Source organism: Aulostomus chinensis, chromosome 15, assembly GCF_037954235.1.
Source record: "Aulostomus chinensis isolate RoL2024-O1b breed Wild chromosome 15, RoL_Achi_v1.0, whole genome shotgun sequence".
Taxonomy (NCBI): Eukaryota; Metazoa; Chordata; class Actinopteri; order Syngnathiformes; family Aulostomidae; genus Aulostomus; species Aulostomus chinensis.
Genome location: NC_141334.1, coordinates 26,874,569 through 26,932,068, shown reverse-complemented (window position 1 = coordinate 26,932,068; position 57,500 = coordinate 26,874,569). Strand labels below are relative to the sequence as shown.

General features: G+C 46.4%; 4 protein-coding genes across 14 annotated transcripts in view; 2 read left to right on the top strand and 2 right to left on the bottom strand.

Annotated features, from left to right (window-relative positions):
- The first annotated feature begins 10,157 nt into the window (after positions 1-10,157).
- rnft1 (ring finger protein, transmembrane 1) lies at positions 10,158-13,992 on the top strand. Its single transcript, XM_086225735.1, has 9 exons — positions 10,158-10,341; positions 10,765-11,222; positions 11,298-11,374; positions 11,445-11,545; positions 11,616-11,769; positions 11,859-12,017; positions 12,101-12,166; positions 12,845-12,946; positions 13,027-13,992. The coding sequence occupies exons 1-9, from the start codon at positions 10,316-10,318 to the stop codon at positions 13,159-13,161; spliced, it is 1,278 nt and encodes a 425-aa protein (XP_086081861.1). The 5' UTR covers positions 10,158-10,315; the 3' UTR covers positions 13,162-13,992.
- Positions 13,727-26,073, bottom strand: rps6kb1a (ribosomal protein S6 kinase B1a). Of its 4 annotated transcripts, none has more exons than XM_086225734.1 (15): positions 25,736-26,073; positions 24,935-24,978; positions 23,916-24,001; positions 22,244-22,312; positions 21,026-21,173; positions 20,881-20,938; positions 20,119-20,219; positions 19,958-20,048; positions 19,779-19,869; positions 19,539-19,646; positions 19,399-19,461; positions 18,669-18,746; positions 18,482-18,589; positions 16,987-17,099; positions 13,727-16,787 (listed from the first exon to the last, which is right to left on the bottom strand). In XM_086225734.1, exons 4-15 carry the CDS (start codon positions 22,259-22,261, stop codon positions 16,523-16,525), a joined length of 1,242 nt encoding a protein of 413 aa, XP_086081860.1. In that variant the 5' UTR covers positions 22,262-22,312; positions 23,916-24,001; positions 24,935-24,978; positions 25,736-26,073; the 3' UTR covers positions 13,727-16,522. The 4 variants fall into 4 exon arrangements, with proteins under 4 accessions (XP_086081860.1, XP_086081859.1, XP_086081858.1 ...); XM_086225733.1 differs by having other exon boundaries at positions 13,729-16,787; positions 23,916-24,036; positions 25,107-26,073; XM_086225732.1 differs by having other exon boundaries at positions 13,729-16,787; positions 23,916-24,036.
- Positions 22,938-38,085, top strand: LOC147249309 (uncharacterized). Of its 8 annotated transcripts, none has more exons than XM_086225737.1 (5): positions 22,938-23,001; positions 24,904-26,051; positions 27,777-27,921; positions 28,534-28,630; positions 28,844-29,865. In XM_086225737.1, the coding sequence occupies exons 2-5, from the start codon at positions 25,788-25,790 to the stop codon at positions 29,040-29,042; spliced, it is 705 nt and encodes a 234-aa protein (XP_086081863.1). In that variant the 5' UTR covers positions 22,938-23,001; positions 24,904-25,787; the 3' UTR covers positions 29,043-29,865. The 8 variants fall into 8 exon arrangements, 2 of the variants coding, with proteins under 2 accessions (XP_086081863.1, XP_086081862.1); XM_086225736.1 differs by lacking the exon at positions 22,938-23,001 and adding an exon at positions 24,669-24,816; XR_015119421.1 differs by lacking the exons at positions 22,938-23,001; positions 27,777-27,921; positions 28,844-29,865 and adding exons at positions 24,669-24,816; positions 37,809-38,085.
- Positions 38,086-51,605: 13,520 nt separating this feature from the next.
- LOC147249308 (uncharacterized) overlaps positions 51,606-57,500 on the bottom strand; it is a 92,684-nt gene continuing 86,789 nt past the window's right edge. Inside the window, exons 10-11 of the transcript XR_015109287.1 lie at positions 56,491-56,617; positions 51,606-56,158 (exon numbers count right to left, since the gene is read on the bottom strand). The gene's annotated coding sequence lies outside the window, so the exon portion shown is untranslated. The remainder of the gene's footprint in view (positions 56,159-56,490; positions 56,618-57,500) is intronic.

The window sequence follows — 57,500 nt, the reverse complement described above, 5'->3', positions numbered from 1 at the left end:
CACACACACTCACACTCACACACTCATACTCACACACATTCACTCACACACACTCACACTCTCACACTCACACACTCACACACACCCACACACCCACACACACACTCACACACACACTCTAATAGTCACACACTCACTCACACTCACACGCACACACACACACACACACTCACTCACTCACATACTCACACTCTCACACACACACTAACTCACACACACACACTCACACACACACTCCCTCACTCACACTCTCACACTCATACACTCACACTCTCACACTCACACACACTCACTCACACTCACACTCTCACACTCACAGTCACACACTCTCACACTCACACACACACTCACAGTCACACACACACACTGACACTCTCACAGTCACTCACACACACTCACTAACACACACTCACTCACACTCTCACACTCACAGTCACACACTCACACACATACACTCACACTCTCACACTCACACACACTCACACTCTCACACTCACACACTCACACCCACACACACTCACACTCACACACTCACAGTCACACACTCACACTCTCACACTCTCACACACACTCACACACTCACACACTCTCGCACTCACACTCACACTCACAAACACACTCACACACACTCACACACACACTCTTGCACTCACAATCACACACTCACACTCACACACTCTCACACACACTCACACACTCTCGCACTCACAGTCACACACTTACACTCACACACACACACTCACACTCACACACACACACACTCACACTCACACACTCACACTCACACTCACACACTCACACTCACACTCACACACTCACACTCACAAACACACTCACACTCACACACACACTCTTGCACTCACAATCACACACTCACACTCACACACTCTCACACACACTCACACTCACACACTCACACACTCTCGCACTCACAGTCACACACTCACACACACACACACACACACACACACACACACACACTGAAAAGCCTGCCTGGATCCATCTCAGTTGGAAACAGGAGCAAGGGGAGGAATGTGGGCTTGGACCTGCTGCCATCTTTGTGTCTCATCCTGGAGGGAGTGACTCAGGGAGTGTGTGTCTGTGTGTGTGTGGGGGGGGGCAGAAGAGCATGACTTCCTACCAGCAGGCCTGCATATGGAAGCGATGGGGCAGGAGGGGAGGGGGTGACAGAGGAAAAAGGGAGGCATCACCCCCTCCTGCCCACTCCCCTTTCCTCCCACATGCCAGCACACCAGCAGCATTCCTTTGTCCAGCATTGAGGCTCTCGTACGAAGACAGACGCCTGCGCTGGCGCTCCCCGCAGGTACGTGATTATGAGGTCTACGCAGTTCTCGCCCCTACTTGAGCAGTTGAAGCAGCGTGTAGGAAAGTGGCACACAACCGTGAAGAGTGTGAGGGCTGCCAGCTCCCGGCTCCGCCTGTAAACCTCCCCGCCGTCACAGTCTCCCCCTCCAACACGAGGGAGTGTTTCAGCTGTGCCCTTGTGAGCGGCCCAACATGTATGATCTATGGTAATGTATGTAAATTGAGAGCAGTGATTGCATAAATTAGAGCTTAAGATGTGTGTGGAGGTGAATGTGTGTGTGTTTGATGTGGTGGGTCACAGCAGCTGGAGCCCCCCCCCCCCCCCCCCCCCGCAACAAAGCTCAGCTTATACAGACAGCTGGGCAAGAGGACTCCACCACACACACACACAAAATGCCACAGAAGTACACACACAGACGAACACATCTAATTTGCTGGTTTCTGCTGTGTGGGCTCATTTGCACGCTCACTGTTCAGCAGTGCAGAGCTGCAGCTGCATTCCTTCACTCAAGCATCACACCGCCATCCTCACACTTCCAGGGACGCGTCTACATCCATTCTAGTTGTGCGCGCGCGTGTGTGTTTCAACACAAACACACAGTCGTTCTTATCTGGTACAGAGCAAAGCCCCTCTCACAGGAATGTTTAGCATCATCCGGCCGGTGTTTTCCAGGCCAGGAGCATCCGTCTGTGTTTGTCCCTGGGGAGGGGACGTACAGTGAGCTGTTATCTACCACCACAGCTGAGGCCAAGGGCACTGACAAAAATGATGATAGACGAAAACGCATGTGCAGAGAGGGACTGACGCAGGGGGGTGGATGGATGACCTATGAAGACAAAACAGAAAAGAAAGGAACAGAGAGAAATGAGGGTGTCTCAGAAAGACCTCCCTCCGATGAAGATGAATGACTGCTGGTAGATGTCCTAAAATAACTGCAGACGCTCCGGGGGGATGGCGAGAACCGTGATGCAGAGCTGCTTCACGCCGAGAGACGACTGTGAGGGAGGGGACACGAGAGGGCTTCAACACCCGTATCCACGCTGGATGCTGCAGGTTATGAAAGCATGACAAAGCTGGACTTTGACGAAACAGTTTGAACCTGAGCGGAACCAACAGCAGGACGGTTCTTCTTTCATTCAGTCTTTTAACAAATTCTTCAAAAATCTGCAAATGAAACACAGGGCTGGGTGAGTCTGGTGTCAGACGTCAGAAACGTGCTCTGGGAAACCATCAAGTATGTTCACACTTGAAAAACGGACAATTGAACAGTCCATAATTATTTCTAATTGCACTGAAATAATAAATAGAGCTGTGTTAACTCCAAGAGTAGGTGCTGTAATTGTGTTTGCTGAATTCACATCACATTTCCCTCTCTGAGTAAACAAACGCCTCAGCGGCGTGTTAGCGCCGGTGGAGCTGCGTTTCCAAATGTGTGGGAAATTCACTTGGAAGTTTCAGCTCAAAGCCAATTAGGAGTTATGACAGACTGGCATTTCTGAGAACTTCCATGAAATGGTGCAAAACAAACAAACAAACAAACAAACAAACATGCTCCCTGAAGCAGCAGTTCGATTGGAGCCCGTGTTCACGCCTGCACGAGTGACAGGTGTGAACGGGTCGGTATCTGAGTGACAGCTCCCTCCAGCGTTGGGCTCAAGTAGGCAGGACTGAAAGGCTCCCAGGTGAGGACCGAGACCGTCTGTCTCACCACAACCAGGGGGCTCGGAGGCTCTGAGCCCCGCTGACTCGTCTACAGTTGTATTCTGTTACTGTGGATGCTACAGAGCACCAAACCTGTAGCAGCTGGTGTGACAGGGTACAGGCCACACAAGCGCTCAGGAGCAGGGAAACACAAAGCTCCGGACCAGAGCAGGCGTTCCAAACCCTTCAGCTCAGGACCCCCAAAATACAGGGGACTGGTATCATGGGGTGTTGGTTGCGAGTAGCTGGTTCTCCCCCTGGACACAAAGGTACCTTGTGTTCAGGTCAGGTCCACGGGGGTTGAAACATGTCTGGAGGCAGGAGAACATGGAGAAGCTAAATGCTAGCCACACCTATAGGGGGGTTCATCTTAGACCACATGGAGCGCTCCAGCTGCGCCTGTTGTAATGAGCTTTTGGCAATCAACATATGATTGTCTGCTTAATGACTGCGAAAAACAAATGGACTCCAACCTACTGGTGGAATGATCAAACAGGCAGCCTCATTAGGAGGCCTACTTTATTCTGTAAATTAGCTCAATGGCGCTCAGAGATAATGAAGCTGGAGGAGGCGGAACTTCATCTGGGTTCTACTGACATCAGCCTGCGGTTCCCTGCAGCTGGAGCTGTCCAGCTGGGTCATGTAGAGGATGCGAATCGCGGCGTTGACCAAAAGCATCATTTGCTTGTTAGCTGTTCTGGCCGATGAAAGGATGAGTAATGGACTGAGGAGGTGAATGCCAGTGTGCAGGTAACTAAGAAAAGTTACACACACGAACAGAAGACCACTGCCAGTCTCAAACCGTCAGTGGTCTTCTGTTCTAGCAGATCCTCCCCTCGGCGAGGTCATGACACACCTGAGTAAACTTTAGTTGTTACAAACAGGTGGTGATTGTCACGAATGATGTCACAAGAGCCTCAGATGGTCATTAAACCATCTTTCTCAGATGTTCCTGAAATAGTTTAATGCTCTCAAAACCGTTCAACTTCATTTAGTCAGAAATGACCAACATTTTTCAGAAATATGTCACACAGTCATTTTTGACATCATGTGACAGTGACACTTTTTACTACGTCACCAACTCGGGGGTGGAGCCTATCCCAGCAGCCTTCCCCCTGGACAGGTCACCAGTCCATGGCAGGGCCAACACATAGAGACAGACAACCATTGGCTCTCCCAGCCACGCCTACGGTCAATTTAGAGTCTGGATTAACCTGGTCCCTCTTGATGTCTTTGGACTGTGGAGGAAGCTGGAGTACCAGAGAGAACCCAGCAGGAACAGGGAGAACATGGAGACTCACCCAGAAAGACCCCGTGCTGCAGCCGGGGCTCCACCCACAACCTTCTTGCTGGGGGGCCACAGTGAGGACCACTGCTACAGCGGGCTGATAACTGCTTCTCTCACAGACTTTTCCTGCCTTTGATCAATGTCATGTGACATCCTACTTTTGCAGTTTCATAGCTACTACTGCCACTAGATGGCATCATTCCCTACTACATGAATGTCCCTCATTTCCCACATGTGTACCTGCTGGTTCCTCTGGAGGGGAGGGGGGGCGCTGGGCCCATCTCCCATCAAGCTTTTTTGCTTTCACACCCACAATTAAACTCCATGCAAACACAAACAGATGGTTAATATATAAAAAAGTTTCCTGTCAAAACCTGCTGGTCACTGGAGGTGGATCCCAGCGAAGGACCTCCTGACCCCCCCAGGAGGAGGCCTGCTGTAGCAGCTATGGTGTCACTGCAGGACTGGTGACAGTAAACTCATCAGTTGCGGGACATGAGGGTGAGGCCTCGCCGTGAGGTAACACACGCACACACAGGTGTGCAGGTCTTACACCAATAGCACAGACCAGGTGGAGCCACGTGAGCCTCAGACGGATGCGTCTGCTCTGTGACCGTCCAAACCTAAGGTTCTTATTTGAGGCGATTTTCCCACTTGTCTCAGAGACAGGTGTGTAGGAGGGAAAGGGAAGTCACCTTTGTTTGGCTGATGAGGGTCTCAGGAAACGTTGTGCAGCAGTAGTTCTTTTTGCTGAACTTTCTTTTCCCTCAGTCTCTGTTTCCTGAAATGAAAATGTGTGAGCAGCAGCTTCGAAGCAGGAGAGAGGAGGGCGTTGAAATGAGCTCAAACACTCTCAGATCGGTCCAGAGAGAGGCTGATATCTATTGGCAGTATGTATCACCTCAGCAGACGTCCTCCCTACTCCACCCTGCTGGCTGGGCTCCCACACCAGGCCTAATACATCAATAAATGGTGGTGGTGACATTATCCATGAGCCAGCACTTCCCCTAATCTGCCCTGAAGGTGGAGCCACAGTTGGTGGTGCTGGTGGAGGTGAGGCAGGAAGGACAGGGGATATGGTCTCCCTCAAGCAGGCTTATGTAGGGATGGGAGGAAAGATGTGGATGATGTGTTGACTTTCCACGGCATGCTGACCTAAACACAGAGAACTATCATGAATTCCTCTCCTCCCACCTCTCTTTTCAACTGATTAGAACACCTCCTGCCCACAGTAAGGTTACTCTGTTACTCTGTTTGTTACTCTGCCTGACTGTTACTCTGTCATTCTGATTGTCACTCTGCCTGACTGTTACTCTGACTGTTACTCTGCCTGACTGTTACTCTGTTACTCTGATTGTTATTCTGCCTGACTGTTACTCTGATTGTTACTCTGCCTGACTGTTACCCTGATTGTTATTCTGCCTGACTGTTACTCTGATTTTTACTCTGCCTGACTGTTACTCTGATTGTTACTCTGCCTGACTTTCACTCTGATTGTTACTCTGCCTGACTGTCACTCTGATTGTTACTCTGCCTGACTGTTACTCTGATAGTTACTCTGCTTGACTATTACTCTGATTGTTACTCTGCCTGACTGTTACTCTGACTTTTATCCTGCCTGACTGTTACTCTGATTGTTATTCTGCCTGACTGTTACTCTGATTGTTACTCTGCCTGACTGTTACTCTGATTGTTACTCTGCCTGACTGTCACTCTGAATTTACTCTGCCTGACTGTCACTCTGATTGTTACTCTGCCTGACATTTACTCCGATTGTTACTCTGCCTGACTGGTACTCTGATTGTTACTCTGCCTGACTGTTACTCTGTTATTCTGATTGTTATTCTGCATGACTGTTACTCTGTTACTCTGATTGTTACTCTGCCTGACTGTTACTCTGTTACTCTGATTTTTTATTCTGCCTCACTGTTACTCTGTTACTTTGATTGTTACTCTGCCTGACTGCTACTCTGTTACTCTGATTGTTATTCTTCCTGATTGTTACTCCCATATTCTGATTTTTACTCTGCCTGACTGTTACTCTGATTGTTACTCTGTTACTCTGATTGTTACTCTGCCTGACTGTTACTCTGTTGCTCTGATTTTTATTCTGCCTGACTGTTACTCTGTTACTCTGACTGTTACTCTGCCTGACTGTTACTCTTTTACTCTGAATGTTATTCTTCCTGATTGTTACTCTTTTACTCTGATTGTTACTCTGCCTGACTTTCACTCTGATTGTTACTCTGCCTGACTGTCACTCTGATTGTTACTCTGCCTGACTGTTACTCTGTTTGTTAGTCTTCCTGACTGTCACTCTGATTGTTACTCTGCCTGACTGTTACTCTGATTGTTACTCTGCCTGACTGTTGCTCTGTTATTCTAATTGTTATTCTGCATGACTGTTACTCTGTTACTCTGATTGTTACTCTGCCTGGCTGTTACTCTGTTACTCTGATTTTTATTCTGCCTGACTGTTACTCTGTTACTCTGACTGTTACTCTGCCTGACTGTTACTCTTTTACTCTGAATGTTATTCTTCCTGATTGTTACTCTTTTACTCTGATTGTTACTCTGTTACTCTGATTGTTACTCTGCCTGACTTTCACTCTGATTGTTACCCTGCCTGACTGGTCCTCCAGCTCAGACCAGTGTGGAGCTGCTGAACCAATATTGACCCTTGTCTTGCTCCTTTGTTGGTCCAACAGTATTTGAATCCTGATTGTCCGTTTTTGTGTTCATTTTGACAGATACACCGTGTTTTACCCACCAGATTGAGCTATAAATATTTTGTATCAGAGGGTTGGAGCTTATTTAGTTTCTTGGGTCTTCTTGGATGAAAACTCATATAAAGTAAAACAAGTACACATGCGCTGTTGTTGAAAGAAAATCAACAACCCTAAAGCACTAAATGGAACTGATGATTCTGTCTGCGGGCGACAGAGTGCAAGGAGAGGTCAGGGGCTGGGGGGCTGGTCTCAAACTGGGGAGGTCTTGACTCAAAACCGTTGTAACCACTGAGCTACTGCTGCTGCTGGATCTGGCCCAGACACGCTTCAGCCCTTGTTATACAGCCCCCCCTGCTGGCTGTAAATAACACTGTCCAACATGTCCTGCATCAGTGTGGTCCTTGAAGATCCCATGATGAATTCCTTTAACTGAGGCTCTGGCTTGTTTTGAAAGAATAAGTCATGCAAATACACCGTTTGAAACAAGAACAAGCAAAGTCTGCATCAATTCATAGGCAGTTTGAGCTCCGAATGACCCGAGCCAACCAGACGAGCACACACACACACACGCGCGCACGCGCCGGACTCTCAGAAGGAAATGGGATGTAAAGCCATTAAATAAAAAGACACCAATGAAAACTCAGTCTCATGATCCCACATCAGGTCACACTCGTTATCAGATGTGCTGAAATACCACTACTACTACGACTACTACTACTACAAGTTCAGCTGATTCTTACAGTTTTACTTCAATGCACCCAAAGACAATTTTTTTTGCCCGTGCAGTTCAAAGGAAATGATAAAGTATTTTCCATTCTATCAAAACAAGGACACTCTCTCTCTCTCTCTCTCTCTCTCTCTCTTTCTCTCTCTCTCTCTCTCTCTCTCTCTCTCTCTCACACACACACACACACACACACACACACACAAACACACTCGGGCCCTCTGGAGTGTGGGTCACCCATGGTCAGGGTCTTCCCTTCAGTAGCTCAGTGTTCTACTACAATCCACCAACTAATAACCCACCTACATAATCAGTATGTGTGTTTGTGTAGGGCTGCAGCCACGACTCCTTTAGTAACCCAGTAACTGATCAATCAATCAGATAAGTAGTAATTCTCATTCTTCAGTGTTTTTGATTACGTTACTCTTGCTTCATTTAAGAGCAGTGGTACTGTACGAAAGAGAAAATAAGACGTCTCTGAAATGGACAAGTATGACATGGTAATGTAAAAGTACTGAGTAAAGTATCTTTACTTTCACTGTTTCCACCACAATAGCACTGACCACTCCCACATAGGTTTATAAGCTGGAGTTTCCACACTCTTCACTAGAACTGAAGAAGCCTCTCGGATGAGAGGTGAAACGTCTTCAAGATAAACTTACGTCCAGTTGACCAGATTTTACTTCGCTTCGATCTACTTTCACTGTTTTTACTTTACGTTTTACTGAAGCCCCGACAGGGTCCTACAGGGGTCGGCTCTCCAACGCGCCACCTTCTCCTCGCCTCGTGAGGTTGTGTGTCTGTGTTTGGAATTCAGGAACACCAGTGAGAGAGCCACCAAAGTACAAGACAGAGAAGTCGGATGGAGATGAAAGGTGAATAACTGGACAGTGTGTGTGTGTGTGTGGGGGGGGGTCACTGGCTGCTCGTCGGGAGCTGGGGGGTTTCTGTGGAACTCTCCCATGAAGCGTGGAGGAACGAGCCGGTTGATTAAGCAGCAGGTGAGTGAGAGAGAGACTGCAGGTGTGGAGGATCATCACACTGGCGCCCTGCTGGGGACACAAGGGCGCCCCGGCGGGGGGCTGCTGGCACACGCCACACCTACACTGCAGCAGCACCAGGAGAAGAACTCCATCTGTGTGACTGACACAGAACCACACAGCCAGAACCATGTAGCCGTTTACACACCAGCCCGCCGTTCTGAGAGAGGCCATAGGAGGTTTACTGTTAAATTATTACTTTTATGCGTCACCTTACCATGGACCAAACCTGGTCCTCGGACATCCCTGAACCACCCTTTGAACCACATCCCTGGAGAAAGCAGACTGAGCCTGTCGCTGATGATGAGGAAGCACAGAACCCCTGAGAAGTGAGAACGTTCTCTGAGAACTTCCATTGGGCAGAAAGAGAAGAAATGCGAAGGATTTCACATTAAAACTGCTGTCAAGATGTAAAATGTCAGGGTTCATGTTCTTGATTGTAGTGGACGGATGGAACCAGAAGACATCAAACCTCCACGACCTGGAGCCTGCAGGTGACGTGGCGTTTCTCTCCTCTACTCAACCGCAAATTTCAAGTTACAACATGAAGAACCGATGAAAATCAAGAAACGGAAAGTCCTCCAGTCTATCACAAGGTTCCACCTCTGGGATCTCCTTCTTACATGTGCAGATTTAAAAGCTGAAACAAAGGCGTTCCTGTTTCAGTTGGTCCTGTGCTGGGAGAAATCGAAACGTGACCGAGTGGTCCCTGAAGAGACAAATACTCTGGTGGAGTACGAATACTTCAACACTGTACTTTAGTGCAGTAGCTGGTTTAGAAACACTCTCCACTGTAGGGAACCTTTTTAAATGTACATAATCTGGTTGTATGCATCAGTTCATTAGTAGAAGCTGGTGACACATCAGCAGAGAGATGACTTTGAGAAATAACAATTCAAATGTCCTACTGAAACATTTTCTTTTACAGATGATTTGATGGTGGCATCGCTGATGAAACACACAGATCATGAACATCTGGATGCTCAATATTAATGTACTATACTTGCTATATAGTAACTTAAACATATACATGTGTGCATGGGAAACAAATATATAGCATTTGCTCCCTCGATTTAATGATTTGCTCCATCAGGTAAAACTTTTCCCTCAATTTATTTATATTATATTCTTTAACTGTTACAAATGAAGGAACAATTATATCTTGTGATATCTAAATATTTAAATCCAGAGTTCTAGCTCGCGTCTGTCACACACGTTAAGTTTTCTTTCTTTCAAACAAATAAACTTGCTTTACCGTTGAACGACACGAATGTAGTTTACAAATGACACACTAGAGGGAGCTGGGACCGCATTTAACCTCAATCACTACATTCAAAATGGACGCAGAAGAAGTTCCGACGTCCTCTGTCGTAGTCAACGTCAATATGTCTGTAGGAGCAGCTAGTGGCTTAGCTTGAGAACCGACAGCTAACTTTAGTTTTGCTGTTCTTTTAGCTTTAGCTCGGCCACTCGGACATCGGGTTACATGGAGACTAAGACTTTACCATGAAACTCCGTGTGCAGAATGACAGGTGAGCCGACACCTTCACTGCTGCTGCATTAGCCCGCTGGAGCTAACATGCTAGCTGCTAATGCTAACGACCCCCAGCTCTGGAGGAGGAAACCGTCCGTCCCTGCTTAGAACTTCATTTCCTGTAAATATCCGATATAGTCCCTCTGAAACATCAGTGACGTTTCTCAGGATCAGGTTTCAGGACCGGTCCGTGTAGTTTAACTCCTTCCCTGCTGATGGTAAGTCGGTATAATCTTACCAAATTAGCCAGCTAATGCTGGGAATGTAACACCGCAGTAAATGCGTTACTTCCCAACTGCACAGCTTTCAAATAGGCTGTCTAATCGTGTCGTTAATGAGCAGTGTGAGTCCAACTATGAGTGCCAAGTCGCTTGTTGGCTCCTGGTGGCAGCAGGTGTGATGCAGGTCTGCTCTGTGGCAGGAGTGATTCCAGAGGACTTCTGAAGCTGAGGGAGTCTCCTGCTGTAATGCAGCCCAACCCGAGCCAGGAGGGCGCTCACGCAAGGAATGGTTTAGCACTGACACTGCAAGCAGAGCTGGTCGCCAGGACCCCTCCCACCGGCGCCGCTACTGCTGCCGCCCCCCTTGAGAGCAGCGAGGTTCAGGTACCCATGACTGGTGGAACCGGAGAGTCCAGTGGGGGCGCCTCATCCAGGAGGTCCAGAATCGGTTCCCACAGCCACTCCCATTCCCATGGACATACAAGGGCACAGCACCACTCCAGCTTGGAGCCGGATCTTGACCCACCTGACTCTGATGTGGACTCTGGAGAACCCAGTGCCTCCCTGTCGGAGCTCCGCCGTCTCCTCAGGTGGCTCCAGAAGAGTCTTCCTTTTCTCGTCATACTGTGTGCTAAACTAGTCATCCAACACGCGCTTGGTACGTAGACACAAACGGCTCCACAGCAGCCGCGTGACTCACCAGACGGTCTAACGTGTCCTCCTCTGTCTGCAGGACTAGCGGTCGGAGTTGGGCTCTTCACAACGTTTCTGTATGTGAATAAAGGCATTCAGACTCAAGTCTTTCTGCAGGTAAGCACGAACACCTCTGATTAATAGCAGGAATAACCCTGATGGCTAACACTCTCCTCTGCTCGCTCAGGACCGCCATGCCAAGCTGCAGTGTGTCTGGCTGCTCCTCCTGGTGGTCTCCTCCACCCTCCTGCTTTATTACACTTTCCTCACTGAGACACTTTACCACTGGTAACCCTGGATCACTTTCTTAGATGCCTGTGGATGATTGAGCCGTGTCATGACACTAATCTCTCTCCAGCCTCCTGTTCCTTAACCCAACCATCGAGCCTCTGGGATTCTGGGAGGTTTTGTGGGCAGTCGGCATCACCAACTTCATAATAAAGTTCCTCTTCATGGGGATGAAGTGCCTTATTCTGCTGCTGCCCGTGTCCCTGGTGACCTACAGGGCCCAGGTGAGAGGCGGGTTCCTTCCTGATGACTCAGCAAAAATCATGTTGCGCTTCTGTGATGTTCTGTGAGTGTAGCGTGTTTGTGTGTGCAGGGGCGGTGGCTTATGATTACTGAGGAGCTGGGTCAGGTCCACCAGTTCACGGCTCCGGTACCACTGTGGTTCCGCTACCTGGTCACCTACCAGGAGGCTGACAGCACCCCCGGACTCACACTGGGGGTTTTGCTGGCGTTGCTCTACCTCGTGCTGAAGGTGAGAGCTCACACATTGCACGGCAACGCGTGTTCCAGTTCCCAACTTGCTTCCAGTTTAACTCTTTGTTTTCTGTCTTGCAGCTTTTAGGGCTCTATGGACAGTGGACATCCTTGCTGAGGTCTGTCAGAATATTCTTGAAGGGCGAGGTCAGTGCTCAGCGGCGTGCTGCTGCTCTTCTCAGTGAATTGGGTACTGCGGCGGTGAGGCTGTTTACCTCGTGGCCCCTTTGTGTGATGTATGAATTCCAAACTGGTACACCTGGAATGCCATGTTTGCACGCTGACTGACGTGTGTCGTGCACCCGAAGGGCAGAGTTGTATAACTGGAGAACAGGCATCATGGCGCCCATCCTCCATGCTCTCCGTTGTTCAGCCAACAGCAGAGCGCTAACTAGTAACCTAAAACGTGGTGGTCCTCCGGTGTGATCTCTGGCTGCCGGAGAGAGACATGAGGCTGTTTCTCCACACGCTGACTCAAAGCTGCAGCCTTCATGAGCGCGCGTCAGTCTCTGCTGCAGCACCTGAATGACAGCAGCCTTAGAAGGCTGTGCTGCTGCTGCTTGAAGTTGCGCAGGCATGACATCACCACCTACGGGTGAAGGATGTCGCCACAGTGAAAGTAACATGGCTCCTCACTTCCGTCCTGATCTGTGGAGTTCGAGTGGCTCGCCGCACCGCTCAGGTCTGAACCAACTGGTGCCCTGTAGTTGCCTTCTATGGCAGCAGAGGCAGCTGGAGCCACTGCTAAAGCAGAAATGTGATTTAGTTCTGTAATAATGTAAATAGAGGGAGAGGAACAGGAACCAGATGCACTTTGTTCCTCAGCTTACAGGCACAGCAGCAACGAGGAGTCAGTGCAGCGAGGCTGGAGACGTCTGCCCCATCTGTCAGGGAGAGTACAGAGAGCCCCGGGCGCTGCTCTGCCAGGTACCGCCCCACCTGTGAGTGTTTCTCATTGGCGTCCTCTCAAGTACTGTAGATCAAGTCTGGCTGTGGCTTCTCCGCAGCACATATTCTGCGACGAATGCATCGCGCTGTGGTTCAACCGGGAGAAGAGCTGCCCGCTGTGCCGCACCGTGATCACCGAGAAGGTCTACAAATGGAGGGACGGCGCCACGTCTCCACACCTGCAGATTTACTGAGCGACAGCGACGTGGTTGGGAGACAAGTGTGTGATTTTATATGGTTATCAAATCCCAAATGACGTTGACACTGACTCGTGTTGGCTGGAGGGTGGAGCTGCCAGTCGCCCTCGACAACAACGTTTTTTTCCTCTCTTTTCACACCTTTATTTCATGTATTTTAAGTCTTTTCCTCGTCTTTTTCACCTTTTGGGTTTGTTAGCAGGACGAAGTTTCTTCCCGGGGTCTCAGGCAGGTTGCTTCTTCTACTGTAAATACGGAAGACAAAAGAAATATATAAAGTATTTTAAAGAGCATTTTGTAATCACACATTTGATGAAACGTGCAACAAACAAAATCAGGTCCACTTCTAATTTTTTTTTTATTACTTTTCTGATTGAAATCGTGCAGAATTATGCTTTAGCTGAAATAAAAGTGGGATTATAGAAGTGACAACTAGAACACTGTAAAGGTGTCTCGGAAGTTGGAGTAATCCCACTGGACCAGACAATGGACACACACACACACACACACACACACACACACACACACACACACACACACACACACACACACGACAAATCTACGGGCAGCATTTTGGGACTATTTTTCTTGTCTGATAAAAGGATGTAACTCAGATTGATTTACACGTAAATTATTTTTCTATGAAGGTGATGGAGCCTCTTTTTATAAAATAAAACAAAAACCAAAGACTGGGAGAAGCATCTATTTTATTATGTACAGAAATGTCACTCCCATTTTTATCCATTTAACCCATTAATGTCCAAATGAAGAGTTGCATTTGAATGAGATGGGATTTTTTTTCTGCTGAGCCTAAAAGTAAAGAATAAAAAAAAAAAATGGAGTACTGAAGTCTTATTCATATTCCTGCTCAGGTGTACGGGGGTGGATCAGAACCTGTTCCTGATGTGCAGTTGGGAGACATGAGCACGAGGTGGTGATCTGGGTTCCACTCCTGCCCCCTGGGGAGGGATTCAGTTCAAGTAGCTGGACATTAACATGTAATTGGGGAAAATCTCATGACATTGATTTCCATGTTTATGTCAAACCGTGTTTTTCTGTGGTCAAAGTTGGGAGGGCAATGGTGAAGACAGACACGGATCTATTAATGCATCGTGGTGAGCAGAGTTTGGAAAAGCTGTGGAAATTCATCAGTAAGATGCCAGAACATCAACAAGACAGCTTTTAATGGGCTTCGTTAGGTACAAGGTACATGTCCCCAGCCTCAGGGGCAGACGTAGGCTCACTGCTCAGTGACTCGTTGAGAACTCAGATGGCGTCCGTCCCACCTGGAGGAAGCTCGATTAGCTGTACCTCCCACACCTGGGCGAGCAGGTCCATCACCTGGACAGGTTCCCTCAGAGACGACAAACCTCACGCCTGCGTTCTATCACGGTGAAGTGGTGAAATGAACACATGAGCACTGAACTAGCATTCTACAATCCACTGTTGCTTTAAGCACCGCAAAAGATTCAAGTTCGGGTTTCAAGCAACATCTCAAACGTGCTGAAACAAATCGGACCGTTAGGCTGCTGTCCTGTTCCTGGATAAAAAGCTGCATCTGAGAAAAGCTCCAGGATGTGTTTTGTGTAAATAGAATAAAATTCTACCGTACAAGTTTATGAATCAAATATTCTCACATTCTGCTGCCTGATTTGAGTAACACATGATAATAAATAGCTAGTTTGCATAGTGTGAGGGATGCAGCAGAAACACAACAGCACCTCAAATAAATATTAGAAATAAACACAGGAATAAGGCGAAGTGACGGCTGCGACATGTCATGGTGGCGCTAAACCATTAAAACCATTCTGCTCAGCCTGACGCACGCCAGCCAGGGGAATCAAGAGAAAGGCAAAACTAAGTCCAGAGTGTTTTTAACTCCAAAACAACCTCATTTGGTTCATTGTTAACAGTGATTTGGTCAAACTGTAAAACACCAAGTTTGGTAGCAGATGCTGACGCTCCATTAGCATCACTAGAATGTGCATCCGACGGTTGGGATTGGCTTCACTCAGGAGGCTCATATAGCAGCGTCAAGTCTCACAAACACTCCCCAGCTGAACCAGGACCTCATTTCTGGTCCCTCATACAAGTTTGGGTCAACCCCCACCCCGTGGAGCGCGCGCCTGCAGCACAGATCAATAAAAGGCAGTGATATCAATTTGGCAGAGCAGAGATTTGGGCTCGCTGTGACTCCGTGTTTGTTGGTCTCCCTCCATGAAAACAGCAGCAAGGCCATGCGAGCGAGCAGCGACGCCACAGGGTTCCTCAGACTCAGCGCAGGACATTTAAGTGACAAACAAAAGGGCATTTGGAGTCTGTTTACATTCAAGACAAAGAAACGGAATGACGCCTCTGGACAGGATCGCTACACAACTCCAGTCGGACCAGGAAAGCAGCACCAGCATCTGGAATTGATTGTGGGTTGCACTGCTCTTTTTATAGCTGCTCTCCTGCACATCATGCTCCACCCACTCCTGACCACATGCTCCAGTGACAACAGCAGGCAACTCTTCCTCCAAAAAGACACTGAGTTCACTGTGAAGCCAACAGTTCTACCTAGTGACAATGTGAAACCCTCAGCCTTGTTCCACGCATCACTTCACCCGCAGCAGGCCGTTATCGGCCAATGCAGACGCACCCGTATTTCTCTGGATGCGTCCCCTGATATGAAGACTGATTTGCAGACTGCAGGAGGAGATTCTGCAGAATAGTGTGATTGGATGACGTTTACAGCAGCTGAGCAGGAGAAACTAAGTCCATCCATCCAATTTTTAGACCTCTTATCTTGTTAAGGGTTGCCAGGGGTGGGGGGTTGGAGCCTATCCCAGCTGACATTGGGTGAGAGGCGGGGTTCAGCCTGGACGGGTCACCAGTCCATCACAGGGCCATCAGGAGCAGTTAGGGGTTCAGTATCTTGGTCAAGGACACTTGGACATGGTCACCGGGGGAAGTGGAGAAGAAGCCTGTGTGTTCTGAGCAGTGGTAGAAGCGTGGCTATGCTCCTGGGCCCAGCCAACCCTGTCACATTGGCCAGTGAAGCCATGATCAGAACGTTGCTACTCGCCAGCACCGTCGAGCCCTAGTCGACAGCAGCTCGTCAATAAAACTAGAAGTAACAGACATGATAACAGAGCACCATTAAATCATGTTGAGGAAAGCAAAGCCAGTCAACAGGCAGACCAGGCCCAGCTTCTGGGTCACCAGGATTCACAAGGCCTAGAGAGGGGAAGGAAGGCGCTGCTGGAAGAGCTGGTGACGGCGGTTGACAGTGTCAGTCCAACTTAGAACTTTTCTTTGAAACAAAGAAAGAAAAGAAATTGGAAGAGTTCTTGAATGTTCTTTGAAGCGCCAAATGTCATAGGTTCATGCGGAGATGTTCCGGTCTCCTGGAGTTCAGAGGGTAGACCTGCTTTTTGTAGGGTCCTGCGCTCAGGCCTGACGGCTGCCTGATGGGGAGTGGCGCCGAGGCTTCAGAGGTGCCGCTGCTGCTCGTGTCCATGAACTCCACGCTCAACACCTCCATGGGCTGTTCTGCGGAGCTGCCTGCAGACAGCAGGGACGATGTGGTGGTCAGCGTGGGTCCCCGGGGCCAACAGTCCCCCCCTGCAAACTTCACCGGACTGTAAACCAGGCAAACGGGAGACACTTAATCAACTTCCTGTCGGATCATTAAGTCTAAGTAACCTGATTAACGCCAGGTTTCCTTCATTGACCCCTAGAAATCTGAGCCAGCAGGCAACACATGCAGGGACAACAGAGGTCGGTTCATTGGTTCAATGGAATTGAAGGGAACCAGAGAAAAAACACATCAGTCATCACCTCACAGGTGTTCTCGGGCTTCCTGGGAACTTGCGTGGTGAACGGAGCTTTTGCTCAAAGGAGAACTTCTCCCTGACGTTTTCCAGCACAGATGGGGCCACGTATGTGAAACCCTGGAGGGGTTCAAAACAGAGAGAAAGAGACATGAGGTCATGATGAGCAATGACCCGCTGAGTCCAGCCAGTCATGCAGGACGGGGGAACGGGGAGGGAAGCTTCCAGCAGAGGCAGTGGGACTCAGCAGGACGGGTTAGCTGGTGCTCCGTTTTAATATGAACACACCATTTCCTGAGCTTCTGTGTGGGTTTGTTTGTCCACAGAAAAGCAGAAGTACAGGCCACAGTGCCTCTCAGATCACATGGCACCATGACCCTCTCCAATTATTAACACTTGGCTCAACCAAAACACTGAAATCTGATTGGCTGACAAAATGTCTGAGTGTAAACTCCCAGTACCATAAAAGGAGCACTGCACAAGCCTGCTAGCAGAGGTGCTCAATGACGAAGAACACTGCATCTGAAGCCCCTTTCACACTTCACCAAAAACGCAGGTCAACAGGGGTTTTTCAGAACTCTGAAAGGGTCGACTCAGCATTTCGACCCGTGTGGACCGACTCGCCAAGCGACCCGGGTGTTTAGCGGCTCGGCTCGCCTGCAGTGTGAAAAAGGCAACCCGCGTCCTCCCAGGTTTCAGGCGACCTTCCTGTGGCATCCTGATTGTGTCTCTGTGCCGCCTGTCAGGCTTCACCTGTAGCTTCTGCTGCTCCCTTCCTGTCGAGCCAACAACTCCATCCTCCTTCGCTGCAGTGGCGCTCAGACATTTTCCAGTCTGGGCCGAGTTTGTCTGCTTTGTAGAGAGACAACATTGCAATGCACGCAACGACAACGCTAACGTTCGACTCTCCATGTTGTTGTTTGTTTACATCTCAGTGTTCCGGCGCACGTTTGTGTGTAATGATGACCTGTCAGCGCCATGACGTAGAGAGAGAAAAGCACAGGCACGCAGCCTCACAGCGGGAGTTCAGACCCGGATCTTCTGGAGGCTTGAATGCGCCTTAATGGCGAGCAAACGCGGGTTGACACGCGTTTTTCAGTGAGAAAAGGGTATAAAAGGAATGATCTTCTTGAGGCTAAAAGCAGATCTGACTTCCTGCCCCACCCCCCTACCAGCATTCCTGTGTAGGTGTGAATGACAGCAAGCCAGAAATGTTCTGGAATGGTTGCCTACCTTGTCCAGCACTCTGGGATTCACTGTTCTGTGAAACTGCCATTGTTGCTATCTAATACATTCCAAGTATTGTGAATTGTCCCTGTTAATTAAGCTATAAAAGCATTTCTATAATCCTGTTAGGTCGCCAGCCCCACAGTCCTCCTGTTTACTGTCCCTGTGAGGTTATTTTGTTGATACCAGCATGTGAGTGAAAGTGATCTGCTGAAGAACAGCACTGTGAGCTGGCTGTGCAGTAGAGAGAGGAGACTTCAGCTCTTGTCACCCACCAGGAAGACTTGATTGGCACTTTCACTGAGCGTGGAGTCGTCGGGGCTGTCCACTGGAGTCTGGCTGGTGAACTTGGAGTCAAACTGGCTGACGTCATCAGCCGATTGCTGCCAAAACAAGGAGGTGCATGAAAGGTCTCTGCGGGGCAGGTCACGGAGGACACTGCTGCAGCACGCCTGAACTCACCAGGAAGGGTTTAAAAGGAGGCTCGACTCTTCGAGCCAGGAGGTCCTCCCAGTTTATATGCCGAAAGAACGGGTGAGCCTAGTGGGGAGGATTACACCGGATGGGTTAGATTTCACTGGGCACTGCACCACCAGTAGTAACAGGAAGACAGTAAACACACAGGCTCAACATTCCATGACAAAGAAACTCATTTATATAGCAGAGAAATTGACTGCACAAAAAATAAATGCGCCGAAAATCTCTCAGGCTGCCGTTGCATCAATGACAAAGATGTGAGTTTTACCAACAGTACTGAGCGACTGAGGAGTGACCCAGGAGTGATCCAGTGAAAGAAAATGCTTCTTGGGAACAATACAAAGTCTCAGAACTGCATGTTTGGGGAACTAAAACAGGTGAGCGTGTGTTTAGCGGCGTGTTTAGCAGCTTGGGGACGAGGGGAGGATGACCACGAGACAGCTTCGTTGAAGAGGCAGCAGCAGGTCTGGGATCCTGCATGATCCAGACCTACTGATCCTGATGATTCGTGATCCTGTCAGCAACAGGTGGAACAACAGTCACATAACTGCCATCATAACAGCTGTCAGTAACATGACAGCGACTACAACTGATCTTCACTAACATGAAAATCGTCCAGGCTGACCAAGAGCAGCCGACACACTGGCAGGCTACTCTTGAAGCTGAAGATCGAGGGGTGTGTGACAGTGACTCCAGTCTGAGTGGAACGGTTTACCTGGACCTCAGCAGCATCTCCTGGTCCCGCTCCCAGTCGCAGTGAGGCGTTCCGTTTCAGCAGCTGAAAGGAAAAACCTCATGTTTGAGCAGACAGGACACACACAGGGAGGCATCAGTCGGGGGTGTCTCATGGCTCACCTTCTTCAGGAGGTCCCGGGCTTCTTGGGTGAGGTAAGGCGGGAGGCTGAGTTTGCATTTCAGAATTTTGTCGATGGTCTTCTTGCGGTTTTCACCGGTGAACGGAGGCTTTGAGAGAGTGAAGTCCAGAGCACAAGAGTTCAGCCAGTGTCTCCAACATAAATGAGCTCCTTTATGGCCACTGAGCTGTGACTGACAGTTCAGCTTACTTTAGCAAAAAGACCATGGGTGTGCACTTACTGCTCCTGTCAGCATGTCATACATGAGAGCCCCCAGACTCCACCAGTCCACAGCCCTGTTGTGTCCACTCCTCATGAGGATCTCCGGAGCCCTGAGGGAGACATGAAAGCAACCACATGACACAGCAGATGTGGTGAATGTCACCAACACAGCTGTTCTCCACAATCTGCATGACGTACATGTATTCAATAGTACCGCAGAAAGTATGAGTGACTGTCCCGTCGTGGATGGACTCTTTGCATAGACCGAAGTCTGTCAACTTCACGTGTCCTGGAAGGAACAGGAGAGATGAGATGCTATCCTTCCAGCCAGCGACAGACTGAGTGTCTGATGAAGGTACCGTTGTTGTTGAGCATGATGTTCTCGGGCTTCAGGTCTCGGTAGATGATGCCCTTCTGGTGCAAGTGACCCAGCGCCATTGAGATCTCAGCCAGGTAGAAGCTGTCAGGAGAGGAATCAACATGCAGCACGAGGTTACTGCTCCTTGTCTGTTGGCCATCACTTCATTTCCTCCTGTGCGTCCACATTCCAGTCACCCACCGCAGTGTCATTTAGGTGACTGTGCCACAGCTACGCAGCCACATAGGCGGGGAGAGACGCGTCACATTTCCTCACATACAACTACCTGAGTAGCTTTAGGGGACCAGTACTTTAGTGCAACATACATCTAACTTTTAATTGAGAATATTTGTGAAGAAACAACGCAACTTTTACTCGATTACATCTGCTGTTTTCTGCTGGCTGTTCTACAGTATTTTAATCACTTTATATCCGATGCATCAGTTTACTTCTAACCACCGCGGCAGCATCGCTGGTCGTGCGTCAGGTGATGACGAAAGGACTGGTCTTTATGTTGATGGGGTCGTGGGGATATTTCTCCACCTCAGCAGCTCGTCTGTCCTCAGACTAAATACTAAATATTATTTTAAAAGCAGCACTACTTTTACTCGAGTACGATCCTTGGCTACTCTTCCCAACCCTGCACACACGCCACCCTCCGGCGGGACCAGAGGATCAATACTATGGACAGAATGTGAGACCATACGTCACCATCGGTCATGAGAAGCGACATACAGCACCACAGGGACCAGGGCGAACTCACCATGCTGTGTCCTCCATGAAGATGCCCTCTCTTTCCAGCTGCATGAACAGCTCCCCACCTGCAGCCACATGTCAAACCCACATCCATGTCATGCGCTCCACACTGATCCGTGTTCTTCAATGTGGATCGATGTCTCTCTGCTCACCACTAAGATACTCCAGGATGAGGTACAACTTTCCTCCTGTCTGGAAAGCGTAGATGAGGTCCACAATAAAAGGATGCTTCACCTCCTCCAGAATGTTCCTCTCAGCTTTGGTGTGCGCTGTGTCCTTGGCATTACGCATGATCATGGCCTGGCAAGGGACAGGAAATCAGGTAGAGTCAAGGAGGGAGCACAACAGAGGTTGTAACTTTAACCCTGTTAGCTGAGTCAAAGCACCAACATCAACGGCAGAGGCAGAGCCAGCATGGCAGCTACACTCACCTCTCATTAAGCCAATGAACACAGTCATTACTCTAAACCGCAGGCTTCTGGGAACGAATATGAGCAAAGTCCCCAACTCAGGGTCAGCAGGCAGCAGCTCAGAGGTTTCATGGGCAAAAGACAGCTGCTGCTCTTTTGGGTGGTCTGCCTTTAGCTTCTGGTGTTCTGGCTGAACGCACCAGTATGTCACCAGGACAGAAAAGAGTTCATGTAGGGACACACGGTAAACGTGAAACTCTATACAAACTTTTGCTGCGTCACCTCCGTGTTTAAGAGCTCGGGCCCAACAGATGAGGACTGGATGGGGAAGCTTCAGTACTACCCTTTGTGTACACCAGGGGGTAGCTAAGCTCACTTTTACTGGAAGGACAGATGCAGCCCCTCCTGATTCTCTTGGTATCAATTCCTAAACTCACATGGCCTGCAATGATCCAACAAGAACTTATTCTAAATATAAAAATATTTCAGTAATTTGCAGGAGTTTATTGGAGAAAATTCCATTCATATTCCACCTGACATGGTGCGAAAGAAAAGTCTGACTAATGACTGAGTACACCTGACTTCATCAGGAGCCACACACTGCGCCGAACGTCAGACCTGTCCTGTACAACCGTGTTTCATTTAGAATCTTTTCTAGCCAACACCCAGATACTGCAGAGCCCAGGTTGACACACTTCCTGGAGGCTGGACCGGCGTCATCAAGTAGTCTGATTGACAAGCGTGTCACAAAGCTGCTGCAAGAACTCCAGTAGGACCATTTCAATAAGGCAGCTAAGGAAGATTCCCATGTGTGCTCAAGGCAGTTGTTGCTCACTCTGACTACGACCTCATTCAGGTCAGACTGCTAGGAAATGCTGTCAACACAGCAGCATCCAATTCAGAGTAACGTCTTAATATCAGACCATGTACACAACGTCAGAGGAACAGATTCAAACTCACCTTCTTCAAAACCTTCATCGCAAATATCTTCCCAGAAGTGGCACCTGACACCTTCCGAACTTGAAACACCTATGGAAAGAAAATTAGCCATAATATTAAACAGGAAAAAAAATCTCTGCAACAATATTTTTGGATTCCACCGAGCAAGCAGTTGAAAAAACAAAGTTCCGTGTCTGATGGTGCTGCCTGCTTGTGTGTGAAGCCTGTCTGAGTGTGGAGGGATGCCTGCAGCCCCCCCCCCCCCCACCAGCCAAACTCCGTGTTTGGAGTATCTGTTCACCCACATGATCCTTCGACGGGTCCTTGCTCTCTGTTTTAAAGCCAAGGAACTTCCAACTCGGGCCAAAATATACAACAAAGGGGAATACAAATGACAGTCTGTCTACAAAAATGTAATTACTTTGCAATGCTAAATGATTTCAAAGTAGCAGAAAATTACTTCTAGGTCATTATACATGAAGCCACTTCAAAAAATCCTGCATCTGGCAAAATAGTTCCTAAATTACAGAGGTGTGCACTATCAGTCGGACATTTCCTGCAGTTTTACAAGTCTGTGATAACAAAAAGCTCTGAGTGAAACCATAGAAATGATTTCTTGGCGCATATAAGTCCTTTAATGCATGTTTTATGTTTTTAGGGCCATTCAAGCAGTCGCAGTCTAATCAGTACTAGTAGTAGTACTGCTTAAAGTCCAATACAAGTGATGACAGTCCAGGTAGATTACAAGAGGAGACCGTTGGAGAGCCGAGATCTGACAGGTAAAAAACCGTGGGAACTGTTGTGTGAAACACGCTTTTGTTGCCGTCCTCTCCAGAGCTGGACAGCAAGGTTGTTTGACGCATCACTCTTTTACGCATGTGTATTATGGAGCCGAGACCCACGCCGACCTGCTAACCACTCATTAGCATAGCACAGTAACTAGATGAATGGTAGAGGCTGGTCTTGCCCCCCAGCTTCCAAAAGCAGCGGTTCCTCCTCAGCGCATTCTGATTCTAAAAGGTTCAGGATGTCGCTTGTCCTCTCTTACAGACTTGGCCATGATTGGTAGCAGCAGTCACTCTTCTAGGTGTCAACAAATGTTTGGTTTTATGGGCCAAAGTTTTCAGGAGCTGCATCAGATCAATGCACGCGTTCAGGAAAGTAGTTCCTGGTGTGTATCTGATTCTTAAATTACAATTTATAGATTTCCTCACTGCATTGATATCAATATTTGCATTATCTTCTTTTCATAGTTCTATACATGAAGGGAAAGACTGCTTGAGAAAAGTGTATTTTATGACTTTGGACAGAGCCATCCGCTAGTCTTCATTGTGTTCAGCTAAGTAGCACAGAGGAGACAAGGGTCCTGTGGATTTATTATTGACAATAATTAAATGTCTGAAAAATTGTTCAATGCATCTTGTGAGAATTAAAAGGGGCTGCTGATCAATGGCAGAAAGAGGGGAAAAACACAGAAGTTTGTGCTTTACAAGGGGAATTTCTAGTCACTTTATTTTAGAAAAATAAATCCCCAGCCACTCAAATATCCTCTCTCACAATGTAACAGTAAGAGCGAGTGTGGGACGAGATCTCTCTCTCTCTCTCTCTCACACACACACACACACACACACACCATCTTCAAGAGAAAAGGGAGGCGAGCACTCAGAAGCCCAAGAGTGTTTGCGTGTCTCACCTTTCCATAACCTCCTTTCCCCAAAACCTTCAGCAGCTCAAAGCACTCGGGCCTGATTTGCTCTGTTCCCTTGTTCACGCTGTTCTCTGAAATTTCAAACTTCTCACAGTCATCCATGTTACTGGCAAAACAAACAAATAAAGAAAAAAGTTGCATTTAAGAAACAGGAGCATTACCACTGAGGTACATAGACATGCTTGATAGTGAACGGCAGTGATGGGCAAGAACCCTGACGGCGGTACATGTACAAATCAAAGAAACAACAACCCATGCAGAGGGTTCCCTCTGCGTCAGGAACCATCCCAGTGATTTAGAGGATGTCAGCACAGCCGCAAACAGCCAGTGAAAGCTAAGCTGCCATTTATAAAGAATAAAATAAAAATAACAGAAGAAAAGTGCCGATATAGGCAAACAAATAACACGAAAACAATTCTAGCAGGGTCGAAGTGTGAGCTGACCCTTGAGGCCCTCATGAGCTGGCTACATGTGTTGGGCCGGCCTCTTCCACCAAAGTTCTCCTGTCCAGCAGATTTTGGAGAGGAGAACTTGTTGATGTGGAAGCAGCTGAAAGCTTCTGTACAAAATAGCCACGTTCAGGCTTTTGTCAAGATGCAGCGCCACCTTAGATTAGAACCCTGGCGTGGGCCACATGTCGTGTGGGGGTCACACACAGAAAACACTGGGGTTGGAACTGTGGATTGTGTGTGTGTGTGTGTGTGGGGGGGGGGGGGCAGCCTGAGAGCTCAGGCAGCAGGCAGGAGGATGCAGACTGGGACTGAATTATTACTTTATAACCTGTTTGTGGTAGAGAGGAAGCACTCTGTGAGGCCCTGTGGCCCTGAATCTGGCTTCCTCCTGCTTCTGCTGACAGAATGCATTTGCTTCAGTTGGATTCTGGCAGGTGAATTTCTAGAACTCTTCAGAACACATCCACAACGCCCGGTGAGAACTTCCCCAGTCCCCTAAAAACATGTTCTCCCTCTTCCAGCAACCCGGGAGGGAGCAGTTGAGGTACTCACAAGTCAAAGCCGCTGCACTGGTCCATGTATTCACCGAGCTGAGCCTGGGAACAAGAGAACAGATACACGCTGACAGCCAGGCACCGCTTGGCCCATCCAGGGCTACCGTCACGGCTACCGGTCGCCCTGATGGGGACCGGATACTCAACCCTGACCATGGTAACGTTAGTACCTGAGATGTGGTGGTGCTAGAGAAGCTTGCCCCGGTGTCCTGCTCTTACAGCCCGGGAAGTTCATTCTTGTAAAACCCGTTACTGTGGAGCTGGTTGGCAGGGAACCAAACTTGTGCTCATTTAACTTGATAGGGGAGGAACGTTTCGGTAACGTCCCTAACACCAGTGACTCTGGTTCCATTACCGGCCGAGCAGCTGCGTGAATAGTCGCTGTTTATTGATATAATTTCCCCCAAAAATCCATCAACTGGCATGTTGACGTATGTAGCATTTCGGCACATCCACCGGAGAGTAAAACACGACTGTTTTCCGGTGACCGGGTTATGGCGGCGGTCAGACGAGGACACCAAACACGTCCGACGACCGGCGCACAACTTTGTCTTATTTTAAATGGTGTCCTAGTCTGTTTTTGGAGATACAGCTGAATTTGGCTCTGTTGTTATCCAGACCCGTCCCTGAAAATGTCTTTTACAACGGAGAACCGGGAACCGAATGGGAAGTTTCCACATTCCGCGGGAACGAGATGTGCGAGGGGTTGTCCGATAATGGAAGCCTCGCTGTTGCTGGCAGCGCAGGCCTCCGAGCTAAGCTAGCTACCGCCGGCCGGCTCGCGTGCTAACTCTCTTACCGCGTCTTCCAGCTCGTCATCAGAGACGTTCACATCCGGTTGATCCAAATCGATGTCGAAAACCCCGGCCATGACCACAGCACTTCACTCGGTGTTTGTTCAGAAAACACACGCCCACTCTCCTCCCTCACGGGAGCGCCATCACCGTTACAGTCACCGGCTCCGGTCGCGGAGAGCCAGAGAAGAGCCAGTGGACCACGACAAGCCCAGGCGGCAGGAAGAACCTCTAGCGCCGACCACCGGCACTGCCCGGCCCGCCTCACGGTGGCCAACTGACTCAAAGACAGCGAAGAGCCCACATCCACTGGAGAGGCAGGTGTGTCCCACAGATGCGACCAGAAACACGAACTCTGTTAAACGGCAACACGCAGGTAAAAAATTGAATAAATCCCGTTATTAGAATCGAGGGCAGAATGTCAGTTCATGATGAACTGATGGTGATTACTTTGAACAAAGAGACAAATGCCGCTGACCTTTTAATTGTAATGGGAGGATCTACATCCAAGTCGAAACTCTGCAAGTCTGGCAAACTATTAGAAGTTTTCACAATTAAATTCAGTAAATTCTGATCTATCAAAGACAAACAACACAAATTCAGACAGTTGAATGCTACAAGAAAACTCTAGAGAAATGTGAATATATTGCCCACCTCTCTCAGTTGTAACTAATGTGCATGTGTAAAGGGACGTATACATAGAATGTATGTGTATTTGCATTTATACAGATCCTTGTGCATTTACAATACATAATTCTAGTGACCTCATTGTGAACGTTTTCCTAGGTAGAGTCAAACATGTTGTACTTGCTCTACCTTTCTGTGTTGAACTCTTTTTTTGTCAACATGTCAGCAGCTAAATGACAACATGGAGAAAAAAATAATATAGAAGGTAAGATTCAACTTTGAGGGAGGGGACACAACAGGACCAGATGCCTTTAACGCATGTAACACAAACTAAACACTGGTAGGTCTATTAGACTAAAGATTTAAATATGCATCATGCTGATTTGTTTAAATGATGTTGTAGTTTTATAATTTTTATTTGTTGCAGGTTTCCCAAGTACATGGGATCCCTCTAAACCAATCACTAACACAAGGCTCATTTTTAACTTAGACCCGCAGGAAAATGTATCAGGAGCTCTCGTGTCAACAGCCAATTATCAGCTCTAATGTGGGGTCACAGTCATACAATGTAGCCTCAGAAATAACTGAACACGCAGTTACATTTGAAACACAGCATCATTTAAATTGTTAATTTTGAAAATAGTTTGTAAGTGTAGGCATGTTGACGTGTGTAGCATTCATTGAGAGCTGCACTCACTCGGCTCGCTCGCAGAATCGCCCCCTCCCGAAATATGTCGAAGGGGCGTGTGTGAAAGGAGTGGGTTCAGTGTGTGTGAGTGTGTGGGGGGGCACTGACTGAACTGTGACGTAACACTTCAGCCAAAATCGCATTGGTCCATTTTCCCACAGCGATTCAAAAAAGGGGAGATACTTCAGAGGTTATGACACTGCCTCACACTTCGTGTGTATTCCCCACAACTGGGGGACGTTGAATAAACACCAAAAACACGAAAACGATGATTTTCATTCCAGGTGACCTTTAAAGCAAAGCAAATAGATAGTTTCGACTACCAATGATATAATCACATCACTCAAGGTAACCAAGGAGTTTTAGCCAATCAGAGGCAGAGTAGGGCAGGTCTTGAACAGGTTTTCACAGCTGTGCGACACTCGAGTAGATTGACATTGTCATTACCAGACACAACTTAGCGCGTGTGACCTACAACGGGTAGCGACTCACATACAGACGTTACCAGTTGAGTCGACGTTAGCAAATTAGCAAAGTTGACGACGATGCAGGGGAAGGATGGAGGCCAGTTTTATTAAACCTGGTAAAGATGCATCAACATTAGAGGGGGGAGTGAAGAATAAGTGGCACTGGGCTTGGACAGAGGAGAGTGGAGCAGACGGCAAGCCTTATGGTAGCTGCTGTCAAAAACTAAGGGAGCCACGTGCTTGTTTTTGTACGCCATGTTCCAGAAAACTAATTTATGGAAGCAGAGAAAGAAAGTCTTGGTTCGTCATGCTTCATACCCAGGTCACAACAGCAACAACAACAACGACGACGACGCTTCTGTCTGTGTCCTCTCCCACACAGCGACCTTACTGGAAGCGACAGTTACAGGTACCGCTGCTAATACATCTATGACCGACCATGTTTGCCAACCGAAAATACGAGTGTGTGCATTCGTAGGTGAACATGATCTCTTGTTCACAATGGCCCAGCCACTTGTGGATCTGTGCAAGACGCTCCATAGTCTAGATGGAAAAGGGGGTTTACGCACATCCCCCGGCGTTTTTTATGTCACCTGTTTTTTTTTGTTTGTTGTTTTTTATCCTTGAAGTGTCTTTTTCAGAATATGGCAGGTACCAAGCTGAATTAATGTCTGATAGGCTTCATTTTTAAACCTTTAGTGCACTAACCTGAACTCGAAAAATCAAAATGAGTGGGATAACTTTTGATATAAAAAAACTTATGGAGACAATACATTTTTCCATACAATTCTGACACAAGGAATTCAACAAAATGTTTATTTTGATATTTGACAAAATCTTGATTCTGTTTTTATGTATTTATGGCCAAAAGTTGGCTGAAAATGCTTACTTGGCAGCTATTGTTCCATTTCACTATTAATAAGGTGACCATCATTGAAGAGATCTTCTAAATCGATTTCCTCCATTCCCAGCTCTTCATCCTCATCATTTTCCTCATAGTCCCCTTCCTCTTCACCCACAGACAAAGTTTTGCTGGTGAAATCAGCTTCCCTGTCAAGAGCTGCCTGCTCTTTTGTCCACAAGAGAAGGAGGAAGGATGGGTCCAATCATCCAGACAGGTTCGAACATCTCCTTCTCTCCTATCTTCTCCCAGCCCATGTCTGGATCATATGGTTTGGGGCTCTCGATTATTGCCTTGTCTGCTCTCTATACTCTGTAATTGGCACGCTGTACGTGAGGGACGAGACAGACTTTTGGGGGAGGCAGGCGTTCCAGGACTTGGACAGCACCTACCATTTTTTGTAGCATTTTGACTCTTACTGCATCAACAGATGTCAACCTTGCTCGGCCATACGTGATGCATGTGAACCTCTCTGTGGCCTGCTGAAGCTCATCCAATACCAGCCACTCCTCACTAAGCTGCCTGAAAGCTTTGTGGAGTTTTGGAATCTGTTGGAGTTTTTTTTCAGGGGATTTACCTTGCCTTTTCCTTTAAAAGTGCTGGTACAGTCCTCCCCGGTGAAGACATAGAGCCCCAGCAGGGTGCAGCAGTACTTAGGCCCAAAGCTGGACTGGGACAAAAAATCGGCCCGGGCATTTTTGAGCCGAGACCGGCCCACCAGGTATTGGTGAAGACAATGAAGCCTATGAATGAAAACAAACTTTCTTGTGACAATGCTTGTACACTGTCTTGTTGGTGTATATGTACTTGTCCAATAAATTTCAACATCCTCCCAGTCCTGTTATTCTATACAGTACTTAGCAGAAACCAAAAGGCTGCTTGGTCTAGTTAACCACCACACAGTACTGGTATCTAGAAAAATGTGGGAAAATAGTTGTGTCATATACTCTATACTGACTGACTTAGGGGAACCTCCTGAACAAACAATGAACGTATGATGGGATCCTGAAAATAGGACAGAGAAGAACAAAGATTAGATGAATTCTAAAATGCATAAATGACAGATTGTGATTGGGTGATGTTTTCACAGACTGTGTACTCACAACATCATTAAACAAACAGTCTCCTTAGACCTCCATAGCAGCAACACTCAGCACAGCAACACAGAACATTTCCAAAAATGAGTGACAGCATCCTATAAGAGACAGTGAAGGAAGAAAGGCAGGAAGAAAACAGCTGTTTGTATATACAATACCTCATTCTTATATTTATTCCACCTAGTGTCTTATGCATAAAGGCCTATTAAGATGCACTAATTCTAATATAAGCATTTTCTGAGCACTTTACTTGTTTGCACTCAAATTAGATGCTAAACTTTGTCTTTGGACTGTACTTTGTGCAATGACAATAAAGTTTAATCTAATCTCATCTGATACATTATGAGTGTTTTGATCATTTTATTTTACCTCATCAGGCTACAAAAGCAGCTTTCTCAACGGCTCACTCTTCTCAGCTTCCCTGTCAATGACCATGTCGGAGTCCAATGACATGAGAATGTCCTTTTCAGTGGCCATCAGCATAAACATCTCCAGTCTGTTTGCGGACAGGCTGCTTCGGAGTCTGCTTTTAATGAACTTGAGTGTTGAGAATGTTCTTTCACAGGCCACCTGAGTCAGGGAGAGGGTCAGCAGGTACTTGTATGCAAGCCCAAGGAGACAATAGGCATCTGATAGCATGTTGAACCGCCTGAGTATTTGACAGCAGCACAGTGGGCAATTTCTGCAAGAATCACAGCTTTTGGTCACAGTTTCACTTTCTTCTTCCCATTCTGCAGATCCATCCTCTGCTGTTCTGGTCTTGTACTCATCCACATGTGATACCTTAAGCCTGTCCCACTGTCAAGCAAAACTTTTCAGTTCTGACTGAAGGTTATTCACTGTAGCCCTGCTGTCAAATTTGAGGAGACGTGCTGAGGTTTTGAAGTGCACTACTAGGAAGAGAAACAGTTCTGACCTGATCAAACTTCCTGGGGTCCAGCCATGCCAAATCAGCAAGGAGAGTGCCATGTGTGACAAATCGTCTGTGGATTGCCTCAACAGCTATATCCAGGATGGTGTTGTGCACTTTCACCTCATCTACTTTCTCAGCATTGATATGTACCTCATCTTGAGCCATCTCTCCAGCCCTGCTTTTTGTCTTCTTGGCTCTCTTCTCAGGTAGTGCAGCCCCCACTTCCATGTCTGTGTTGTCCTCCCTCTCCTCCAGTTTCTCATTTCTCCATTTCACAAATGTGTCTGCAGCTGCCTTCACAGTTGTGAAGTCCCTGGCGATGCTTTTGAGGCTCTCTTGTGTGGCAGTCACCATACGATGGGCAGAGAGGATGTCCATCCCATTTGACTGGAGGTACTTGGACAATGGAGTTGTTTGCTCAAACACTCTGAGGAAAATTTGTGCTGTTAACACAGTTTTGTGTTTCAAGAGACACTCTTTAAAGCCTCGTGCTTTGGCACAAACAGCTGGCTTTTCTTTTTCCCGCTTTTCGATGGCTTCCAGTGTGAGCACTGTATCAATGAAGAGGCCATTCTCTGGTTTTCCAAAATGTCCTAAGATTTTTGGAGAGCATCATGCTTGGCCCACCACCATGTCTCACCAATTGGACTGAAGCGTCCGTGTCTTGTCTCTTCTTGGGTTTGTTTCTCCCACAAATTAACCCTCTGATAGGACTCCTTGATGAACACAGCGATGTCATTAGGTAGACTGAAGAGTGATCCACTTTCAATGACAGTTTGTGTTGTGTTAGCAAGCACAAGATTAAGTACATGTGCATAGCACCACACATGCACATGAGTTGGACACTGAGAGGTCATCACTGCTGAAAAGCCTTTGTACTGGCCCTGCATATTTGATGCCCCATCTGTTGCAATCCCGATGCACATGGCCTTGTCCAGATTCAGATGCTCTAAAACTCCTGAGAGCAAGTCCACAAAGTACTGTCCTGTATACGTTTCGCACCTCACCATGGCAACAAGCCTCTCCTGCACAGTCTCAGTAACATACCTAAGGATTACACTGGTCATAACCTGTTATGTCCTGAGTTGTGTCTAACTGAACAGAAAACATTTCAGCTTTCTGGACGTCACTGGAGATGCTCTCTTGAGTGAGGTGCTCAAGTGCATCAATCACCAAGTTAATGGTTGTTTTGGAGAGCAGTGTGATGAGAGACCCTCTACCTCTTGATCCACTGGACTGATGCAACTTTCTGCTTTTCTCGACACAGTCATTCAAACATTCTCTAAGGCAGATATCATACTTGCCTAATAACACAATCAGTTCCAAAAAGTTACCATGATCGATGGTGTTATCATCCAAAGTGTATGCAGCCTCATTCTCCACCTGCCTATAGCTCAGCCCCCTCTTCCCAAGTAGTTTGACCACTGTAAGGGAAATTCTCCCTGTAGATCAATTGAGAGTTGCTAATTCTCTGAAGAATTACATACTCGGTGTGATGAATCACGTCTCTTTAATACATGCAGCAGGGAGACAAGACTCTTGCTGAATGTTCTCTGCTGATCTTTACAATGTCCCAGCCTTTTTACCATTCAACAACAAAGAAAAGGCAAATGGTTTCCCCATCAAAGCAATGACTGTAGCACCTGTTTAGCATTTGCTCCTCAACTCCTGCCCTTCATCCTGTCTCCGTCACCATTTGTCCTTTTGTTCCCTGGTGGGAGATGGCCACAGAAACTTATGTGATTCACAAAATGCTTCCTAAGACTAGTACTTCTGATCTATCTATCGATTAATTTAATTCCTACACCACATCCACTACTCGCTCCAAAACTTGGCGTCTCTTTTTCACTTGTTCCCTATGAGCTGACATCTGAATGCCAGTGAACAAGCTGCTGATGTTGCTTTTTGAGCACCTTAAGAAAAAAGCTTCAGCACAGGTCTGGTGCGTAGTGCTCTTTTCATGCTCCTCTGTACGCAGATGTACATGTCGCCAATCACTCATGCCTGTAATAAATGCGCTGGTATCAGTCCTCCTTGCAAATGCCAGACACACAAAGCAGAACAATGAATGGCGTTCTTTGCAACAAGTGAGGCACTTCCTGCTAGAGCCATCTTTATGGGTGAACACCCTCATCACAACTACACTGCTGGTGGTCTGCTGTGGGTGGTGATCTAAGATTGCCTGTAATATGGCGGGCTCAGGGCGAGCAAAGTAGTCTATGCCCTGGTTCTCTCTCTCCTGCTCTTCCATCTCCTCTCTCACACACTGCTCCATTGGGGATGGTGGATCAACCTGGTGTAACAAGGATCGACACAATTTGTTGAGGTTTTGAGGAGTTACAACCTCAAGGCCCGCATTTTTCCCTGAGAAATTAGCCAAGGCCCACAAGAACATTTTACCGCAAAATATTTTAAATTGAACAGAAACATGCCCACACTAAAAAAAAATACAAATAATTAATGTCCACAAGAGTTTGCCAATCAGATGTGCTGTAGGTGGGACATTGAGCAGAATGTATTGTATTGAACTACAGAGCGTAGTTGTGTATTATACTGTGCAGTGTTTAATGATCTAATGTATGTATCGTATATACATACTGTAGAACAGTATTGTATAAGTTTGAAGAATTTAATATTATGACCATTATCATTACTATTATCATTATTATTACATTACATAACTATGGTGATAATTACAGACAGACAGAGATCAAAGCCAAGTGCATTTTTAAGATAATTTAACCCTAATCCAACCACTTTAAATTTTTTTTGCTGATCCGAAAAATGATCTGGTCCGTGACTCAAAACCGAGATTCGATCTGAACCGTGAGGTTTTTTTTTAATATCCGTTACACCCCTACTTATATCAAGTAATAAACATTGAAATATTTAACTACCTAACTAATAAAGACTATACTTCACTAACTAAATGAACAAGATAAAATTACTGAAGCACTACGATAACTATCACTAGTATAACATCATAGAAACCGTCTAGCAGTAGAGAAACCCCATCATGCTAGCTAGCATGCACAGTTAGCTAAATTGTTAAATAGCCTACTTGTAACTACTGACTGTGTTAAGAGTTAGCAAGCACAACGAAAATAAACTACACCCAAACCTGAGCCATATCTGACCCGGGTAAACTGCAGTTCACCACTTCTTACCTGAAGTTCAGATTCCACTCCACTCGCATAGGTGGAGGCCGCGGGTGTCTCCTCCTCCAGCTTCCCCTTCTCATCCACCTGACGGCCACCTCCGCCATCGTAACCTGCAGCTACTTTGGATGCTTCTGTTGATATACAGCCACCAGCAAACATATGTATTATTTTTACACATTTAGCCGCACCTGCCTAAAGGGCTTGCCTCTTCTTATCTCTAATTTTTTCGCGCCTCCGTTCCATTTCTTGCTGTCCATTTTGATGATCTCCTCTCTCTCTGAATGACTGATTGATTGTCAGCCGAGGCCCAAGAGGGAGGGGGCACCGGCCCACGGCTGTAATTGGTCCAGCCCAGAGTCAATCATGACTAATGGGCTGATCCACGAGTTTTGTGTACCAATAGGTATCATGACTAATACCATTACTAATACCATTACTTACTAAAAAAAAAAACAATTACGGCCCATGTGCCCAAAATCACACCTGGCAAATGCCTGGTATGCCCGATGGCCAGTCCAGCGGTGCTTAGGCCCCAAGGACTCAGACAGCTCTGTGACATTGATGAGTGTGTGATGTTTGCCAGAGCCGTGGTCAAGGTAGATTGACAGGTGGATCTTGCTGGCATGGTAGAGGAGGATCATCAGGATGTCAGTGTCAGGTGTCCTTACCACACAGGACTTAGGATTATTCCTATTAAGGTTCATCTATTGTTGTAGCCCCCCCCCCCCCCACTCCCATCTCCCAGCTTTCAGCAAATTGTTTAAGTCATAAATGGTACAACAGATGTACTAATAGAGTCAAAGGTCAAGTGTGATATTTTGTCAACTTACTTTTCCATTTTTGAATGTGAGTTCATAGGATTTCCCATCGACACACACAATTGCTTTCAGCCTCTTCTTGATCCCAGAGGCTGCTTCATTGCCCCCCCAGACCATGAGAAAACAGGTCACATAATTGCACAGACGCAGCGGCTCGAGGCGCCCCACTACCCTGCATTCTTGTGTATATTCTATGTCTTTTTTGTCTTCTCTGGATACACCCATGCAACAGTAACCCCATTTACAGCCACCAGGACCTGATGGGTATTGGATTTCGGGCAGAAACTGAAGTCATGAGTGCCTTTTCACAGTCCCATAACATCCCACCATAGTGAGACTGGCGGGAGCCCCTTGGATTGTTGTCGGGACCAGCAAGCGCCGGAGACGGCAAATGAAGAGGAAGCAGAAACGTGGATGCCAGGCAGACCTGCTTGCTCAGCAAGCGACCACACAGACCTCCGCTACCATCTATCTTTCTCACCAACGCCAGATCCCTCGTTAACAAGATGGATGAGCTACAGTCACAGATCACCTACAACCGTCTCACCCGCGAATGTTGTCTGATGATTGTTAGTGAATCCTGGCTACACTCGCTAATCCCCAACGCCTCAGTGGAGCTACCTTGCCACACCATCCACAGCCAAGACCGGTGCGGAGCCTCCGGGAAAAGCAAAGGAGGAGGACTGTGTGTTTATGTTCTCCAGGACTGGTGCATAGGCAGCACAGTAATCGACACCTACTGCTGACCGGACCTGGAGGCCATTGCAGTAAGATATAGACCCTTCTACCTACCACTGGAGCTAACTGAAGCCATTGTGACTGCGGTCTACATCGCCCCCGATGTTAATGTTAGCCTAGCACTCGGCCATCTGCTGAACATGGTAAACAAACAACAGCAGGCTCACCCGGACGGCGCCCACATCATCGCCGGGGACTTTAATAAAGCATGTCTTAAGACTGTTCTCCCCAGATTCCACCAGCATGTCAAGTGCACAACCAGGGGAGAAAACACATTAGATCGTGTTTATACAAATATTAAGCATGCCTACAGAGCGACCCCCCTCCCCCACATCGGCCTATCAGACCACCTCTCCCTGCTCCTCTTCCCGGCCTACACGCCCCTCAGGAGGCGAACAACACCAATTTATCAGACCATCAAAGCCTGGCCCGAAAACGCTTATCTCCAGCTGCAAGACTGCTTTGCCTGCACTGAATGGAGCATTTTTGAAGACCAAGATCTGGACACATATACCGAGTCTGTCCTCTTCTACATCAGGAGCTGTGTAGAAAATGTCACAGAGGTAAGACAAATCTGGGTCTTCCCCAACAGGAAGCCCTGGATGACAAATGAAGTCCAGACCCTGATCAGAGCCAGGAATCCAGCCTTCAAGACGGGGAACCAAGCTCTTCACAGCACCGCCAGAGCCAACCTGAGAAGGGGCATCAAACAGGCCAAGGTCTCTTACAAAAACAAAATAGAGGGGTACCGAATGAACAATAACCTGCGTCAGATGTGGACGGGCATTCAGGCCCTGACCAACTACAGAGGCCACCCCCCTCACACATCCCCCCAGCAGCAGTAGCAACAGCAGCCTGGCAGAGGAGCTGAACAGCTTCTTTGCCTGGTTTGAGACCACCACCAGACACCTGCAGGCACTGCCCCCCCCCCCCCCCCCCCCCATTCAAACACCCCACTTCTCTCCCTCCGGGAGCAGGAGGTGAGGAAAAATCTACGGGCAGTAAACCCCAGGAAAGCTGCTGGTCCCGATGGTATCCCGGGGGTGGTGATTAAAGCATGTGCAGACCGACTAACAGGGATCCTCACCAAACTTTTCAATCTCTGCCTGACGCATGCCACCATCCCCACATGTCTGAAGTCCTCCACCATCATCCCCATCCCCCAAAAAACTGCCATGGACAGCCTGAATGACTACAGACCGATAGCCCTGACTTTCTTTAATCATGAAGTGTTTTGAGAGATCAGTCTCCCAGCACATCAGAGACTGCCTCCCTCCCTCCCTCACCCCCACCAGTTTGCTTACAGAGCAAACCGTTCCACGGAAGACACCATCGCTCAAACGCATCACACAGCACTGAGCCACCTGGAGACCGGGAAGAGCTATGTGAGGATGCTCTTCAAGGACTTCAGCTCAGCGTTCAGTACCATCATCCCGGACATTCTCCACAATAAACTCCTGCAGCTCCGTATTTCCCTTCCCACCTGTAACTGGATTAAAATCTTCCTGTCAAGCCGCCCTCAGTCAGTGAGACTCCGCTCCTACCATTCCTCCACACTCTCACTCAGCACCGGATTCCCTCAAGGCTGCGTCCTGGGCCCTCTGCTTTTCGCCCTGTACACCCACGACTGCACTCCAGCCCATCCAACCAACCGCATTATCAAATATGCGGATGACACCACCGTGGTTGGACTCATTCGTGGTGAGGATGAGACAGTGTACAGGGCTGAGGTAGAGAAACTGTCTCGCTGGTGCTCAGACAACAACCTGACCCTGAACGTCTATAAGACCAAAGAACTTATAATGGACTTAAGGAGAAACAGACAGGACCACACCCCCCTCCTCATAAATGGAGAACAGGTGGAAACTGTCACCACCTTCAGGTTTCTGGGCACCCACATCTCCTCCGACTGCTCCTGGACATTCAATGCCAGGGCCCTGGTGAAGAAGGCTCAGCAGCGGCTGCACTCTCTGCGCATCCTCAGGAAGAACACTCCTGGACCATAAGCTGCTGCTGGGCTTCTACCACTCCTCCATGGAGAGTGTCCTGACCCACAGTCTAGGAGTGTGGTACGCTGGCTCCACAGCAGAGGATAGGAAGGCGGTGCAGAAGGTCATAAACACCACCCAAAAAAATCATTGGTTGCCCTCTGCCCACCCTGGAACACATCTCCTCATCCTACTGCCTCAGGAGAACCAAGGCCATCACAGCTGACCCTACCCACCCCCTGTTTGACCTGATGCCCTCGGGAAGGCGCTTCAGGTCAATTAAGTCCGGCACCAGCAGACTCACAAACAGCTTTTTCCCCTGGGCCATCAGGACTGCCAACACCCACAAACTAAGTTAAATGCACACACACAACTGTCTTGACCCCCCCCCCCCATCAACAACCATCAAACTACCTCATCCTGTACTGCACCTTTATTTGTTCTCTGCACTTTGAAATCTCCTTTTTGCACCTTTCACTTTTTTTATTTACATCTTGTACATTTCTATTGTTCTGTTTTACTGTTCTTACATTGTTTATTGTTATTTATTGTATCTTTTCTTTTGTATCTGTAATTTGTGGTGCATGGTGGCTCTGGAAGAGCGCTGTTTTCAACGATTTTCACTGTACCCCCTGTACAGCGACAATAAAAGATTCTGATTCTCTGATTCTGATTCACAGGTTGGTGGGATGTTGGACATCATATGGAAGATGGCATTGCCATCCTGGATGTAGAGGGCATCCTTGGGTTAGGGTACCCTGTCCTTTAGCAGATAGTGGAGGATGGTGACCTTGTTCATTTTAGCAAAATAGCCATCAGGAGATCCAAGGGCATGAGGAAGAGGTGAGGGGATACCTCATGAGCTCTTCAAGATTGATGGGTGTCTTCATCAACTCTGACTTAATGAGTAGCTGAAAGGCGAGGTTACTCGTCTCCTGGTAGACAAAGAGCTTTAATGGAGATAAAGAAATGAGAAAGGGGTAAATAAAACCAACCTTTACAGAATGTATTTTGTATATTTTTTTGTATTTTACAATATTCACCTTCCCCTGCGCTGATTTAATTTCGACCCTCTTGCTACAATGATCCATCGTCTTTGAGCTTGGGGGTTTGTAAAATGAGCATTTTTCTTTCATGGCAAACCAAGAACTCTTTCCTTGTGGAAACAAAGTGCTTTTGGATACACTGCTGCTTGGCAGTGCTGCCAGCAGCCTCAGCCCACAGCACATCAACCTCAACCTCAGGATCAATTGGAGCCCCAGATGCCAGGGAGTACAGTTGGCTTTTGTCAGGGATTCTCCAGAGGTTTGTGAATCCTTGGCAGCAAGGTCGGTCTGCACTGCCTCCTCAGACTCTCTGATCTGGGCAGGCTCTAGGTCACAGTGCTTGCCGGCTTTCAGCATGTCAGGGTTGTCAATCACGCCGCACATATCTAGAGTAAGCTCATAGAGCTGAGCTCGGGCAGAGGTTGTCCAGCACCACTTCTGGTGTGCACTGCAGTTGTTAAAGAGACCCAGTGCCCACCTGCAATGTAAAGAGGAAGAAGTCTGGTTTTTAAACATCGCAAACAACATGAGCCTGTAATTAAATAAAGGTGATTATATTTGTGTCCACACATTGACATACCTGAAGACTTGGCAGACTTCATGAATGTTTCCTCCATGGTCTTGTCCACTGCTGTGAGAACTCCTGGAATGAGAGATCTTGCGACAGCTATGGCTCCACGTTTGATGTAATCAAGAGCACCAGGGTGGGAGAGATTAATGTTTGTGAGAAAGGCGTCAAACCAGGTCAGGTACCTGCAGGAAATGAAAAATAATAATTAAAGATTATACTACAAATTCGGGTTGTCAAAAATATTGATTTATCGATTAAATATCTATTTTGAAAAATGAAAACGGTACAAAATGACTTTGCCATAGTATCGATACTCTCCCTGCCTCCTTGGTTTACACATGCACTGTCGCCGCCAACACACACACAAACAAGCAGAGCGCTTCCCCGATGCGCGAGCCATCGTGCAGCAGCCCCTCCCCTCCTGCCTCGTAGAGACGGACTCTCGCTCACACAAACACCGCTGCTGTATTGTTTTTAGTGTTGTCGCTCTACATGTGTAAGCTGCCATGAGATGGCGTCTGCAGGACCTTCGCAACCAGTTTTAATAAATAAAACGGTAGAAGTGCTGTTTGCAAGAGATGCAACAGAAGTGAGCCGACAAAAGGAGCTAACACGACAAATGCAGCAAAGCTCCTCCAAGACAGACACCGGACCTGTATAGATTTAGAGGTACAGAGGTTGGTAACAGTATAACTTGAAGTATGTGTTGCCTAGAGTTATCACATCTATCGGTGTTTACTGTAACGTGTTGTCTTGTTAGCGAGTTGTAGCTAAAGCTAATTGACGGTCGGTACATATATAAAAATTTATTTTCATACTGTTAATGTGTAAAGAATAACTTGAAAAAGTTCTCTACCTCAAGAATAAAGTTCTTTATTTTTCTTTAAATAAAAAACTTTTTTTTGCACTAAATTCTGAGTGGTTGCGTAGTATCGAATTGAATATCAATATTTTTCAAAATATCATATTGAAGTGTGAAATCCAGTATGGTGACAACAGTACTACAAATAACGTCCCACTTATTTTTTTATTGATCATTAGTGGAATGAGTTCAGAGATTAACTGGTGTAGTTGTGGCCATCATAGGCAAAGAACAGATCTGCCATGGCGCCATTGCAGTGATGGAAGACCTGGAAGTTGTTTGTTTTCACAGCAAAATCAATCATGAAGATCAGCCTTGCTCGATCCATCATGGAGAGCCAGAACACAACTGTTTTGCCTAGATTCCCTCTGCATACCTTGTCTTGGTATTTCTGGTACTGGATGATCAGGTTGAGGAGTGAGGGATCTTTCAGAGTGGAGTCAAGGTTCTCTGAAGTGCAGCAGTGGATAAGGTTGATGAGGGTTTCGTGGGATATCTGGTTTCTCCTCCTCCAGGAAAACATTGATGAGCAGCCATTCAAGTGCCTCTGTTACTGCCTTCAGACTGAAGAGTGCCTTGGCGTTTGATTTGCTACTCAGAATGTTCTTCAGGCAACCACTGGTTGCGAGGCCAGCGTCTATGAGGATCTCTGCGTAGCCAGCTCAGAGACACTTGTGCCCAGTGAGCTTACCCATGTAATTCATAGCTGTTTGGAACTTGCCAATCAAATGCTTCCTGAATTCCTCCTCATACTTCCATACAATAGGACAGGTATTCATGACCACTCACACGTCAAAGTTGTTGATTGTGTATGGCTGTCCAACCTCCTCTGTTGCAGCCTCGGACCTCTTGAGTAGCTCATACACCACTGCATTGTCTGTAATTGGCTGGTTGATGGGGGTGTAAAAGGGCTGCACGGTGGTGCAGTGGTCAGCACTGTGGCCTCACAGCAAGAAGGTTCCGGGTTCGAGTCCCGGCTCGGGCACGGGATCTTTCTATGTGGAGTTTGCATGTTCTCCCTGTTCCTGCTGGGTTCTCTCTGGTACTCCAGCTTCCTCCACAGTCCAAAGACATCAATTTGGGGACTAGGCTGATTGATACTCTATGTGAGTGTGAATGGTTGTTCGTCTCTCTATGTTGGCCCTGCAATGGACTGGCGACCTGTCCAGAGTGTACCCTGCCTCTTGCCCGTTGACGCTGGGATAGGCTCCAGCCCCCCCCCCCCCCCCGCGACCCTTAATGTGTAGGAATAAGCGGAAGATGACGATGGATGGATGGATGGGGGGTGTAAAAGTCAATTGTAGATTTCTTAGGAGGCACATTCCTGGTGCTTAAAACAAAACCACCAAATTCCAGGCATGTGCTTCTTGTCCTGGCTGCTTAACTAGCTGCAGAGGAAATGAGTGTTGTACTGCAAGATTGAGGCATCATAGGATTCTTGATTTCCAGCAAGAGGGGTAAAGATAGCATTCTTGGGGAACTTGGAGCTAGCTGTTTTGAATACCAGCTCTGTGAGCATCTCACAAGGTCTTAAGGCTTCTCATCTTGGAAGACCTGTCATAGAGGGGAAGGGTCCTCCTCATTGTGCTCACATGGCTTTCCTTCAACTCTTGAATCATGATTCCCTCAGCACTATTAACAACATTTGAGTCATGTACATTGGTAGTAATTTTGTTCAGGTTCTCCCTCTCACTGTGAAAAACAGAGTTTCCCCCACTAGTGACGATTTGTGGAGTCAGGTTGGTGGAAATCTCATCAAAAGCCTTGGCCATTGCTGTCACAAGTTTGATACTAAAGTCGTATGTCTCTGAGTGTCCTTGTCATGAAAGGATGCTTGTAAGCTGTAAAGACAGAAAAAAAGGTTTTCGTAAATATCTAAATCAAAAACCTGTATCCAAAATCCAAAACAGTTCAGCATTGACAATGTAGAACCTCATAAGCAGCATTTTATCTTATTACTCACCTGTTTTGATAGAGGTGACGAATTGTGGCACAGAGTAGACTGTGCTTTGGGAGCTACCGCTTTCCTTTGGTTGCTGCTCCACACACATCAGGCGTTTTAGAGCTTCTTTGTCTTCTCACACTTGTCATCATCTAGTGTCCCAGTAACCAATGATCTCAGGGATTGGTCGAGATGCTCTGGGAAGAGGTCATCTAGCTTCACAGCATTGAGCTCCTGTGTTGTCAGGGGCCATGGTAGCTCCTTTGAGTTCCTGAATGCTTTTATGATGTGCAAATTAAGGCTGAGCGCTGCTTCCTGAATCACAGTTTATATGCACATTCAGTTGCTTCATCTGTTGTAATCTTGAAGCTGTATATGAGGTGCAATTCAATACACATTGTGTGGCGCATTGGAGAATGTAAGTTCATGACAGATGTCTTTGTCTCCTTGTAACCGTCTCACCAATTTCTCATTGCGGTGGGAGGATCAGGATCAGGATTTGGAAAACCTTTTTCTAATGTCTTCATGTACAGGTTACATAGGGATCTTAGTTGGGGGACCTCTTTGATTTCAATCACGTTCCTAAGAATGTAATATTTTACAACACCATAAGACTTGTTATATGCTGCTGTCTGGTGGGCCTGCAGGCTGTCACTGCTGTCTGCTGCCTTTTCTGCCCTCTCCCTCCCACGCTTGTAGGTTTGGTACTGTGTGTTAAAGTTGTTTCTGCATGAGGGATGGTACTGAGCTTCCATTGCAAAAAGGTCCTGCCCTGCACCTTGTGATAAAGAGCCTGTTTCTTCAATTCCAATGCTCTAGGTTCAATAACTTTCCAGGCTGGTTCCTTGTGTTTCCAACTCAAAAACTGTGTAAGCTCCTCAGTCTTGCCCTTTAACTTGGTTGTTGTTTTATCACAGAAAATACACTGGTTAGGGGACAAGAATGAACACCTTGGAGCTCCTTTAAATTGACTTAACAGAGATTTAGGATGGCGCAGGGAGTCCTTTATCAATGATGATGATTCACCAGATGTAGAAGAAGCCTTTGAAACTTGTAAACGATTTAATTTCTCTGGGAAGCTTTTATAGCAATTTTGATGATAGCCAATTGTAACCAAATCCAAGCCCTCAAATGTTAATGGAATCTTTTCATAGATATCTGTCATGCGATTACGTTAACTGGGGCGGCACGGTGGTGCAGTGGTTAGCACTGTCGCCTCACAGCAAGAAGGTTCCGGGTTCGAGTCCCGGCTCGGGTGTGTGAAGTTTGCATGTTCTCCCTTTGCCTGCATGGGCAGGTTCTCCGGCTTCTTCCCACAGTCCAAAGACATGGAAATGGGGAGTAGGCTAATTGGATACTCTAAATTATCTTGTAAAGGATGGTGGGGGTGGAGCCTATCCCAGCAGCCTTCCCCCTGGACAGGTCACCAGTCCATGGCAGGGCCAACACATAGAGACAGACAACCATTGGCTCTCCCAGCCACGCCTACCGTCAATTTAGAGTCTGGATTAACCTGGTCCCTCTTGATGTCTTTGGACTGTGGAGGAAGCTGGAGTACCGGAGAGAACCCAGCAGGAACAGGGAGAACATGGAGACTCACCCAGAAAGACCCCGTGCTGCAGCCGGGGCTCCACCCACAACCTTCTTGATGGGGGCCACAGGGAGGACCACTGCTCCACTGGGCTGCCTGCGAGAAGCTTGTGGGAGACAAAAATGTGTTGTCTAAGTTATCAGTTTCCAACAACCACACTGTCTATTTAAACACACATGGCCTTACCCCCAAGTTCAAGAAACAGCTGTCATAAAACTATATACTGAGACATGTCAGATTTTGTATTTAATGTATAGTTCATCATTAAAAACCATGAAATATTGGTATTCTAGCTTCTTGATTTAATACTCCATTGGTACTCAAAGTACACACAACCAGCCCTCCCCAATAAATTTCAAGCACAGGATTTTTTTCCTGCTCCAAGCCATGTGATGGGAAGCATCATTAAAATGCCCTGCAACGAGATAATCCCGGTTGTTTTTTCTTGCTGATCGTCTGTTTGAGTTTCCTTGTGGGTTCCCCAACATAGACAAGCCCACATGGGCAACCAATGATATAGATAACATGCATTGATGCAAATGTAATGATGCTTTTAATCGGAAATGTTTGTTGGAAGGAGGATAGGAAAAGATACATTTATGAAGTGCTATTCCACTGCACGCAACTGCCACAACAGTAACTGCCATTTAGAATAGGATGCAGACATGTCTGGATTGCTTGACTGGAGTGAGGTTAATAATCAACATTCAACCAAGTTTGGACCAAGTTATCTTGTATGTTTCTTCCCCTTTTTGTTTCCAAAATGTGGTGGGTCTTTCAACAACAGGACAAGATCCGAGTCAGGCTTTTTGACATGCCAGGGTTTTTGTGATACAGACTGATAAATTCTTTTCTTTTTTAGTGCTCAATATGCCCTCATGTCAAAAGGGCCTTCATGTCCAGCCTTCTCAATAAAGTCATTATGACTCGCTTGTCAAAAAAATCAATTTGTCGTTACTAAAGTCCGATGTAAATTATGGTCACAACTGTTCAACAAAGAAAAGAAAATCTGCCAGTTCCTCAGGACTTCCATTACAGATGCAGAGGATGCCACCTATGATTCTGTACCATTTTATGATCTTTCATGTGCATTTTTGATTGAATTGAAATTCCTTAAAAAAAATACTACAAACAAAACGGCATTAATTGGGTGCTCAAACCGTGCCCATACATGTGCCTGAGACCTGTAAATAAACTCAAATAGTTATATTTTATAACAAAGATGGCTAAATCTAATATGAAAAGGTCAGGAGGGTTGGATGTACTGTTGCGACCTCATAAATACAGATTTAGAGCCTCCAAGCCCTCTTCATGGGGTATGTTTGTATAGAGACTCAATGTGGAGAGTTAGCAGGAGGACATCTTCTGGCAAATACTTTATATCTGAAATTTTGTTACTGAAGTCAGTGGAGTCTTTAATAAAAGCTAGCAGAATCCATGCAAAAGTCTTGACGAAATAGTCAGCAAACTGAAACAAAGAGGACCACAAAGAATCTGTTTGTGCCATAATTGGACAGCCTGGAGGGTTAGTAAGTGATTTGGGTATTTTATTTTGGGCAAGTTAAGTAGTGGAAGGAATCACATGTTTCACATCAGTTTTATAACAAAAGTACTGGATCCTTTGTTCCAATACGCTGTCCAGAAAAGTGATCAATGACTGTGGAATATGCAGGCACCCTCATGGTAATGTTAATGTTGGTGAACAGAAAATGGCAGATGTGGCAAGAAAAAGAATAACTTCAAATTTCTGACCATTTAAAATGTTGGGGTTGACTATTTGGGACCCACCGAGGTCAGCAGAGGCAGAAGCATCTTGAAATGATATGGAGTCATTGTCACATGTTTGACCAACCGTGGAACCCATCTGCAAGTATGATGAGGTGAACAAGGTAAGCTCAGACAATGGGACATGTTTTTATCTCTGCTGAGACAGTTGAAAGAAGCATGTGAGGCATGGAATCAGGACAAGGTCAACCAAGCCGCTGCTCATCGGGGTCCCCTGTCCCCCCATCTAGTGGATGCCAATTCTTCACGAGAGGCACGAGTAACTGCTAGAGTCCTAGGTTCTAGCCCTGACCGTAGAGGAGTTCAAGGAAAGTGACTGACCAGCTGTTTAGAGAAACCAATCAGCAAGATCGGACTGTTGGTTCTGGCAATTAGTGGAGACACACTGCTACATCCACACCCTCATATCTGACATGACTTTTTATAAGGTTTTTTTTTTTCCCACACTTGTAGCTCCTACGTTTGAGTATGGTATTTTATTTTTTTTTTTTTACACATTCTGTTCATAATTATAGGGGCCAATATTGCAGGAGTTATTTTGAGGTTTTGTAAAAGTACTGCAAAACATGCTACAGGGATAAATAAAGTGGTTTGAATTAAATTAAATTGAAGCATCACTGCTCTGTGTTTTTTAGTTGAATCAGACTTTGGTATGTGTGGTGAATTGAAGACACTGAGGAGAAAATGTTTGTCAACCGTCTGTCACACGTTGCTCAAGGAAGTCTTTATTTTGTCAGAATAAAAGTAGAGAAAATCATCACATTTAGTCGTTTTGATGGTGGCTTGGAAAGAAAATGCAATATCACCAAATCATGGTGTTGCGTTTTTTGTTTTAAAATGGGGCTTTTTGGAACAGAAAAGGAAAAACCTTTTTTTTCAATTGAACAAAATTTTATTTTTAAACAAAATATAACATTAATTTGGAAAAGTCAACATTGTATGTCAATATTTAGTTCCATTCTTACTCCTAATGTAACTAAAACTTACAAACTACTAATTTATGCAATTAATTACAGTCTTTCATGAAATTGGGTGGACACAGGATGCAATAAATTGTAGTTTAAATGTTAATACAATACGCACACACACACACACACACGCACACATATGGTGAGTCTTCTTTTTTTGACAGTGCCTCAATTTGCACAGAGAAGACTGCAAGATTGCACCAGACAGGAAGCCCCACAAGAAAGGCTTCGTGGATCTGGTCAATTTTCAATATAAATCACCATGTGCAAGCTTCTTATCGCCACAACAGACAGAAAAGGACAGAACACAACCGTGAACGCTAAACATGGAAACTGAAGGACAAAACCACATCAGTAGGAGTTGAACAAGTTTCTAAAACCAGACGGGCAAAATGCCATGTGTCTGACGTGCTGCTGCTGGAAATTTCCACTGCATGGTGTATGGGGATGAATGGCGTCAGACTGGGTCAGTACTGATAGTGGAAAAGACCTCCTCTTGCAGTCCATCTTTGCCTGCGTATTTTACGTGTTGACGGCTCGTCCTCACATCGGCAAAGTACTTTTACAGTAACAAATATTATTTTAAACTTTTTTTTTTGGAAAAGCCAAAACTGTCTACCACTTTAAGTACTTAGGTTTTAGAATTGATTGTAATTTGAATGTCAAAATACGCATTAAATATATTTCTTCTAATATGAAACACAGTCTAGAAAATTTTAAATGCATCTGTAGCAGTTTTCCATGATGATGATTGGTAATAAGATTTGCTGTTGTGTTTCACTCAGCGACTCGTCACCTGCTACCTGCATATCTGGCTGTTGCATGCTGGATGTGGTTCATGGCCCTGAATGGATATTATATGAAAACATTTTTTTTTATAGACAGTCACAAATATCACCACCGTGTACTTTGAAGTATAAAAACTCAAAGTATGATCTAAGAATGAACTGGCAGGTCAAAGGCTGGCCGAGTAAGAACTGAGCCTTTGAAGTCTTGGATCTCAGACTAGAAAGGCAAAATAGCATAAGAATCAAGTGATACCAAAAAATGATGATCAGATCAGACATGTTGATTTTCAAGGTACAAAGTTAATTTATTTATCATTCTACAACACAGGAGTGAGTCTGATGTCTGTCTGTGCCTCCAGACTCAGTAACAGTCCACACTGTCCCATCTGTCCCTGAGACGGGAACAGCTTTTCATAAACCTTTATGTATTATGTCTTATTTCTAGACATGTTTATTTTATAAATACATTTAATAATTTTAAAACTTTGAAAGTAATGACTGAAATGGAATTTTGTAAAATAGTATGTATTTGTGATCAGATGCATGTTTTTTTGTTTGTGTGGTGTCGGGACTGTCTCCCTGTGTGTGTGTGTGTGTGTGTGTGTGTGTGTGTGTGTGTGTGTGTGTGAGAGAGTATAGTATTCAGTATAGTATAATTTGAAGTTACACTATTCAGTGTCGTTATGGTTCTTTTGTATAGATGAATGGCGTTGGTTCAGATTAGCACACTACGCTGTCATACTCAAGGCTTAGGGATTTGGCAAAGACTACAACTGCGTCAGCAGAGTTGCCAAGCAACCACAAACAACAATAGGAGAGAGAAATGGAAAATCTTTTTCACCACAGTGATAATTCAAAATTCACAATGCCATATGACAAATCTATACTACGACTATAATAATAATGATATTTTTTAATCTATAAATCGCATTTCACAATGTAAGCTGATAAAATGCCAACACAGTAAACGATACAAAAATTATGAGCACTATCCTGCTGTTGCTATGGTGAACATTTAACAGCATGGCAGGTCTACAATTGTGAGGCAGTATCCACCTGATGATGATATCCTGCACTCCTACTCCCTCTTGAAGTTTAGCAGTACTGGGTAGTAGATGAACTGTTACAAAATGCTCTGCAGCCCGTCAGGTCCTGGACAGTCCTATGATGTCCCAGAGGTCCTGGGTTGGATTCAGGTCCAGGAACGAGAGGTCCAGTCAATAGCATCAATACCTTCGTCATCCAGGGACTGCTGAAACATTCCTCAGTGGCTGGTGCATTTTTTTGGGCTCTTGCCCTGGAGGACTACCCGTCATTGAAATCTTGAGCTGGAAAAAAGTATCTCTGACCTCCTCTGGATCAAGAACGAAGACATGAACCTGGACTCTTTAACTGCTCTGGACGCCACCTCAGCCGAGTTGGACTCCACCATTCTAGTCCCTGGTACCTTCTCCCTGCTTCCTGCGAACACCACGCCTGTTGCCCCGGCCCCGTAAGGTTCTGTGCTGGGTCCTATGTCATTTTCCTTACATGTGCTGCCCCTTGACCACATTATCAGTGGGCACAGTGGCATCTTGTATCATTTTCACTCTGATGATAGTTGGACTCTTCCTTTAAACCCGGTGACCATGATCAACTGACCTCTACTTGAATGCTTGAACTCTGATGTTGTTGATAAATGATACCTGTTTCCAGTTGAACGAAAATAAGACAGAAGCTCTAACCACTTCGCAAAATGGGGCTCCTGCCATCAAGTAGAATTTAGGTTTTTGAAGTCTCCCTTGAGAATCATGCCAGCCAGCGTGTCCATGGGTGTTTCTTCCAGCTAAGGAACATCGACATGTTACAATCAGTTGCAACTCAGGCTGAGATGGAAATGATCATTCATGCCTTCATTTCTTCCCACCTGGATTACTGCTTCAATTTGTCCAAAATGCAGCTGCCCAGAATATAACAAAAGATCCCACATCACTCTATTTCATCTGCCCTTCACTGTAGGCTTGTCATGACAACCGATACTTCGGTACCAAGTCGGTACTAAGATGTGACGGAACTGACTTTTCTACAGTACTCGAAGTACCGGTGGTAGCGAGGAGCCAGATCTGGCTGCTTCTTTAGCGTTGTTTTTTGGCTGTAAATGAGCGAGTACCTGGCAACCCTCCCACGGTGCCCATCACTCATCTGGGTCGTCAACTGCAGCGACAGCTGCCCCTCAATTAATTTAGAAGAAAAACGCCAAAAGTTGCGAATGGAAATACTTTGGATTCGAGGCTGATGAGGAGGGATCACTGATTGATCCACAAACACCGATATGCCGTCACCGTGCTACGGCGAGGGGGAGCAACACGTCAAACTTGGCAAAGCATTTAAAAGACAAACATCCAGAGTTGTACAAAGAATTCAAGGTGAGTGCATTTGAATTCACGTGTTGTCATTGTTGCTCACATCTACTAACGTCCCAGTGATGAGATGAGCCCACAGTAAACGAGCTGCCTGGCAGAGTAACATGAACGTGATGTCCAGCCTCGTCTGTCCCTCATAACAGTCACGTGACGTTGTCTGGCAGCTCCTTTACTGAATCGCCTAACGCACCGTTAAACCACCGAAATAATGCATGTTATCAGACGTTGCTCTTTGTTTGAGAGGGCTGGCATTGCTGGTTAGCCAACGTTCTGAGTTGTACCTTTTTTTAGGTTAGGATTGAGTGTGTGTGCGTGCGCGCGGTTGTAATAGGTTAAACTACAGGGGATTTATTGTTTATTTTTTATTTTTTAAAATTTTTGGTATCGAGTGGTATCAAGTATCATGGAATTTAAGTGGTATTGGTATCGACTACTAAATTTCTGGTATTGTGACAAGCCTACTTCACTGACGTCCAATCAACCGTATTCAATTTAAAATACTGCCGCTAACTTTGAGGGCCTCACATGGTCAGTCACCTCAATATATCTCAGTCCTCCTGCTACAGCCTTATTTTGGTTGAAAGGGATCAGAAGATGAATTGATGTGAACTGAATCATGGATCAATAACATTTCATATTCGGATTATTGAGTCCAATACAATGGCTAAAAGGAATGTCTGCTGAAGAGAACCCTAAAGGAGCAGCTACAGACTGATGTATGAGGGCCAATGATCAGCGTCAGCTCGTCTATCTCGTTGCTTGGCGTTGTGATGTGGACCAGGAAGATGCTGGCCCACGCCGGCCTGTCTGGGGCTGACAGCTGCCTCTACGCCTTCCATCCTGAATGCTTCTACACAACAACCCAGCTGGCTGACTGTATTTATTCCAAAAAAAGAGGCACAGGCTGCGAGTAGATGTGAATCGGGCCACGTCAGTCTCTGTTGATGGCAATGTGCAACTTTATAAGGATTCAACCACCTGATGGAGATTTCTTCATATTATAACAGGACGTTGTAGTCAATGTGGTGGGGTTTGATATTCTCAAAGTCCTTTACTCCAAACTCATTTACAATTAAAGTTTTAATTTTGTATTCTGCTCAGTTTCAGGAGCAAAGAACACATCAGATAATAAATACATTCTTTAGGCAACATGAATAACAAGGTGGAGCAACAACATGAGGATCCCCCAAGAACCAACACCGAAAACCCAACTGAAACATAAAGTCAGTAAGAACCAGGTGGAGAACACGAGTACAGGAAGGGTGTGAGCAGGACTGCCACACAACACAGGTGGATCACTCCAAACAGAAAAGGTGGGAAACAGAAAACGATAGGAAGTATTTATTTCAAAATGAACAGGACCTCAAGAAGCACAAGAGAAGCAGTAGAAACAATGCAAAGGCCACAACAGAAGAGAACACCAGTGTCCATTGCCAGAGTCTGGACCGACTGGTGCTGCCGTGAATGCACAGTTCTGTAACTCTCATCATAAACAGAGGAAACAGCAAACCCTCAACTGAGCTGTGCTCCTGTTGGTGCCATCAGTCTCTACTTGGAGCAGGCCAGCCTGCCAACTGGCCTGATGAAAGAACAACAGCCCCAAAATGTCTCGTTATTCCTGCACCAGAACACAGTTTTACTGTACAAAAACGATGACAAATCTTTGAATATGTGTGTGTTTTCTGATATTTTTTAAACATTTTTTTGACTTTCTATATCCAGTTAATTATTTCACTATTGACAGGCTCAGATGTACAAGGGTACTGAAAAATACATTGCGTCCTCAGCTGAACAGTGATTTGCCTGCTGTACTCATTCTGTTACGGCAGGTGTGTGAGACCTGTGCATCGTTCCTTCTGCTGTTTACCGTGAACTCAGCTTCTCTTCCTGTGAGGAGACTCAGAACCTCATTTTGAGCCCAGACGCTGCCGGTTATTTCTTTTTTACACAGCATTTATACACATAAATTGGTCTTTTACATGTGGTGATGGTGAGCGAACTTTCTGACTGCTGAGGGTTTGATCTGCGTAGGTCGTGGGAGAAGACCACCGCCGGCTGATAGCCTGCACACTTTCCTCAGACTTTGACAGAACTCAAAACTGTTGAGGCATTCATAATATTTATGTTCGCTAAGTCCTCTGAGTTATGGTTAGATATGGGGATAATGATCCATTGTATCTGAAACAGCTGACGATGCCATCGTATGCAACCCCTTTAGCAACAGGGAAACTGCTGCGCTGCTAACAGCTGATCCAGAAAGTGGAGTCAGAATATTGTAAACCCACAAGATTGCCTTCAAGGGTAAAACACTAACAGCTCATGAATGATGTCTCTTCACTGACTCGATTTGAAAGAGTCTCACAATCATAATCCAGACTCTAAATTGACCGTAGGCGTGGCTGGGAGAGCCAATGGTTGTCTGTCTCTATGTGTTGGCCCTGCCATGGACTGGTGACCTGTCCAGGGGGAAGGCTGCTGGGATAGGCTCCACCCCCACCACCCTGAACAGGAGGAGAGGGGGAACATGGAGGGATGATGGAGGGATGATGGGTGGATGGACAATGGTAATGCTGTGGTTCCAGAGACCAAATGAATGTAGACAAATATTCCTACCGTACATTTGCAGTGACAGACATCATCAGTGAGACCTTGAAGGACTCTCAAGTTCCAAAGCACAAACTGCAGTCATGTGACAGTTAAACATCTGTCTCGTCTGATCTCCGGTCAGTGGGTTGACGAGCGGCTCGAAGGTTCACTGGTGACCAGCTGGTGGCAGTGTTGACACATAACAACCACACGTGTCTGCTGGTCCCACCGCTCACACTTTCTTGACCTCAGAGGGTCAAATGGATAAAGGTCATGTGATGGCGATGCTGCACACTGAGCAAAATATGCAGGGCAGTGTTTTTCATGTTTATTCCATCTTGCTCTTCATATCACATGATCTTCATTAGCCTCATCAGCTCATGGAGGTGAGTCATGAAGTTATGAAACTTCATCAGCAGACGAGGATGCTGGGATTGATGATGAGCATTGGTGTCAGGACCTTGTGGTGAGTTTGTTTTTCAAGAGAATAAAAAAACAACTTGGAGGCAACAGGGATGAGAATAAATGGAAAGTTTTGTATCTTAGCTTAGATGACATCACGTATCACAGAGCGTGTGATCTGATTCTTGACACCACGTCTGCTTGTGACCATCCGGATAAAGACATAATGTTCACTGAAAATGATTGATCCTCATTGGAATCGGTCCCTAAAAACACTGTATTGACTCATAATTTTCAAAAGACATAGGTTTCATATATTTGGGCTGGTAACAGTGTTTGATTCTTGCCATGGCGCGTTTAGCCTGCTGATCCTGTAGGTGGCACCGTGACTAAAAATCAGCCTTGACGCTGACTTCAAAAATACATGCAAGTGAGTCAGTGTGGTTCTTCTACAGTTCTACATTTCATTTAGCAGACGCTTTTGTCCAAAGCGACGTACAACACAAGTTCTTATTCTCTGTATTTATTTTTTCTGTGACCTGAAAAAATGTCTTTCACAGTCACATTTGATGCACAGTCAAAATTTGTACTGTTGTACAATTCTGCTGTACAGTAAGTCAAAGGCTGGTGGGTAATGAGCGACATGGCCACGCCCTCAAGTCAAACCAACGAATAGAAACTCTCGTCATAGTTTAGCCGTTACATCCAGATCAACCGGCCGGGACTGAGTCACCATGGGAGCTCCACACAGAGCTTGTGATGGTGGGCTTGGGTTGTAGGATTCAGGTCCGGTCAACTGACTGAGCAGAATCAGGCCCTCAACTCTGATTTATGTGATCTGAGAAATACACAGACATCCTCACTCAGCCTGCCTGATCCATCCCTGTTTCCAGATACCAGAAGCTACAGCAGCCAATGCTTCAGTGCCTTTACAGGAATTACTACTCCGTATTTATTTCATGGCCACATGTATCATAATTAGGGGTGCAACGAAATAGTCCACTCACAAAACAATACGAAATACGAAACAGGGCTCACAACATGAAGTTAAGATGAAAGAAAATCAAAAATCAGAAATGCAAAAATCAAACCTTCTTTATTTTCTTCCTGAATATGCAGACCTACCAGTTTTTACTGCGTCACTACAAAATAAAATGCTCTTTGCTTTGAAAAAACTAAAAGTTTGTATTCTCTCTTATTTAGACTTCAATGCAAATCCAAACATAAAACTTCATTAAAAAGTGCTTTGTTGCTGTGAACAAAGAGGACGACTCCATTCCTGATGGAAGGAGAACAAACCTCCAGTGGTGCTCAGGGCTGCAGTTTCACCAGGATCTAGAGGGTCTGAGCTCAGGGAGCTGCAGCACTGAGCCTCCAGCAGCTTCATGTCCTTCTATCGTGCTAGCAGTGCTGGCCCAGGCTACGCTGTTGTGGACCCTCATCGTTTGACCACCGCTTTGGTTTCATCCACCGCCGTCTCACCGCTGCCTCGTCTTTTACATGGAGGACAAAGTAAGTCCACACAACCCATGTGATTGATGGAGGAGCGTCCGCTACTTGTTCCACCTCGTCTTCCTAGAAACAATTGTTTGGCTTCTTCTTCTTCTTCTTCTTCTTGTGTGTATACAGTAGGTGAGAGGGTCAAACATCACCAGTGTAGTGGTGCACGCTCACATTGTTTTTCAACATTGATATTTTTATTTTGTGCGTCTTTGAATTTTATTTCTTCATTTTTTATTTTGTGAAATTTCGTGACACCCCTAGTATTTATAAACACTCATCATCTACGAGCGTGAGGATCATTCAGACTCGTCAATCTATGAGTGTGAGAGCACAAGAAATCATGACCCAGGGTTATGAGCCAGAGTCACCTGAAGTACCCAGGAGGTGAGCGCCTGCACGTGCACGCACTCGTCTGTTTTCTGAGCGCTACAGACCTGCAATCGTAGCAGGCCTTCCCCCTGACTCCGCTCACATCGGAACACGTTTATGTTTTTTCATAGTTCAGTTCATGCAGCGACATCAAGCTCCATCTCCATCCACCTGCACTGCACCTGCCGTTTTCACTCTCTGCCCCCTGTGGCTCATTGTTAAAGTGGCAGCACGTACAAGCTACACGAACATGAGTTTTTGTTTACTGTTGCTAACAGGAATATTGGTGCTTCCATGGCGGTGAAGAGTTACTGGTGTAGTCTGGGAAGGCAGCAGGGATTGAGGGGTGCAGGGGCAGCAGGGGCAGGTCCAACACTCTCAAGTCCATCCATCCATTGTCTTCCGCTTATTCCTTGCTAGTAAGGGTCACGGGGGGTGGAGCCTATCCCAGCATCTACGGGCGAGAGGCGGGGTTCACCCTGGACAGGTCGCCAGTCCATGGCAGGGCCAACACATAGAGACAGACAACCATTGGCTCTCCCAGCCACGCCTACGGTCAATTTAGAGTCTGGATTAACCTGGTCCCTCTTGATGTCTTTGGACTGTGGAGGAAGCTGGAGTACCAGAGAGAACCCAGCAGGAACAGGGAGAACATGGAGACTCACCCAGAAAGACCCCGTGCTGCAGCCGGGGCTCCACCCACAACCTTCTTGCTGGGGGGCCACATTGAGGACCACTGCTCCACCCACAACCTTCTTGCTGGGGGCCACATTGAGGACCACTGCCCCACCGTGCAGCCACACTCTCAAGTAGTTTTTGTAAATCGTTATCATGCACAACATTTATAGACAGTTTCACAGCTCTTGAATTGTGAGCCAGTTAGATGAATTTCATATGAAAGGCGATTTTTTCAGATGATGAAAAATGGAGTATGCTAACTTCTTAGAGGACCCATCACTTCATTCCCAACAAGAGTACCTAAAAACACCATGAGGCCGATTTCCACCAGGATGTGTCTCTGACTACATGACATAAGTGCATCGGTGAACTGCTGCGATGGCAAGTGCGCACGCAGGCTAGAGCTGCTAATCTCTGGTGACCTACATTCATCACGGAGGTGTAGGGGAGACTGGGGTAAGATGAGCCGCATTCCACTCCACACGAAAACTGAAAAATGAAAGTGCGTTAGATGAACGTGATGCTTTATGTGCCCCAGACTGTTGTTTACACATGGAAATTAAGTTATCGATGATCCGCTTGTGACGCTTTTAATCACCCTCTCGACTCAAGGTGAGCGCGGAGTGAATATAGAGTGGCAAAACACTGAATACTGATATAAAATACAGACAGGAAATCAAACAGTTTGGACACAAACAAATGCTTGAGCTTTATCGATGCCCTTAATTAAGTAAAACTGTGTTTGTGTCCACTTGTTAAACACATTGATTTATTAAAACCCTTTATTATTATTTCAGATAAATTTAACCTGTAATCTTCAACATGTCAACTTTTCACAGCGAGCTGATTTTATGCCTCAACTTGTCCCGGCATCGGCTCATTTTACAACACATCAACCTCCATGTTGACGAAAGGGTTTCACACACCGGCGCAAATCAGGTTTCTGACCTCGGTCCATCGTTCGCACCAGCACAACTTCAAATGTAACAGAGTCCAAAGCATCTAACCAGTTTCTGAAGGTGCAGGGAAGATCGATATAGAAACGACAACAATCGCTCCGTTTGCTCTGCTTCCCTCCCTCTCTCCCCTTGAGCTGACAGCCCAAGAGGAAGTGAGTAATGTCAAGTCTGCTTCCTTAAACCGACTGCATGTGTTGATGCTCATCTCAACTGCAGCAACGTGTAATAAATGCACTTTTTAAGGACATTTATGTGCTAAAGTTGCGATGAACTTGTGTCTGTATTCTGCACCGCCATGACCTACGTCACTCCTTCCTTCTTCTGCGACGTTACTGGCATGCGTGCAATCAGGGCACCACCTACTGTCCTCCAGTGTGTAAAAGAATGTGGATTATTTTTGGCAATGCCTGGATGAAGTTTGGTGCCTCTGCTTGCTTTGTTCAGCGGAGTTATGAAAAACCTGTATGGAGGCCTTGAGGAGGGTGAGCAGCCGGAGGGTGTGTTGATCAGCAGTCAGAGTCGAGGTCACGGTGGTCAATCTGAGTCAGGATTATCGGACGTTTCTGGTCTGGCTCCCGCTGACAAGCAGAAGAAAAGACACGTATGCCAAGATTCCAGCTGCACTCACCGAACAGCCACAACGATGCCAAACAGACACTGCTGCTGTTAGAATGGTGGAATATTCGAGGAGGTTAATGTCACCCATGAAAAACACTGGAACCTCCGGACAGGAAATGTGGTTCACAAATACCTGGTGTCAGGTGATGATTTCTAGTTAGGGTACTATTATTACATATACTATTATTGATGACATAAGAATATGTGCCACAAGACAAGAGAAAGAAAAAGAACGTCTTATTACTCTCAGAGAATCATGGAAATGTGCCTGAAAGTCATAGAAATGTTTTACCTTTACTGAGCTGTAGTTGTCAGCCAAAGCCTTCATGTGCCAGCTGGGCTCATCCACCCCTCCGACCTGGACCAGATGACGCGACCTCTGGTTTGATTATTTCAGCAGCGCCGTCCAGAGGGAGAAGCTGCGGCGGGGAAGTTTTCAAAATACTGAAGCAACTCAAGTGAGAGGCACAAGCCATGTAGAGACGCACTTCCAGTCAATCTCAAACAGAATCTTTTCTTGGAGGAACACGGTGACGTCCACCAGCTCATCCACACAACCCCCCTTAATTTCCTAGTGATGCCATGATCTTCTCAACTCAAACACACTTCAGAACACACACCTTCACCAAGAGCAGCTGAAACAGGTCTCACACCAGGTGTAACTGGCTCACCGTCCCTCCACCAAATCTCTGGGTTCTGTGTAACCCTGCTGACAGACAGACAAATGGACGGCGCCACAAAGATGTGCAGAAGCAAACTAATCTCAGCTGGAACCCACAGATCCGAGCTGACAGAGGGAACACAGCGTCCCTGGCACAGCTAGAAAGGAATCGTATTCACGGCTGCAGCATGAATGCTTAAATTATCCGTCTGCTATTAAAGCGATGAAGAAGAAGCTGCAGTCACACATGGAACCGCAGCTGTCTTATCTTTGATGACGCTGATAGTATTTGTTCACACTGCAACAGAACTAAAGGAACCCAGCAGCTTCTTTCTATCCGATGATGCTCTAAGTGATGGGGTCATGGCGGGCGCTGTCATTGCGCCGCTTAAACTCAGCTATGAAGGGTCAACGCCAGCACCTCACACCAAGGTCAGCCGGTGACAGCAAGTCACCTCAGGAAGAACCTTGTGATGTCATCACAGGCATTCAGCTGATCAAAGATTGATGTGTAAAAATGGCAGATGACATTTGTCCACAGCAAGGACAGTAGAAAAGCCTCCTAGATTCTATCACATAGACAACAATGTGTACAGAATCCCACCATGAGAGCTCTCTGCCGCTAGCCTGCCGCTAGCCTG

Excerpts from the sequence above, each read along its gene's own strand:
- rnft1 (XM_086225735.1), top strand. The coding sequence starts at position 10,316 with ATGAAACTCCGTGTGCAGAATGACAG. Across the intron at positions 11,223-11,297 it reads AGTCATCCAACACGCGCTTG|GACTAGCGGTCGGAGTTGGG; the intron begins GTACGTAGACAC and ends CTCTGTCTGCAG. Across the intron at positions 11,546-11,615 it reads ACTGAGACACTTTACCACTG|CCTCCTGTTCCTTAACCCAA; the intron begins GTAACCCTGGAT and ends ATCTCTCTCCAG.
- LOC147249309 (XM_086225737.1), top strand. The coding sequence starts at position 25,788 with ATGTCGAAAACCCCGGCCATGACCACAGCACTTCACTCGGTGTTTGTT. Across the intron at positions 26,052-27,776 it reads CACATCCACTGGAGAGGCAG|AAAACTAATTTATGGAAGCA; the intron begins GTGTGTCCCACA and ends GCCATGTTCCAG. Across the intron at positions 28,631-28,843 it reads GGGTCCAATCATCCAGACAG|ATGTCAACCTTGCTCGGCCA; the intron begins GTTCGAACATCT and ends CTGCATCAACAG.
- rps6kb1a (XM_086225731.1), bottom strand. The coding sequence starts at position 25,092 with ATGGTCAGGGTTGAGTATCCGGTCCCCATCAGGGCGACCGGTAGCCGT. Across the intron at positions 22,313-23,915 it reads GGAAAGGAGGTTATGGAAAG|GTGTTTCAAGTTCGGAAGGT; the intron begins GTGAGACACGCA and ends TTCTTTCCATAG. Across the intron at positions 18,747-19,398 it reads GAGATGCTGCTGAGGTCCAG|GCTCACCCGTTCTTTCGGCA; the intron begins GTAAACCGTTCC and ends CCTCCCCACTAG.